We start from the raw sequence: 72089 nt of genomic DNA, 5'->3' as shown, positions 1-72089 counted from the left end.
AATCATCAACAGCCACGGGCGAGGTGCCTGAAGATTGGAGGGTGGCAAATGTTGTGTCTTTGTTTAAGAAAGGCTGCAGGGAAAAGCCTGGGAACTACAGGCCAGTGAGCCTAACATCTGTAGTGAGTACGTTGTTAGAAGGTATTCTGAGAGACACGATCTACAGGTGTTTAGAGAGGCAGAGACTGATTAGGGACAGTCAGCATGGCTTTGTGAGTGGAAAATCATGTTTCACAAATTTGATTGAGTTTTTTGAAGGAGTAACCAAGAAGGCAGATGAGGGCAGTGCAGTTGATGTTGTCTACATGGACTTTGGCAAGGCCTTTGACAAGGTACCACATGGTAGGTTATTGCATAAGGTTTAATCTCAAGGCATTCGGCATGCTTGGTTTCATTGGTCAGAACATTGAATACAGAAGTTGGGATGTCTTGTTGAAGCTGTACAAGACATTAGTAAGGCCACACTTAGAATATTCTGTACAGTTCTGGTCACCCTATTATCGAAAGGATATTATTAAACTAGAAAGAGTGCAGAAAAGATTTACTAGGGTGCTACCGGGACTTGGTGGTTTGAGTTATAAGGAGACGCTGATTAGACTGGGACTTTTTTCCCTGGAGTATAGGAGATTTAGGGGTGATCTTATAGAGGTCCATAAAATAATGAGGAAGATAGATCAGCTAGATAGTCAATGTCTTTTCCCAAAGGTAGGGGAGACTAAGGCATAGGTTTAAGGTGAGAGGGGAGAGATACCAAAGGGTTCAGAGGGACAATTTTTTCACACAGAGGGTGGTGAGTGTCTGGAACAAGCTGTCAGAGATAGAAATAGAGACGGGTACAATTTTGTCTTTTAAAAAGCATTTAGATGATTACATGGGTAAGAATGGTATAGAGAGGTATGGGCCAAATGCGGGCAACTCGGACTAGCTTAGAGGTTAAAAAAAAGGGTGGCATGGACAAGTTGGGTCGAAGGCCTGTTTCCATGCTGTAAACCTCTGTGACTCTATGACAGTGATACATAAGAGCACGAGGGCAATTCCAACAGCAATGCCTCCACAATATCCTCCACATTCAATAAGAGGACATTGAACAAAATCTAGTGTTCTTTTTGAAACCAGTTCCTAAACATTCAGGCAACACTCCTGCAAAATCAACTTTGGTGGACCAATCACTGTGTCCAGAAGAGTGTCTTCCTCTCCAGATCCTGCTTTATCAATACTCAAGTATCCAACAGTCTGGCAGGGTTGGTGTTTTGGGGAGGCAGGGGTACATAGGAACACTTTAAAAACACTCTGAAGCTTTCTTGAAACGCAACAGCAAAACTGACATTAGTGACTGAGAAAGGCTAGCTACCAATCAACAAACTTGCCCATCAACCTACATCTTTGTATCACAATGTCTTAATGATGAGGCAGAGCAACGATAGAATAGGAAATTAAAAAAAATAAATACTGCATTTTGGATCCCACTACCTTGTGGGACATCCTTCCCCATGTTCCCAAAGGTCTATGGAACAGAAATTAGCTTATTAAATCACATGAAACAACATGTTGAAATTCTCAACCCTAAGGTCATAGAAGACAGAGGGTAGCGGTGGAAGGGTGCGTTGCTGAATGGAGGGCTGTGACAAGTGCTGTTCCTCAGGGATCAGTGCTGAGACCTTTGCTGTTTGTAATATATATAAATGATTTGGAGGAAAATGTAACTGGTTTGATTAGTAAGTTTGCAGATAACACAAAGGTTGGTGGATTTGCAGACAGCAATGAGGACCATCAGAAGATACAGCAGGATATAGATCAGTTGGAGACTTGGGCGAAGAGATGGCAGATGGAGTTTAATCCGGACAAATGTGAGGTAATGCATTTTGGAAGGTCTAATACAGATAGGAAATATACAGTAAATGGCAGAACCCTTAAAAGTATTGATAGGCAAAGAGATCTGGGCGTACAGGTACACAGGTCACTGAAAGTGGCAAATGCAGGTGGAGAAGGTAGTCAAGAAGGCATACGGCATGCTTGCCTTCATCGGCCGGGGTACTGAGTTTAAAAATTGGCAAGTCATGTTGCAGCTTTATAGAACCTTAGTTAGGCTGCACTTGGAATATAGTGTTCAATTCTGGTCGCCTCACTACCAGAAGGATGTGGAGGTTTTGGAGAGGGTACAGAAAAGATTTACCAGGATGTTGCCTGGTATGAAGGGCATTAGCTATGAGGAGAGGTTGGAGAAACTTGGTTTGTTCTCACTGGAGCGACGGAGGTTGAGGGGCGACCTGATAGAAGTCTACACAATTATGAAAGGTATGGACAGAGTGGATAGTCAGAAGCTTTTTCCCAGGGTGGAATAGGTTTAGGGGGCATAGGTTTAAGGTGCGAGGGACAAGGTTTAAAGGAGATGTACGAGGCAGATTTTTTACACAGAGAGTAGTGCGTGCCTGGAACTCGTTGCCGGAGGAGGTTGTGGAAGCGGACACGGTAGTGACTTTTAAGGAGCACCTTGACAAGTACATGAATAGGAATGGGAATAGAGGGATTTGGTCCCCGGACGGGTAGGGGGTTTTAGTTAAGTCGGGCAGCATGGTCGGTGCAGGTTTGGAGGGCCAAGGGCCTGTTCCTGTGCTGTAATTCTCTTTGTTCTTTGTTCTAAGAAGACTTCATCCTTGAATTGAGGGCAGCCAGCGATGACGGTGAGTGAGTTAGATAGTAATGTGTTCACAACATTATGTTCCAGCAATGTTGTACAAAATTATTACCATGGTAATGTAAAGCAATATACTTTTTTTCCAATTATACTGTGAAGCAGACTTGTGGAGGTTGTGTGTATGTTGTGTACATGTGTGACTTATTTAATTAAATCGAAGGCAGTCAGACTTCAAGGTTTAAATCATCAAAAGGGTTAGGTGCACAAGCAGGCATTTGAAGTAAAGATGAACAAAACTAAGATGGGATACAAGTAAACTGCCTGGATGAAAATTTGCATAAGGAGATAAAGACGGTTTATTTGTATTTACTTGTTGAATTTCAAAGAGGAATAAAAGGAAGGTTTAGAACGATCTTAAATTAATAATATTTAAAATCTCCAAATGTGGTACTGGAATTTTAATTTCCTGATTTCAGTACACATACCTTGCGTAATCAAATGCAAATTGCAAATTGTTCTGATAGATTTATCGGATTTGGTAAGCCTGATCACTGCCACCTACCATATCATAACAGAAATAATTTAGTCTTCAGGGAGGGTGGGGTGTTGTAATGTTTAGGTATGCAGAGTGGGGTTGCAATAAAACATTAGCAAAGGGTATATTTTCCATAGTTTAGAGTATTAGTTGCCTACTAAGTAATGTTTAGTCGATTTTGCTTTTAATTCTTTTTTACAGATGAAGTCTTAACACTTAAAATTTTGTGTGATTCCTTTACTTTGATCACTGGGAATTCAAATAGCTCTTTAACAGACAGTTCCAGCAAGCAATTGGGAAGGCTCATGGTATGTTGTGCAACTGCTGTCCCAATCATACATACAACAGGCAGCCAAAATCTGTAAGGGACATCAACAACATTTGCCCTGGTCTTTGCACATGAGTCTGAACAGATAATAAAGAGCTTTTCCCAGTGCTGGAAGGACAATTTTGAGGTGAATGGCAAAAGAAGCAAAGGATACATAAGGGAAGGCTTTTTACATGGTATGTGGTTGGCATCAGGAATGCACTGCCTGCGAGTGTGGCGAAGGTAGATTAAATTATGGCTTTCAAAAAAATTATCTTAAGAAAAAGAAATCGGGCCGGGGAAAGAGTGAGGCAGTGGAATTGCTGAGTTACTCTTGCAGAGCTGGCATGGATACAACAGGTTAAATGGCTACCTTCTGTATTGTAACCATTCTACATTATATTTATGTATGTTGAAGTTGTTTTCCCATAAGATTCTGAAGTAACTGCATGCATATGATTTTTGCTCTACCATTGGCCCCTATTTAATACTTGCACTGAAACTTTAGCTTTAATCTCTGTATTTATCCATGAAACTTTATTTTTTGATGCATACTCCTAATAACATGCCCAAAACATTGGTTAGGTAACTGTTTGAGTACTATGTACAGTTTTGGGCATGTCATTACAGAAGAAAACATAGGAGCATGGCACGTAGGGGCAGGAGTAAGCTATTCAGTTCTTCAAGCCTCTTCTGCCATTCATAGGCTCATGTCTAATTTGGTTGTGGTTTCAATTTAAGGTTCTAAAAACCTTAAAACAAGTTAAGCATAAAGTCGGATGGCATGGTGGTACAGTGGTTAGCACTGCTGCCTCCCAGCGCCAGGGACCCAGATTCAATTCCGGGCTTTGGTCAGTGTGTGTGTGGAGTTTGCACATTCTCCCCGTGTATGCATGGGTTTCCTCCGGGTGCTCCTGTTTCCTCTCACAGTACAAAAGACATGCTGATTAGGTGCATTGGCCATGCTAAATTCCCCCTCAGTGTACCCGAACAGCTGCCGGAGTGTGGCAACTAGGGGATTTTCACAGTAATGTCATTACAGTGTTAATGTAAGCCGACTTGTGACGAATAAATAAACTGTAAAAAACTAAGTAAGCATCGGGCAAATGAGTGCAGCTGAGGAAACCTGTGAATTTGGTGAGTGGGGAAAGGGAAGTATTTGTCTTCTTTTGCTTTTTATACCTTTCTCATACTTTAGGTATTGGTTCTTATTTTACTACAGGAAAAGAAGCTAGCTGTTTGGTGGGTATCTGGTAAGTGGTTGAGGTCTATTCTATTCCTAAAGTTTAAAACAATATACAAGTTGGTGCAAAATTAATAAAATATATAAAAAGCAACATAAATAAGTAAATGATATAATTAAGTAATTAATTAAAACACATTGTGGATAGTAGAACAGGTGATGTGTCAAGGCTGCAGCATGCAGAAGCACCTGAATATCATGGTGATCCAGGGCATATAGGTGTGCAGTAAGTACTTGCGGCTAGAGAAACTTCAACTCAGAGTCACTGAGTTAGAGGCTGAGCTTCAGACTCTGCAACACATCAGGGAGGGGGAAAGTTACCTGGACGCTTTGTACCTGAAGGCAGTCACACCATTTAGGATAGGGTCTTTTGATTTGGTCAGTGGTCAGGGATAGTAGGGTGTGACTGTGAGTGAGGCAGGTAAGGGGGCCCAGAGGGCAGTAGTGCAGAATTGTCAGCCTCTGCAATTGCCTAATAGATTTGAGGTTCTCTTAGCTTGTTTGAATGAGAGCAAGGCTGCAAGGTAGATGAGCAAACTGACCTTAGGACCATGGTGCAAGAAACCATTTCAGTGGGGGGGCACAAAATGGAATGTAGTAGTCGTAGCAAAGAGCAAGAGTCCAGATGGATGTGTTTATCCAGTGCCAGGGTTCAGGACTTCTGCTCAGGGATGCAGAGAAGCTTGCACTGAACGGGGGAAGATCCAGGTGTCATGGTCCATGTAGGTACTAATGACATACATACAATTAGGAAAGAGGTCTTACAAAGTGGGAGAAGCTAGGCACTAAATTTTAAAAGCTTATAATCGCTGCATTATTACTTGAACTGCATGCAAATTGACATATGATGCATAAAATTAGAAGTATGAATATATCGCTCAAAGACTAGAGTTTAAGTGGGTTCCAGTCTGTGAGGCACTGGCACCAGTACTGAGGAAATGTACCATTGGAAATACACCATGCTGTGATAACTGTTCTTGCGACTGCATATTTAGGAAGTAGAGAGGGTTTTAAACTAAATAGTTGGGGCAAGGGATCAAATGTGGAAAGATGTGATTTATGAAAGGGTAGAGACGAAGTGAGACAGGAGAATAGGAATATGAGACATGAGGGTCAGAGAATGACAGGGAGGGATAGAGAGAAAAAAAATCTAAAAATGCACCAAAACTCAAAATTAGGTGTTTACAAAGATAACAAAATGATGAGAATAGTAGGGGAAAGTCACTAGTGGAAGTGATCTACAGGGCCCCTAAACAGTAACCACGATCTAGGACTAAGTATTTAAGCAGAAATTTTAGGTGCATGTGTAAAGGGGATGACAACAATGATGGGTGATTTTAATCTTCATGTAAATTTGAAAAATTCAGATTGTCAGTAGCAAGCTGGGTGAGCAGCTCATAGAATGCTTTTGAGATAGCTTCTTAGAGCAGCACTTTCTGGGACCTACCACTGACTGGAATATATTAGACTTAATATTGTGTAATGTGACAGGATCAATTGATGACCTCAGAGTAACATCAACCACAATATAATTGAATTTTGCCTGCAGGTTCAAAGGGAGACTAGTATTTTAAACTTAACTGAAGGCAACTATGTGGGCAAGAAAGTTGAGTTGAGCTAGCTGAAAGTGAACTGGGATACTAGGCTAAGAGATGGATCAATAAAGAAGCAGTGACAGACATTTAAGGAGAATTTTAGGATGCTCAGAGGTATATTGCTACTATAGAGAAACATTCTAAGGGGAGGACCAGAAGTGGTTAAGTAAAGAAGTTAAGGAAAGCATAAAACTTAAGGAAAAAGCATATAACTGCACAAAGATGAGTGGCGGGTCAAGTGATAGATCAGAATATGGAGAAAATGCAGAGAATGGTTAAAAGGTTAATCAAGAGAAAGAAATTAGAGTCCGAGAGGAAAATGGCTAGAAATGTAAAAATGGATAGCAAGTGTTTCTACAGGTATTTTTAAAACTAAATAAGTAAAATTAATGTTGGTCCTCTCGAGAGTGACAAATGGAGTCAATAGTAGATAATAGGGAAATGTCAGATGAAATGAACAAATATTTTCTGTCTATCTTAACTATAGAGAATACAAAAATATTCTAGTAATGACTGTAAATCCTGAAGTGGAAGGGAAAGAGGAACGTGGTGAAATTACAATCACCAGGGAAGCTGTACTAAGTAAATTGATCCAGTTGTGGGCTGACAGGTCTCCACTCCCTATAGACTTCATTCGCAGTTATTAAAACAGACGGCTAATGAGGTAGTCAATGCATTGGTGTTCCTTTCCCTAAATTCACTAGATTCTGGAAAGATTCCATCAGGCTGCTAAGTAGGAAATAAAATCCCCTAAATTCAGGGAGGCGGGAAACAGGAAATTATAGGCCAGTTAACTTGACATCTGTTGTGGGGAACATGTTAAAACGATCATTAAAGAGTTTATAGCTGGGCACTTAGAAAAATTCAAGGTAATCAGCATAGTTTTGTGAAATAAATCATGTTTAATCAATTTATCAGAGTTGTTTGTTCTTTGGGCCAGAATTTTCTGGTCATTTACACCCTGCCATCGCTGCAAGCGAGGAGAGAGAATTTGGCACTCAGCCAAATCTCCATTCACTGCAGTGGGACTGCAGAATCCCACCAGCATGAGGGGTCGGAAAATTCCAGCCACGCTGTGAATAAAGGGGAGCCTGATTGAGGTGTATAAGATTGTGAGAGGTATGGATGGGGTGAGGCGGGAGCAGCTGTGCCCCTTGGTTGAGGGGTCAATCACTAGGGGTTTTAGGGTAAGGACAGATGATTCACAGGAGATTTGAGAAAAAAAGTTTCACTCAGAGGTTTGTGGGATCTGGAATGCACTGCCTGGGAAGGTAGTTGAGGCCAGAAATCTTACAATCTTTAAAAGATATTTGAATGAGCACTTGAAATAGCATAATATTCAAGGATATGGGACAAGTGCAGGAAAATGGGATTAACACGGCTTTAAGTGGTAGATATTGTCAGTGCACACTTGATGGGCCAAAGGGCCTTTTCCGCACTGTATGACGCTTTGACGCGAAGCTGTTCTGTACTTGGATTTGCAGAAAGCATTTGATAAGGTGCCACATCAAAGGTTATTGCAGAAAATTAATTGGCTGGCAGAAAGCAAGCATAAATGGGTCTTTTTCTAATTGGCAGGATGAGATGAGTGGAGTCCCCAAGGGGGTTCTACTGTGGCCTCAACCTTTTACAAGTTATAGCAATGACTTAAATGAGGGGAGCGAAGGCATGGTAGCTAAATTTGCAGGCAACAATAAGATAGGTAGCAAATTATGTTGTGAAGACATGGTTTGCAGACAACTATAGATAGGTTGAGTGAGCAAAAATCTGGCAGCTGGAGTATAATGTGGGAAAATGTGAAGTTGTCCACTTTGGCAGGAAGAATAAAAAAAAGAGTATTACTTAAATAGAGAATGACTTCAGAATTCTGAGGTGTAGATGGATCTTGGTATTCTCATATATGAGTCACAAAATGTTAGTATGAGGGTACAGAACACCAAGCTAATGGAAAGCTATTCTTTATTATGAGAGTAATTGAACATAAAAGGTTTGTATGCTTCAGTTACACAGAGCATTGGTGGGGCCACATCTTGAAATACTGTGCGCAGTTTTGGTGTCCTTATTTAAGGAAAGATGTAAATGTGTTGGAGCCAGTTCAGATGTTTACTGGAATGATACCTGTAACGAATGAAATGTCTTATGAGGAAAGGTTGAACAGACTGGGCTTGTTACCACGAGAATTGAAAAGAATGGTCTTGACAAGGTGGAAGAGGAAAGGATGTTTCCTCTTGTATGTCCAGAATGAGGAGACATTGTTTTGAAATCAGGAGTTGTATTTTTAGGACAAAGATATTTTTTCTCTCTGTCTCAGGTGGAGGCGGGGTCATTAAATATTTTTAAGGTGGAGGTATATAGAAGCAAAGAAAACAGGAGTAGGAGTAGGCCATTCTGCCCTTTGAGCCATTCAACATGATCATGGTTAATCTTCAATCTCAACATCATACTCCGGCACTCTCCCCATACTCTTTGAAACTGTTAGTGTCCAGAAATCTATGTTTCCTTCTGTATTCAATGATCTAGCTTCCACAGCCTTCTGTGGTAAAGAATTCCACGGTTCACGACTCTGAGTGAAGGAATTTCTCATGTCAGTCCTAAATAATCTACCCTGTATCCTGAGACTATGACCCCTTGTTCTAGGCACTGCAGCCAGAGGAAACAACAGCACTGTATCCAGTCTATCCAGCACTGTAGGAATTGAATGTGTTTCAACTAGATCCCCTTTTATTCTTCTAAATTCCAGTGAATACAAGCCCAGTTGACCCAATCTCTCCTCATGATAATCCTGCCATCCCAGGAATCAGTGCGGTGAACCTTTGCTGCACTCACACTATGACATCTATATCTTTTCTTTGATAAGGAGACCAAAACTACGTACAATATACCAGATGTAGTCTCAACAAGGCTCTATACAGCTGCAGTCAGACATCCTTGCTCCAGTCCTCTTGAAATGAAGGCTAACATACCATTTGCCTTCCTATCTGCTTGCTATACCTGCATTCTTGCTTTCAATGATTGATGTATTAGAACAACCAGGTCCCTTTCTACGTCAACATTTCACAATCTACCACCATTTAAATAGTTCTCTGCCATTCTCCTTCTCCATTCAAAGTGGATAACTTCATACTTATCCAAGTTATACTACATCTGTCATGCATTTGCCCATTCACTCAACTGAGGCTTAATATCCTACTCATCACTCACATTCCCACCAAGTTTTGAGTCATTGTTACTTTTAGATCCATCATTGATGTATATTGCGAACAGCTGGGGCCCAAACACTGATCCCTGAGGGAGCCCACTAGTCACTACCTTCCACTTTTGAAAAAGACCCATTTATTTCTACCCTTGGTTTCCTGTCTGCTAACCAATTCTCAATCCATGGCAATATATTACCCCCAATCAATGTGCTTTAATTATTGCACACTAACCTTATGTGGGACGTTATCAAAAGCTTTCTGAAAATCCAAATGCACCAGATCCGTTGGTTGACCCGTATCTATTCTACTGGTTACGTCCTCAAAAAACTTTAGTCAAAAGAGTGTATTATGAGGAAAGAGTCAAGAAATTTGCATTTTGATCCTGAAATGAGGTGTCTGACTGAATTTTATATAAATGATAAAATAAGTGGACCTTTGAAGCTTCTAAAAATCATTCCGAAAATGGTGCTGGACTTCCATGTCCTGTATAAAATGTGCACCACCAAGTATGAGTGGTCACCATTTTGAAATGTGAAAACAAAACAAAATTAATAATTCGATTAAATTAATGTGGCATAGTTTATTCGATAAATTAACTGTACAACCATAAGGGTGTTTTAAAACAGTCAAAATCATTGCCTTTGGCATCCAACAGGAGGAACTCGTTGAAATATTTCAGAGTCACTTTGGCTAAGGTATCATCGTGAGGATCGTATTCTGGATCAGAATTGCCCTCACTTCTCATCTAACAACTCGAGATTGTTGTTGATGCTCTGCTATCTCTGAAGTTTCCGGAGGTAATAACAAATCAAACGTAGCACTCAACTTTCTCTTTAATTTTTTCGCATTCCGACCATTATTTTGTAAATTGAGTTTGTGTCTTTATATGGCCTGTTTGTGAACAGAACTCCCACTTACCTGATGAAGGAGCAGTGCACCGAAAACTAGTGGCTTGTGCCACCAAATAAACCTGTTGGACTTTAACCTGGTATTGTGAGACTTCTGACTGTGTTTACCCCAGTCCAACGCCGGCATCTCCACATATTAGTTTAAACCCTCCCCAACAGCTCTAACAAACACTCCCCCTAGGACATCAGTCCCAGTCCTGTCCAATTTGTACAGGTCTCACCTCCCTCAGAATCGGTCCCATTGCCCCAGGAATCTGAAACAGCTCCAGCTGTACAGCAGAGCATCCTTTTTTTTCAAATACTGCCTGGAATCTCACCTTTCTCTGATCAGAAAAAACGCCCTCTTTTCAAACCACACAAAGCTTCCACCCTTTTTTTCATACTTGGCCTTCCTTCATTGGCACTTTAATCTTTAATCTGTTGTTGATTTTCCCCCATCTTCTGGTATTCTAAGTGCAAGGACACACTCTGTTTTCTTTCTATTTAGGATCTCTTCTCGATGTTCTCAATGAAACAAAATCCTGACTCATGCCAATTTTCTTTTTTAATGATCTATGTTAGGGGTTGTGGGTTTTAAACAAAAAGAAAAAGATGTGGTAGATGTGGTTTGCACATGTAGATTCAAAATAACACACACTAGGTTTATTAAAAGTGATACTCCCTGCACAGAACAGAAAATTAAACTAAGACAGAAGCTTGTGAAACACCACAATGACCTCATAACAGACTTCATTAGTAAGTGTGCAGAAGACTGTGTACCAAAAATGCTAATCCAACTGTTTCCCAACCGGAAATCATGGATGAATAGGGATATCCACTGCCGACTGATATCCAGGTATGAGGCGTTCAAGTCGGGTGACCCTGACATATACAAGAAATCCAGATACAATCTACGGAGAACCATCAGAGATGACAAGAGACCAAGCTAGAGTCCCAGGCTAGCCACACGAACACCCATCGATTGTGGCAAGGTCTACACGACATAACAGGCTACAAGGTGAGGATGAGTAGAACTGTCGACGACAAAACATCCCTCCATGATGAGCTCAACGCATTCTATGCTCGTTTTGAAGTTAATCCAAAGAAAGCGAACTGACCTGGATGGGGTCCCAGGCTGAGCACTTAGATCCTAGGCAGACCAGCTGGCGAGGATTATTGCAGGCATCTTCAACCTCACCCTACTCTGATCTGAGGTTCCTATCTGTTTCAAGAAGACAACCATCATCCCTGAACCAAAGAAAAGGCAGGCAGCATGCCTTAATGACGACTGCCCGGTGGCTCTGACATCCATCATTATGAAGTGCTTCAAAGTTTAGTCATGGCACACATCAATTCCGGTCTCCCAGGTTGCCTGGATCCACTACAGTTCACCCATTGTTGCAACAGGTCCACAGCAGACGCCATCTTCCTGGCCTTACACACAACTCTGGGACATTTGATAAGAAGGACACTTACGTCAGGCTACTATTTATTGACTACAGCTCTGCCTTCATCACCATTATTCCAACAAAACTCATCTCCAAACTCTGTGGACTAGAGCTCTGCTCCTCCCTCTGCGATGAATCCTCAATTTCCTAACCCATAGACCATAATCAGTAAGGACATGTAATGACACCTCCTCCATGATTATCCTTAACACTGGTGTCCCGTGAGGCTGTGTCCTTAGCGCCTTACTATACTCTTCATACACTTATGACTGTATGGCCAGATTCTGCTCCAACTCCATTTTCAAGTTTGCTGATGACACCACTGTAGCGGGTTGGATCTCAAACGACGATGAGACGGAGTACTGGAAAGAGATAGAGAATTTGGTAAACTGGTGCGACGACAATAATTCCTCAATGTCACTAAAACAAAGGAGCTAATCATCGACTTTAGTGGAGGGGTCACCTGTGGTTGTACCCCTCCAAAACAAGTATATTATTTTGGATAGTGTGGAGGAGGATGACTCTCCAGGGGTAAGCCACAGTGACCAGGTCACTGGCACAGAGTCAGGCTCTGTGGCCCGGAAAGGAAAGAGAGGGGTTAGGAGAGCAATAGTGGTGGGGGATGCGTCGGTTAGAGGCATGGACAGGCAATTCTGTGGGTGCGAACGGGACTCCAGGATGGTAGTCTGCCTACCTCATTGATCCACTGGAGCAAGCTGAGAGGGGTGATTGAAAAGCAGCAGTGCTGGTAAGAGATTAATTGGATTAATTGAATTGTTTATTTATTTAATTAGTCAGCTAGTGTGTGTATTTTTTTGGCCTTTACTTTAACAGCAGTTTTTCAAGTTTAAAGTGAAAACTAGAAGTGGGCAGCAAAGGAGTCTGGGAAGGGTTTTTATTTTAACTTTAAAAGTCAGTTACCTGGGAGGTTCCCCCTCATTGATCCACTGGAGCAAGCTGAGAGGGGTGATTGAAAAGCAGCAGTGCTGGTAAGAGATTAATTGGATTAATTGAATTGTTTATTTATTTAATTAGTCAGCTAGTGTGTGTATTTTTTTGGCCTTTACTTTAACAGCAGTTTTTCAAGTTTAAAGTGAAAACTAGAAGTGGGCAGCAAAGGAGTCTGGGAAGGGTTTTTATTTTAACTTTAAAAGTCAGTTACCTGGGAGGTTCCCCCTCATTGATCCACTGGAGCAAGCTGAGAGGGGTGATTGAAAAGCAGCAGTGCTGGTAAGAGATTAATTGGATTAATTGAATTGTTTATTTATTTAATTAGTCAGCTAGTGTGTGTATTTTTTTGGCCTTTACTTTAACAGCAGTTTTTCAAGTTTAAAGTGAAAACTAGAAGTGGGCAGCAAAGGAGTCTGGGAAGGGTTTTTATTTTAACTTTAAAAGTCAGTTACCTGGGAGGTTCCCCCTCATTGATCCACTGGAGCAAGCTGAGAGGGGTGATTGAAAAGCAGCAGTGCTGGTAAGAGATTAATTGGATTAATTGAATTGTTTATTTATTTAATTAGTCAGCTAGTGTGTGTATTTTTTTGGCCTTTACTTTAACAGCAGTTTTTCAAGTTTAAAGTGAAAACTAGAAGTGGGCAGCAAAGGAGTCTGGGAAGGGTTTTTATTTTAACTTTAAAAGTCAGTTACCTGGGAGGTTCCCCCTCATTGATCCACTGGAGCAAGCTGAGAGGGGTGATTGAAAAGCAGCAGTGCTGGTAAGAGATTAATTGGATTAATTGAATTGTTTATTTATTTAATTAGTCAGCTAGTGTGTGTATTTTTTTGGCCTTTACTTTAACAGCAGTTTTTCAAGTTTAAAGTGAAAACTAGAAGTGGGCAGCAAAGGAGTCTGGGAAGGGTTTTTATTTTAACTTTAAAAGTCAGTTACCTGGGAGGTTCCCCCTCATTGATCCACTGGAGCAAGCTGAGAGGGGTGATTGAAAAGCAGCAGTGCTGGTAAGAGATTAATTGGATTAATTGAATTGTTTATTTATTTAATTAGTCAGCTAGTGTGTGTATTTTTTTGGCCTTTACTTTAACAGCAGTTTTTCAAGTTTAAAGTGAAAACTAGAAGTGGGCAGCAAAGGAGTCTGGGAAGGGTTTTTATTTTAACTTTAAAAGTCAGTTACCTGGGAGGTTCCCCCTCATTGATCCACTGGAGCAAGCTGAGAGGGGTGATTGAAAAGCAGCAGTGCTGGTAAGAGATTAATTGGATTAATTGAATTGTTTATTTATTTAATTAGTCAGCTAGTGTGTGTATTTTTTTGGCCTTTACTTTAACAGCAGTTTTTCAAGTTTAAAGTGAAAACTAGAAGTGGGCAGCAAAGGAGTCTGGGAAGGGTTTTTATTTTAACTTTAAAAGTCAGTTACCTGGGAGGTTCCCCCTCATTGATCCACTGGAGCAAGCTGAGAGGGGTGATTGAAAAGCAGCAGTGCTGGTAAGAGATTAATTGGATTAATTGAATTGTTTATTTATTTAATTAGTCAGCTAGTGTGTGTATTTTTTTGGCCTTTACTTTAACAGCAGTTTTTCAAGTTTAAAGTGAAAACTAGAAGTGGGCAGCAAAGGAGTCTGGGAAGGGTTTTTATTTTAACTTTAAAAGTCAGTTACCTGGGAGGTTCCCCCTCATTGATCCACTGGAGCAAGCTGAGAGGGGTGATTGAAAAGCAGCAGTGCTGGTAAGAGATTAATTGGATTAATTGAATTGTTTATTTATTTAATTAGTCAGCTAGTGTGTGTATTTTTTTGGCCTTTACTTTAACAGCAGTTTTTCAAGTTTAAAGTGAAAACTAGAAGTGGGCAGCAAAGGAGTCTGGGAAGGGTTTTTATTTTAACTTTAAAAGTCAGTTACCTGGGAGGTTCCCCCTCATTGATCCACTGGAGCAAGCTGAGAGGGGTGATTGAAAAGCAGCAGTGCTGGTAAGAGATTAATTGGATTAATTGAATTGTTTATTTATTTAATTAGTCAGCTAGTGTGTGTATTTTTTTGGCCTTTACTTTAACAGCAGTTTTTCAAGTTTAAAGTGAAAACTAGAAGTGGGCAGCAAAGGAGTCTGGGAAGGGTTTTTATTTTAACTTTAAAAGTCAGTTACCTGGGAGGTTCCCCCTCATTGATCCACTGGAGCAAGCTGAGAGGGGTGATTGAAAAGCAGCAGTGCTGGTAAGAGATTAATTGGATTAATTGAATTGTTTATTTATTTAATTAGTCAGCTAGTGTGTGTATTTTTTTGGCCTTTACTTTAACAGCAGTTTTTCAAGTTTAAAGTGAAAACTAGAAGTGGGCAGCAAAGGAGTCTGGGAAGGGTTTTTATTTTAACTTTAAAAGTCAGTTACCTGGGAGGTTCCCCCTCATTGATCCACTGGAGCAAGCTGAGAGGGGTGATTGAAAAGCAGCAGTGCTGGTAAGAGATTAATTGGATTAATTGAATTGTTTATTTATTTAATTAGTCAGCTAGTGTGTGTATTTTTTTGGCCTTTACTTTAACAGCAGTTTTTCAAGTTTAAAGTGAAAACTAGAAGTGGGCAGCAAAGGAGTCTGGGAAGGGTTTTTATTTTAACTTTAAAAGTCAGTTACCTGGGAGGTTCCCCCTCATTGATCCACTGGAGCAAGCTGAGAGGGGTGATTGAAAAGCAGCAGTGCTGGTAAGAGATTAATTGGATTAATTGAATTGTTTATTTATTTAATTAGTCAGCTAGTGTGTGTATTTTTTTGGCCTTTACTTTAACAGCAGTTTTTCAAGTTTAAAGTGAAAACTAGAAGTGGGCAGCAAAGGAGTCTGGGAAGGGTTTTTATTTTAACTTTAAAAGTCAGTTATTTGGGAGGTTCCCCCTCATTGATCCACTGGAGCAAGCTGAGAGGGGTGATTGAAAAGCAGCAGTGCTGGTAAGAGATTAATTGGATTAATTGAATTGTTTATTTATTTAATTAGTCAGCTAGTGTGTGTATTTTTTTGGCCTTTACTTTAACAGCAGTTTTTCAAGTTTAAAGTGAAAACTAGAAGTGGGCAGCAAAGGAGTCTGGGAAGGGTTTTTATTTTAACTTTAAAAGTCAGTTATTTGGGAGGTTCCCCCTCATTGATCCACTGGAGCAAGCTGAGAGGGGTGATTGAAAAGCAGCAGTGCTGGTAAGAGATTAATTGGATTAATTGAATTGTTTATTTATTTAATTAGTCAGCTAGTGTGTGTATTTTTTTGGCCTTTACTTTAACAGCAGTTTTTCAAGTTTAAAGTGAAAACTAGAAGTGGGCAGCAAAGGAGTCTGGGAAGGGTTTTTATTTTAACTTTAAAAGTCAGTTACCTGGGAGGTTCCCCCTCATTGATCCACTGGAGCAAGCTGAGAGGGGTGATTGAAAAGCAGCAGTGCTGGTAAGAGATTAATTGGATTAATTGAATTGTTTATTTATTTAATTAGTCAGCTAGTGTGTGTATTTTTTTGGCCTTTACTTTAACAGCAGTTTTTCAAGTTTAAAGTGAAAACTAGAAGTGGGCAGCAAAGGAGTCTGGGAAGGGTTTTTATTTTAACTTTAAAAGTCAGTTACCTGGGAGGTTCCCCCTCATTGATCCACTGGAGCAAGCTGAGAGGGGTGATTGAAAAGCAGCAGTGCTGGTAAGAGATTAATTGGATTAATTGAATTGTTTATTTATTTAATTAGTCAGCTAGTGTGTGTATTTTTTTGGCCTTTACTTTAACAGCAGTTTTTCAAGTTTAAAGTGAAAACTAGAAGTGGGCAGCAAAGGAGTCTGGGAAGGGTTTTTATTTTAACTTTAAAAGTCAGTTACCTGGGAGGTTCCCCCTCAGTAGTAGTTTTTTTTTCTCTCGGGCCCCTAGCCCTATAAATTGGTGCAGAGGAGATACCCGATCCTCTACACTGGTAGAGGATCCCACCCTTCCATCCTCCTCTAACCTAATTATAAGTGTGGGGAAGTTTTTTGTTTTCTTTTTTTCTTGCTGGTAATGGCTTCAGGGATGGCAGTTCAGGCAGTATGCTGCATCTCCTGTGGGATGTATGTGGTGAGGAAATCCAGTAGTGTTTCAGGAGATTTTAGTTGTAAGAAGTGCATTAGATTGCAGCTTCTGGAGGAGCGTGTAAAGGAGCTGGAGGGGGAGGTAGAGGAACTCCGCATAATTCGGGAGGCGGAGGTGGAAGTTGATAGGAGTTATAGAGAAATAGTAACTCCTAGAAATGAGGCTTGGGTCAATGCCAGGAGGAGGGGTAAGAAGCAATCGGGAAGACAATCCCCTGGGGCGGTTCCCCTCCATAATAGGTTTTCGGTGCTGGAGGCTACAGTTGAGGAGGAATCAACTGAGCATAGAGAGCAGATCTCTGGGGGTGAGCCGAGTGAGAAAGCTCAGGTGGTTAGGGGCTGTAAAAGACTGGGCCTTGTGATTGGGGACTCCACAATTAAGGGGACAGATAGGAGGGTCGGAACTAAAGGTAGGGACTCAGGGTTGGTGTGTTGCCTACCAGGGGCTGGGGTCCGGGATGTGTCTGACAGGGTATTCAGGACTCTTAGGGGGGAGGGAGATAAACCACAAGTTATTGTACATGTGGGGACACACGACATAGGGAGGATAGGGGAAGGGGATATTAGGCAGGGATTTATGGAGTTGGGGTGGAAACTAAAGGCCAAGACTGACAGAGTGGTTATCTCTGGACTCTTGCCTGTACCACGGGATAGTTTAGAGAGGAATAGGGAGAGGGAAGGTTTGAATTCATGGCTGAGGGGATGGTGCAGGAGGGAGGGGTTCAGGTACTTAAGCAATTGGGGCTCGTACTGGGGAAGGTGTGACCTCTATGAGAAGGATGGTCTACACCTTAATCAGAAGGGGACCAATATCCTGGGGGGTAAATTTGCTAAGGCCATGCAGGGAGGTTTAAACTGATTCGGGGGGGGGGAGGGATCCTGAGTAGTGGGGCTGAAAGTGAGGGATGCATGGATGGGGACTGCAATGCACGGCATTGCAGAGGTGGGGTGGAGCAGGGTTTGAAATGTGTATACTTCAATGCCAGGAGTATTCGCAATAAAGTGGGTGAACTTGCAGCGTGGATCAGTACCTGGGACTTCGATGTTGTGGCTATTTCAGAGACATGGATAGAGCAGGGGCAGGAATGGATGCTGCAGGTCCCGGGGTTCAAATGTTTTAGTCGAAGTAGGGAAGGAGGTAGAAGAGGGGGAGGGGTAGCATTATTGGTCAGAGATTGTATCACAGTGTCAGAGAGGAGGTTTGATGAGGACTTATCTGTTGAGGTAGTATGGGCGGAGATTAGAAATAGGAGAGGAGAGGTCACCCTGTTGGGAGTCTTTTATAGACCTCCTAAAAGTTCTAGAGAGGTTGAGGAAAGGATTGCGGAGTCAATCCTGCTTAGGAGTGAAAGTAATAGGGCAATTGTTATGGGGGATTTTAACTTGACTAATATTGACTGGAATTGTTATAGCTCTAGCTCGTTAGAGGGGTCAGTTTTTGTTCAAAGCGTGCAGGAAGGTTTTTTGACTCAGTATGTAGACAGGCCAACTAGAGGTGAGGCTATATTGGATCTGGTGCTGGGAAATGAGCCAGACCAGGTGCTAGACTTGGAAGTTGGTGTGCATTTTGGTGATAGTGACCACAATTCGGTTACGTTCACCTTAGTGATGGAAAGGGATAGGCATGAACCTCGGGCCAATGGTTTTAGCTGGGGGAAGGGTAATTATGAGGCTATTAGGAGAGAATTAGGAAACATAGGTTGGACTAGGAGATTACAGGGACTGGGAACGTCCGACATGTGGAGTTTTTTCAAGGAGCAGCTACTGCGAGTCTGTGATAGGTATGTCCCTGTCAGGCAAGGAGGAATTGGTAGGGCTAGGGAACCGTGGTGCACCAAAAAAGTTTCTTTGTTGGTTAAAAAGAAAAAGGAGGCTTATGTTCGGATGAGACGTGAGCACTCGGGTAGTGCACTAGAAAGCTTTAGATTGGCTAAGAGGGAGTTGAAGAGCGAGCTTAGAAGGGCTAAAAGGGGACATGAGAAGACTTTGGCGGATAGGGTTAAAGAGAATCCTAAGGCGTTCTATAGGTATGTCAAGAACAGAAGGTTGGTTAGGGCAAGTTTAGGGCCAGTTATAGATGGCAGAGGGAAGTTATGTGTGGAACCGGAGGAGATTGGTGAAGCATTGAACCAATATTTCTCTTCGGTGTTCACGCAAGGGGACATGAATATAGCTGAGGAGGACACTGGGTTGCAGGGGAGTAGAATAGACAGTATTACAGTTGATAAGGAGGATGTGCAGGATATTCTGGAGGGTCTGAAAATAGATAAATCCCCTGGTCCGGATGGGATTTATCCAAGGATTCTCTGGGAGGCAAGAGAAGTGATTGCAGCGCCTCTGGCTCTGATCTTCAGGTCGTCGTTGGCCTCTGGTATAGTACCAGAAGATTGGAGGTTAGCGAATGTTGTCCCATTGTTTAAGAAGGGGAACAGAGACTTCCCCGGGAATTATAGACCGGTGAGTCTCACTTCTGTTGTCGGCAAGATGTTGGAAAAAATTATAAGGGATAGGATTTATAGTTATTTGGAGAGTAATGAATTGATAGGTGATAGTCAGCATGGTTTTGTGGCAGGTAGGTCGTGCCTTACTAACCTTATTGAGTTTTTTGAGAAAGTGACCAAGGAGGTGGATGGGGGCAAGGCAGTGGACGTGGTATATATGGATTTTAGTAAGGCGTTTGATAAGGTTCACCATGGTAGGCTTCTGCAGAAAATGCAGATGTATGGGATTGGGGGTGATCTAGGAAATTGGATCAGGAATTGGCTAGCGGATAGGAAACAGAGGGTGGTGGTTGATAGTAAATATTCATCATGGAGTGCGGTTACAAGTGGTGTACCTCAGGGATCTGTTTTGGGGCCACTGCTGTTTGTAATATTTATTAATGATCTGGATGAGGGTATAGTTGGGTGGATTAGCAAATTTGCTGATGACACCAAAGTCGGTGGTGTGGTACACAGTGAGGAAGGGTGTCGTAGTTTGCAGGAAGACTTAGACAGGTTGCAAAGTTGGGCCGAGAGGTGGCGGATGGAGTTTAATGCGGAGAAGTGTGAGGTAATTCACTTTGGTAGGAATAACAGATGTGTTGAGTATAGGGCTAACGGGAGGACTTTGAATAGTGTGGAGGAGCAGAGGGATCTAGGTGTATGTGTGCATAGATCCCTGAAAGTTGGGAATCAAGTAGATAAGGTTGTTAAGAAGGCATATGGTGTCTTGGCGTTTATTGGTAGGGGGATTGAATTTAGGAGTCGTAGCGTTATGTTGCAACTGTACACAACTCTGGTGCGGCCGCACTTGGAGTACTGTGTGCAGTTCTGGTCCCCACATTACAGGAAGGATGTGGAGGCTTTGGAGAGGGTGCAGAGGAGGTTTACCAGGATGTTGCCTGGTATGGAGGGGAGATCCTATGAGGAGAGGCTGAGGGATTTGGGATTGTTTTCGCTGGAAAGGCGGCGGCTAAGAGGGGATCTTATTGAAACATATAAGATGATTAGAGGTTTAGATAGGGTGGATAGTGATAGCCTTTTTCCTCTGATGGAGAAATCCAGCACGAGGGGGCATGGCTTTAAATTGAGGGGGGGTAGTTATAGAACCGATGTCAGGGGTAGGTTCTTTACCCAGAGGGTGGTGAGGGATTGGAATGCCCTGCCAGCATCAGTAGTAAATGCGCCTAGTTTGGGGGCGTTTAAGAGATCCGTAGATAGGTCCATGGACGAAAAGAAATTGGTTTAGGTTGGAGGGTCACAGTTTTTTTTTTTAACTGGTCGGTGCAACATCGTGGGCCGAAGGGCCTGTTCTGCGCTGTAATGTTCTATGTTCTATGTTCTACCTGGTGCTGGGGTAATGGATGTCTCCAAACGGATAGGAGGCATCTTAAAAGGGGAAGATAAAGAAACGGATGTCATTGTACACATTGGTGCAAATGACGTAGATAGGAAGAGCAGGGGGATCCTACAAGAGCAATTCAGGGAGTTGGGAAATAGACTAAAAAGTAGGGCCTCCAGGGTGGCCATCTCTGGGCTGCTCCCAATGCCTCGTGCCAGTGAGGCTAAGAATAGGGAGTTAGTACAATTGAATGCTTGGCTAAAGGACTGGTCCAGGAGAGAGGGTTTCATTTTCCTCGATCAATGGGAAGTTTTCAGGAGAGGATGGCACCTGTACAAGAAGGACAGGTCACAACTAAGTTGGAAGGGCACGAATGTCCTGGCTGGGAGTTTTGCTAGTGCAGTTCGGGGGGGTTTAAACTAGTATGGCAGGGGGGTGGGGATCAAAATATTAGGTCGACAAGTGTGGAGGCTGGGGACGAGCTTGGGGCTGGGACAAGGCTGGCAAAGAAGAAGAGCACTCTGGGGGAGGATGACCTCACTGGGCCTGGAGGTCTGGAGTGCTTATACTTCAATGCAAGGAGCGTAGCAGGAAAGACAGACGAACTTAGGGCCTTAATGCTCACGAGGAATTTGGATGTGGTTGCGGTGACAGAGACTTGGTTGAAAGAGGGACAGGACTGGCAGCTGAATATTCCGGGGTACAAGTGTTTTAGGCGAGACAGAGGAGGGGCCAAAAGAGGTGAGAGAGTAGCAGTATTAGTTAGAGAGCATATTACAGCGGTGCAGAGGGAGGACAATTCAGCGGGGTCGTGTAACGAGTCACTCTGGGTGGAGCTTAGAAACAGGAAGGGCGCAGTCACTATGTTGGGGGTATACTACAGGCCCCCCAACAGCCCAAGGGAAATGGAAGAACGGATATGTCAGGAGATACTGGATAGGTGCAGGAAAAATAGGGTTGTTGTAGTGGGAGACTTCAATTTCCCTGGTATAGACTGGAAATCGCTGAGAGCTGGGACTCTGAATGGGGAGGAATTTGTAAAATGCATACAGGAGGGTTCTTTGGAACAATATTTAGATAGCCCGACTAGAGAGGGGGCTATACTGGACCTAATACTGGGGAATGAGCCCAGTCAGGTCTTCAAAGTTTCGGTAGGGGAACATGTGGCAAATAGTGACCACAATTCTGTTAGCTTTAGGATAGTGATGGAAAAGGATGAGTGGTGTCCCAAGGGTAAGGCGTTGGATTGGGGGAAGGCTAACTTTAGTGGGATTAGGCAGAAATTGGCAGCTCTTGATTGGGAGAGGCTGTTTGAGGGTAAATCCACATCTGGCATGTGGGAGTCTTTTAAGGAACAGTTGTTAGGGCTACAGGACAGGCATGTGCCTGTAAAAAAGGATAGGAAGGGTAGGATTCCAGAACCGTGGATAACCAGGGAAATTGAGGGACTGGTCAAAAAGAAAAGTGAGGCGTATGTTAGGTCCAGGCAGCTAAAAACGGAGGGAGCTCTGGAGGAGTACAAAGAAAGTAGGAAAGAACTCAAATGAGGAATTAGAAGGGCAAAAAGGGGTCACGAAATGTCCTTGGCAGACAGGATTAAGGAGAATCCCAAGGCATTTTATTCATACGTTAGGAACAAAAGGGTTGTCAGGGAAAAAATCGGACCTCTCAGGGACAAAAGTGGGGAATTATGCTTGGAGCCCAAAGAAGTAGGGGAAATCCAAAATGAATACTTTGCGTCAGTATTCACAAAGGAGGGATGTGTTGACTGGGAGTGTCTCGGAGGGGAGTGTTGAACCGTTGGAGAAAATCTCCATTACAAGGGAGGAAGTGTTAGAGAATATAAAGACTGACAAATCCCCAGGGCCTGATGGAATCTATCCAAGGCTGCCCAGGGAGACGAGAGATGAAATCGCTGGGCCTCTGACGCAAATCTTTGTCTCGTCACTGGACACAGGTAAGGTCCCAGAGGATTGGAGGATAGCTAATGTAGTCCCGTTATTTAAGAAAGGTAGGAAGGATAACCCGGGTAATTATAGGCCGGTGAGCTTGACGTCCGTGGTGGGGAAGTTGTTGGAGAAGATTCTTAGAGATAGGATGTATGCGCATTTAGAAAGGAATAAACTCATTAACGATAGTCAGCATGGTTTTGAGAGAGGGAGGTCATGCCTCACTAACCTGGTGGCGTTTTTTGAAGAAGTGACTAGAATGGTTGACGAGGGAAGGGCCATGGATGTCGTCTATATGGACTTTAGTAAAGCGTTTGACAAAGTCCCTCATGGTAGGCTGATGAAAAAGGTTGGATCTCATGGGATAAAGGGGGAGGTGGCTAGATGGGTGGAGAACTGGCTTGGTCACAGAAGACAGAGGGTGGTAGTGGAAGGTTCTTTTTCCGGCTGGAGGCATGTGACTAGTGGTGTTCCGCAGGGCTCTGTATTGGGACCTCTGCTGTTTGTGATTTATATAAACGATCTGGAAGGTGTAACTGGGGTGATCAGTAAGTTTGTGGACGACACAAAATTGGCAGGACTTGCAGATAGTGAGGAACATTGTCAGAGGCTACAGAAGGATATAGATAGGCTGGAAATTTGGGCAAAGAAATGGCAGATGGAGTTCAATCCTGATAAATGCGAAGTGATGCATTTTGGTAGAAATAATGTAGGGAGGAGCTATACAATAAATGGCAGAACCATAAAGGGTGTAGATACGCAGAGGGACCTGGGTGTGCAAGTCCACAAATCCATGAAGGTGACGTCACAGGTGGAGAAGGCGGTGAAGAAGGTATATGGCATGCTTGCCTTTATAGGACGGGGCATAGAGTATAAAAGTTGGGGTCTGATGTTGCAGATGTATAGAATGTTGGTTCGGCCGCATTTGGAATACTGCGTCCAGTTCTGGTCGCCACACTACCAGAGGACGTGGAGGCTTTGGAGAGAGTACAGAGGAGGTTTACCAGGATGTTGCCTGGTATGGAGGGGCTTAGTTATGAGGAGAGATTGGGGAAACTGGGGTTGTTCTCCCTGGAAAGACGGAGGATGAGGGGAGACATAATAGAGGTGTATAAAATTATGAAAGGCATAGATCGGGTGAACGGTGGGAAGCTTTTCCCCAGGTCGGTGGTGACGTTCACGAGGGGTCATAGATTCAAGGTGAAGGGGGAGGAGGTTTAACACAGATATCAGAAGGACAAATTTTACACAGAGGGTGGTGGGGGCCTGGAATGCGCTGCCAGGCAAGGTGGTGGAGGCGGACACACTGGGAACGTTTAAGACTTATCTAGATAGCCACATGAATGGAGTGGGAATGGAGGGATACAAAAGAATGGTCTAGTTTGGACCAGGGAGCGGCACGGGCTTGGAGGGCCAAAGGGCCTGTTCCTGTGCTGTATTGTTCTTTGACTTCAGGAAACATAGTAGAGGACATGTCCTTGTCTACGTCAATGATGAAGTGGAGATGGTTGAGAGCTTCAGGTTTCTAGGTGTTCAGATCACCAACAATCTGTTCTGGGATTGTCACCGATGCTGTAGTTAAGAAAGCTCACCAACACGCCGCTACTTTCTCAGAGGGTTAAGAAAATTTTGTATGTCCTCCGAAGGAAGACCCCAACCTAGCAGTGACTTAGAGGACCCCAACATGTGGACCCAGCCATTGGCTCATCTGCGACCCCAGAAACGTCATCCACTTACCGGCTTTCGTCCCATCCACGTCGAAGCGTAGTCTGGACATCCTCCGACCTCCGAAGCCAAACCACAGCTACCCGGAATGTCTGACCACACAGGCTCATTTACCGACGCAGAAACCGCAAACAAGGCAACAAATCCTCCATCCACACACCGACCAGAGCAAAGAACCTCATTGGACACACTTTTAATGCTGCATGCTACTCTGTCTCCCAGGCACGAAAAGAAGCAATCACTCCAGGAAGTGTGGGAAATGTGCAGGCGAAAATGAAACAATGTGGTCCCAAGGCCCCCCTCCCCAACTTATTCTTGGCAAATATCCAATCTTTGAAAAACAAGCTGGATGAACTTAAAGCCAAACTCACTTTTCAAAGGGGACTAAGAGGCCGCTATGTGCTCTGTTTCATGGAGACATGGCTCACTCCTGCTTCACCGGACTGTGCCCTACAACCAGAGGGCTTCTCAATCCACCAAATGGACCGTACAGCGGCCTCAAGCAAGGCTAGGGGAGGTGGGATCTGTCTTCTAATCAACATCTCTTGGTGCTTAGACGTAGCAACACTAGCAAGTTTCTGCTCCACGGACCTAGAATACCTGACGTTAAAATGCCGCCCCTACTACCTTCCGCAAGTGTTCACCTCTGTTATCCTGACAGCAGTTTACATCCCACCGCATGCGGACGTGAAGACCGCGCTGGACGAAATATACACCACCGCAAGTAGCCTTGAGATGAAACATCCCGAGACCTAGTTTATCATGGCCGGGGACTTCAATCAGGCCAAGCTTAAGAACGTCCTACCAAGATACCACCAACATGTCTCCTGTTCCACCAGAGGCCCAAACATTCTAGATCACTGCTACAGAAATATCACAGTAAGAAGTCTCACAACACCAGGTTAAAGTCCAACAGGTTTATTTGGTAGCAAATACCATAAGCTTTCGGAGCACAGCTCCTTCGTCTCTGACTTCAGCTCCGAAAGCTTATGGTATTTGCTACCAAATAAACCTGTTGGACTTTAACCTGGTGTTGTGAGACTTCTTACTGTGCTTACCCCAGTCCAACGCCGGCATCTCCACATCATGACAGAAATATCAAACATGCCTACCGCTCTATCACCCACCCACACTTCAGTAAATCAGACCAAAAGACTGTGCTCCTGCTCCCGGCTTACAAGCAAACACTGAAACAGGAGAATCCATTAAAGAAAGTCATCTAATGTTGGTCTGAGGAATCGGTTGATCTTCTACGCTTTGAGTCAGTGGATTGGTCAATATTTAAAAATTCAGCAACCAACATGAACGAGTATGCCACTACAGTAACTGACTTCATTAGTAAGTGTGAAGAAGACTATGTGCCAAAGAAGGAAATCCGAGTGTTGCCCAACCGGAAACCATGGATGAACAGGGATATCCACTGCTTGCTGAAGTCCAGGTCTGAGGCGTTCAAGTCAGGCAACTCTGACCTGCACAAGAAATCCAGATATGATCTATGGAGATCCATCAGAGATGCCAGAAGACAAGCTAGAGTCCCAGGCTAGTCACATGGACTCCCACTGACTACAGCAAGGTCTGCAAGACATTACAGGCTAAAAGATGAAGGCATATAAAATCGCTGACAGCCCTCCCCGACTAGCTCAACTCATTCTCTGCCCGTTTTGAGCAAGAGGTCAGTGAGAGCACACCCTCCACACCGGAAGCCTCGGGCGAACCTGTATCCAAGGTCACCATCGCAGATGTCAGAGCAGCCTTCTCGAAGATCAACCCACAGAAAGCAACTGGCTCGGATGGGGTACCCAAACGAGCACTCAAATTCTGCACAAACCAGCTGGCGGGGGTATTTAACCTCTCTTTACACCAATCTGAGATCCCCATCTGCTTCAAGATGACCATCAACCCGGTACCAAAGAACAAGCAGGCAGCATGCCTTAATGACTATCGTCCAGTGGCTCTGACATCCATCATTATGAAATGCTTCGAATGGTTAATCATGGCACAAATCAATTCCTCCCAGATTACCTGGATCCACGACAGTTCGCCGACTGCCACAACAGGTCCACAGCTGACGCCATCTCCCTGGCCCTACAGTCAACCCTGGAACACCTAGACAACAAAGACACCTGTGTCAGATTCCTATTTATTGACTACAGCTCAGCCTTCAACATTATTATTAGTAAAAAACTCACCTCCAAACTCTGTAGCCTGGAGCTCAGCTCTTCCCTCTGCGACTGGATCCTAGACTTCTTAACCCACAGACTTCAAGCAGTGAGGGTAGGCAACAACACTTCCTCCACAATCATCCTCAACACCAGTGCCCCACAAGTCTGTGTTCTCAGCCCTTTATTATACTCCTTATACACCTATGACTGTGTGGCCAAATTCCCCTTCAACTCGATTTTCAAGTTTGTTGATGACACCACCATAGTGGGTTAGATCTCAATCAATGATGAGACAGAGTACAGGAATGAGTAGAGAATCTGGTGAACCAGTGCGACGATAATAACCTCTCCCTCAATGTCAACAAAATGAAGGAAATAGTCAGCAACTTCGAAACGTACTGGAGAACATGCCCCTGTCTACATCAATGGGGACGAAGTAGAAACAGTCGAGAGCTTCAAGTTTTTAGGTGTCCAGATAACCAACAACCTGTTTTGGTCTCCCCATGCCGACACTATAGTTAAGAAAGCCCAACACCTCTTTCTCAGGAGGCTAAGGAAATATGGCATGTCCGCTACGACTCTCACCAACTTTTACAGACGCACCATAGAAAGCATTCTTTCTGGTTGTATCATAGCTTGGTATGGCTCACACTCTATCCAAGGCTGTAAAAAAACCACAAACAGTGGTGACGAAGCCCAGTCCATCACACAAAACAGCCTTCTATCCACTGACTCTGTCTATACTTCCTGCTGCCTCATGAAAGCAGCCAGCTTTCAAGGACCCCATGCATCCCAGATATACTCTCTTACACCTTCTTCTATCAGGAAAAAGATACAAAAGTCTGAAAACACATACCAACAGACTCAAAAACAGCTTCTTCCCTGCTGTCATCAGAATTTTGAATGGTCCTATCATACATTAAGCTGAACTTTCTCTTCGCCCTACCTGTATCTGCAACCCGATATACTGCACCTTAACCAATTCCCCCCATGTACTTCATGAACGGTATGTTTTGCCTGTATAGCGCGCAAAAAACAATACTTTTCACTGTATCCCAGTACATGTGACAATAAATCAAATCATGTGACCTACTCTTTAAGCAATCACCACTTGAATATATAACACTCATCTATTCAACTGTTGTCATGGATATGCACAAAAATGTCTGCAGGTAACATGATTTTTAGCATGGCTTTATGTTTGAAAATGACCATTTAATTTTGTTCCATCGGCCATACAGGCTATTGCTACCTTGAGGCAACCAGAACTGGACGCAGTACTCCAAATGTGGCCTAACCAGCGTTCTATACAGCTGCATCATCAGACTCCAGCTTTTATACTCTATACCCCATCCTATAAAGGCAAGCATACCATATGCCTTCTTCACTACCTTCTCCGCCTGTGTTGCCACCTTCAAGGACTTGTGGACTTGCACACCTAGGTCCCTCTGTGTTTCTATACTCTTGATGGCTCTGCCATTTATTGTATAACTCCTCCCTACATTATTTCTTCCAAAATGCATCACTTCGCATTTATCTGGATTAAATTCCATCTGCCACCTCTCCGCCCAATGTTCCAGCCTATCTATATCCTGCTGTATTGCCCGACAATGCTCATCGCTATCCGCAAGTCCAGCCATCTTTGTGTCATCCGCAAACTTGCTGATAACACCAGTTACACCTTCTTCCAAATCATTTATATATATCACAAACAGTAGAGGTCCCAGTACAGAGCCCTGCGGAACACCACTGGTCACAGACCTCCAGCCGGAAAAAGACCCTTCAACCGCTACCCTCTGTCTTCTATGGCCAAGCCAGTTCTCCACCCATCTAGCCACTTCTCCTTGTATCCCATGAGCCTTAACCTTTTTAACCGAACCTGCCATGTGGGACTTTGTCAAATGCCTTACTGAAATCCATATAGACGACATCCACGGCCCTTCCTTCGTCAACCATTTTTGTCACTTCCTCAAAAAACTCCACCAAATTTGTAAGGCACAACCTCCCTCTTACAAAACCATGCTGTCTGTCACTAATGAGATTGTTCCGTTCTAAATGCGCATACATCCTGTCTCTAAGAATCCTCTCCAACAACTTCCCTACCACGGACGTCAAGCTCACCGGCCTATAATTTCCCGGGTTATCCCTGCTACCCTTCTTAAACAACGGGACCACATTCGCTATCCTCCAATCCTCAGGGACCTCACCTGTGTCCAAAGAAGCGACAAAGATTTCCGTCAGAGGCCCAGCAATTTCATCTCTCGTCTCCCTGAGCAGTCTAGGATAGATGCCATCAGGCCCTGGGGCTTTGTCAGTTTTAATGTTCCTTAAAAAACCTAACACTTCCTCCCTTGTAATGGAGATTTTCTCTAACGGGTCAACACCTCCCTCCGAGACACTCCCGGTTCACACGTCCCTCTCCTTCGTGAATACCAATGCAAAGTATTCATTTAGGATCTCCCCTATTCCCTTGGGTTCTAAGGATAATTCCCCTCCTTTGTCCCCGAGAGGTCCGATTTTCTCCCTGACAACTCTTTTGCTTCTAACGTATGAATAGAATGCCTTAGGATTCTCCTTAATCCTGCCTGCCAAGAACATCTCGTGACCTCTTTTTACATACAAGACTAATGTGCCTCTGCATGCCCATTTCATTGTGGAAGTTATCTCTACTGGAAAGTGGATTATCCAGTATCAATCACAGCCTGCTGACTTCTATGAAGGAACACACCATTGGAATTTGGATTCTGGACTTTGGGCTCAGATGAAACAATAATTATTTTTTCTGTGGTCTTTACCCTGCACCTCCTCCTTTGCTTTGCTGCTGAATTAATGAAAAGGAGGCCACGTATGTACAAATAACCCAACTCTCTAACTTTACCCTATATCAAGTTTGCTGTGGGGTATTAATAAAGAATTGGGTCACACCAAAACTGAGGTGTGGGAAAATATGCCTCCACATGTAAAGGGGGGAATGAAAATCAAAACACCTTTCTTTTTACAGATAGGGTTGGTGAGAGGAGAAATCATGGTTGTTTAAATTAAGCCCCTCATGTTCGTAACAGTACGCATTGTATTTTTGGTAACAATGAAACTGTTCTAATGATTTTTGACCCATTCCGACACATTCTTCTCAAGATCAGGCCAGTGGCTGGTCGTTGTTCACATGATGGATTTGGTCTTAATCTTCTTCAGGCAGGCTGTCTTCTTTCATTTTCATATCAGTTTTTCACTATCACAATTTCCCTCGCTGCAGCACAATTATTTGACAAGTTACTGAACCTTACTTTTAGCTTGAAACCAGCTTCATACTTCATTCATTTTGTTAGAAGACTCATCTCTCTTTGTTGTCCACCACATAGGATCTGTTCTGTGTGGGCATGTCTTAAGTGCCTTCGCATCTTCACAATACCTACTCTTTCTGTCGTACCCAGTTTTTCACAAAGTAAAACATGCATTTATGGAGTTAAAAATTGAAATTAACTATTAATGTTAGTATTCCATATTCTGACTGCTGAAGAGGATTGACTTACACATTAAATATATGCAAAAACATGATTTTTGTATCAGAATAATGGCTTGTACACCAGGCTGATTTATACCATAATCTATGGTAAATACTGTAGCTATTAGATAAGGTCAGAAGCTGGATGTTCCACAAATAGTAACTTCCTTCTTAATTTCCCAAAGCCTCTGCAACACTACAAAACATGTAAGGAGTGTGATGGAATACCATCCTCTTGGAAAGATGGATGCAGCTCCAAAAACACTCAAGAAGCTTTATATCATACAGGACAAATCACCTTTCTTGAATGCCACTTCATCTGTTAACCTGAACATCCACTCCCTCAACTGCAGTGGGTTTAGGGCACAACAAAGAAACATGCTGAGGCATCTTTGATGAGACCACCCAAACTCACAATCTCCATTGCCTTAAAGAGCACTGGCAACCGACGTATGGTAATAATATCACCTGAAATTTCACAGCATCCCAAAGTGGGGGTGTATCACCATTCTTTCATCATCGCTGGGTCAAAATCCTGGAGCTCCTTACCTAACGGATTTTCAATATGGAATGCAGATTGTTAGCCTGATTTGTATCATGTACCTGCAGCCTTTGACTGAGAAGGCTCAAGGTGGGAGCCCATCATCACTTTTTCGCGGACAACAGGGGATGGGTAATGAATGCCAGTGTTGTCGTTGTCACGCAGTCGCCGTGAATGAATAAAAAAGTTAGGTGAGATTGTTATAGGAATGGAAAAAATGTTTTAAAAATTACTTTGACATAAACGCCACTGGAAGAATGGTCCATTGTTTGGAAATGCTCCAAGATATATTTAAGAATGGAAGCTCCGGTGCCGGTACTGTGCTGACTGGATCAGTGACGCCGCCCGCCCGCCCTCAGCCAGGAGCACGCGCCTGGCCCTGGTCACGCGGCTCCATTTGGAATATTGCAGAGTAACGGTCACTGATGGCGCGTGCCGGTTTAGGCCCGAACTCTGGGCCGCTCTTGGTGCTGCTCTGCTGCCTTGTCCCGGCCCTTTGCATCCCCCTCGCCGCTTGGGACACTCAGCTGTCCCGCCAGCCTAAGCCGTGCCAGGCCCCTGAGCAGTGGGAGGGCAGGGCCGTCGTGTATGACCACAACACGGGCAAGAACAACAGGGTGCTGCTCTCGTACGACGGCAAGAATCAGCGCGTCCGGGTCCTGGAGGAAAGGAAAGGACACATCCCCTGCAAAAAGTAGGTGCTCGCTCACTCCCTCCCTGACAGCGCGGTTATTGCGGTTAGCAGGCACTGCGGCTCCTCCTCATGTTTTTATTTCGCAGTTCCGATTATTGGCTTCCCTCCGGCTTCTCAAGCGCCTCCCCGGGAGTCTCGGAAAGCACAGAGCGGGGCGGAGGCTCTGAGCAAAGAGCTGCCTTAGTGCAGGGCATAGAAACTGCTTCACAGCAGCCTCTCTCTTCATCACACCACCACTACATCAATCTGTTGTTTTCTTCTCATCGTGTGCTCATTAACCTTCGCCATTCTTTCTGGTAATATCTTCTCACCACACCATACCTGCTGCTTTCGATTTACGACAGATTTTCCCCACACTCAATTCCTTGCTGTTACCAGACCAGGAAGGTTGTCTGCTCTATTCTTAGTTCAGCCTTAGTTATTTACCAAGCTAGTTACTAAATAGTTTAGTTGCTAAGTTTATCGTGTGACTTACACGAGAGTAGAGAGCCACATATCTAAATTTGCTGATGACACAGTGACGTTATAGGCTGTGCACATGGAAAAATAACAGGAGGTGTTAAGTGAATGGGCAAAACTGTAGATTTTAATGTGAGATCATTCACTTTAGACTGAAAAGGGATAGAATGTGATACTTTCAAAATGGTGAAAAATTAGAAATAGGGGAAGTACAAACAAATTGGGTGGAGTGTCCAGGTACAGAGATGACTAAAATGTCACAAACATGAACAAAATAATCAAAAAGGTTAATGGAATGCTGCTTTTTATATCTACAGGACTTTGATTCATGGGTGTAAAAGTCCTGTTTCAGCTATATAAAACCCTGGTTAAACCACATCTTGGGGGATATTGGCCTTTGGAGGGAGCTAATAAATATTACCCGAACTTCCAAGGGGTTAATTTGAGAGTTCACACAAATAGGATATAGAAAGTCAAAGGTGATCTTATCAAGTTTTCAAGTCATTAAGGGGAATAGGTAAAGAGTAACTATTTTCACCACTAACTAAAATTAGCAACAGACCTTTTGGGAGTTAAATTGGCAAATTCCTTTGTGCAAATTGTTGTAGAAGTTTGGAACTCTGTGCGCATGACAGTTAATGCTTGATCCATTGTTAATTTTAAAATTCAGACTGATAGATTTTTGCATTAGGTGAAGGACACGTGAAGTATATAAAGTTAGGTTGCAAGCCACCTCAGTGAATGGCAGAATAGGCTCCAGCCACTAATTGTTTCTGTTGCTATGTTCCAGTCCTTCCAGAGCAATCCCATAGTCGTCTTATTACGGCATCTGGTACTTTCTTAAATGTTTCTAGGGTACCTCCCCCCTAAGCCATTCCACACATTGATCACTGTTACTGTGTGCGAAAAATTAATTTTAAATGACTAATATTAGTGTGAGGTGATGCATTTTGGTGTGAAAAATGAAGAGGGAAAATATATGCAGAATGATTAAAATTTTCAGAGGGGTGCAAGAAGAGAGAGATCTGGGGATGACTGTGGACAAATGTTTGTAAGTGTCAGGACAAACAACTATGTTAAGATGGAATCTCGGGCTTTATAAGTAGAGCCGTTGAGTACAAAAGTCAGGAAAGTATATTAAACCTGCATGGAACACTAGTTTGACCCTAGTTGGTGTATTAAGGCCAGTTTCAATTTAGGAAGGATATGAAGGGTTATAAAAGATGTACTAGAATGATTCACCGGATGAGGAATGACTGGTCTGTGAAGAAACTGGAGAAGATGGTCTTGTTCTCCTGAGAACACAGAAGGCTAAGAATGCATTTGATAACGATAGTCAACATCATGACAAGTTAGACTAAATAAAAAGAAACTGTTTACGATGGCTGAAGAGCCAAAATCCAAGGGCACAGATATAAAATAATTGGCAAAGAATCAGAGGCAACATGAGAAAACATTTATTATGCAAGAATAGTTAAGATTTGGAATGTACTGTCCTGCTAGGGTGATAAATACAGACTTGATAGTTGTCTTCAAATGGAAATGGATAAATACCTGAAGGAAAAAATTTGCAAGAATATAGGATAAGTTGGACTAACTGGTGTAGTCCTTGAAAATGCCAGTGCAGAGTCGACGTACTAAATAGCTTCCTTCTGTGCTGTCTGGAGGTCAGTTTAGCTCAGTTGGCTGGACAGCTGGTTAATAATGCCAACAGCACAGGTTCAATTCCTGTGCCAGCTGAGGTTATTCATGAAGGCCCACCAATGACACAAAGATAAGTGGAAAAGTGAATCGTGTGGAGGACGGAGAAGATCTGCAGAGAGATTTGGACAGGCTGAGTGAGTGGGCGAGGATATGGCAAATGGAGTATAACGTTGATAAATGCGAGGTTATACACTTTGGAGGAAATAATAACAAATGGGATTACTATCTCAATGGAAACAAATTAAAACATGCTACCGTGCAAAGGGACCTGGGGGTCCTTGTGCATGAGACGCAAAAGCCCAGTCTGCAGGTACAACAGGTGATCAAGAAGGCAAATGGGATGTTGGCCTATATTGCGAGGGGGATAGAATATAAAAGTAGGGATGTCTTGATGCACCTGTACAGGGCATTGGTGAGGCCGCAGCTGGAATACTGTGTGCAGTATTGGTCCCCTTATATGAGGAAGGATATATTGGCATTGGAGGGAGTGCAGAGAAGGTTCACCAGGTTGATACCGGAGATGAGGGGTTTGGATTATGAGGAGAGGCTGAGGAGATTGGGTTTGTACTCGTTGGAGTTTAGAAGGATGAGGGGGGATCTTATGGAGACTTATAAGATAATGCGGGGGCTGGATAGGGTGGAGGCGGAGAGATTCTTTCCACTTAGTAAGGAAGTTAAAACTAGAGGACACAGCCTCAAAATAAAGGGGGGTCGGTTTAAGACAGAGTTGAGGAGGAACTTCTTCTCCCAGAGGGTGGTGAATCTCTGGAATTCTCTGCCCACTGAGGTGGTGGAGGCTACCTCGCTGAATATGTTTAAAGCGCGGATGGATGGATTCCTGAGCGGTAAGGGAATTAAGGGTTATGGGGATCAGGCGGGTAAGTGGTACTGATCCACGTCAGATCAGCCATGATCTTATTGAATGGCGGGGCAGGCTCGAGGGGCTAGATGGCCTACTCCTGCTCCTATTTCTTATGTTCTTATGTTCTTATCTCAACCTTCCCTGAAGTGTGATGATCCTCAGGTTAAATTACCACCAGTCACAGTCTATGGTCATCTGGGACTATAGCAAGTTTACCTTTACCTTACTATTGTCTAAATCTATGAACCTGTGTCCCATGCTCAGTTTTAAGGTAATATTCTGGGTTTACCATATCCATTCCGCTAACAACACTTGCATATCACTAGAATCTTCACAGAGACCACTTAAAGCCGAAAAACTCACGTTTTACATGAATTTCCTCACATCTCATTGCTTAGAAAAAAGTACGTGATCTTCTTAATGCCCTAGTTTATTTTGACATAGAAGAGATTTGGGAACAAAAATGGTTCTTCTTTGAGACCTGAGGGCTGGCATGATAGGTTCATGGTGTGTGGAGGATATTTCTTTGAGTGAATAAACCATATAGTAAGTACTTTGTTCCTATATATTCCATTCCGAATGCAATACTGGAAGCTGCCAAAGTTGATAACATGATTTTGCTATAAATCAATCAAACAGCATCTCCTTCCTCATCATCAGAGTTGAGAATATCTGGCTAACACCCCAGGTTGCTGCCAGACAGTGTTTAAATGAGGCTTCCATTTTGAATGGCCTTTCATTGTAGCAACAAGATTGGCACCAGTGATCTTTAGCTATGACATACACATTCCTAGACCTAGAAGGATATTCAGATTTTAAGAATGACTTTGCAATTGATTTAGTACCATTAACAAAAAACCAATGAAGATGCTACACAATTGTGATATTTGTGGCTAAAACCATGTGATGATCATGGAGGGGACACTGGAGAAGGATAAAATAAAATAATTACCATTTGCTGAATGCAGAGAAAAGGGGAAACCCTTAGCAATGTATATATCTTTATTCCGAGACCTCTGCTACACAACCCCACCTCGAGAAGGTACATGTGCTGAATTAGCCACAAATTCCAGTAACACTTTTGGTTTTTTAAAAGTTTAAGTTAAACCATTTATTAACAAAAACGCGCTTAAACATAAGATTAAATTTACACAGTGAAAATTAGTCATACAAAACATTCCCCCAAAAATACTTCCCACTTGGTTGGACTTGCAAATAAACACTCCTTTAGGCAACCATCCATTATAGATGTTTAACAATAAAATCTTGAGTAATGCCACAACGCAAACCCACTGCTGCTATGGGGAAGGTATGTCACAGGGCTTCTCATCTCCTCTCACTCTGCTGTGGAAAATTAAGGAACTTTAAAGCAAAACCCAAAAAATGTACACTTTTCTGGGTTGCCTCTTTACAACTCTTCTCCAGCACAGAGCAACCCTCCAGGAGATCTGGATCACTCCCAAGAACAGCCCTCAACACCTCTCCTTAAGTATCTTTTTTTTTCTCTTCCATCTTTTGATTCCGTTGTCCTTGGACCTTTTTTTGAAATTTAAAAATCTTCCATGTTCTCCTTATTGCCCGCACTTTTGGGTCAAATTAGATTTAATGATCTTGCCTTATTTATGACCTTTTCCAACTTGTAAACCCACTTTACATCTCTTTGAAATTTAACAGCTAAAAGTCTCACTTATAGATAGAACATAGAACAGTACAGCACAGAACAGGCCCTTCGGCCCACGATGTTGTGCCGAGCTTTATCTGAAACCAAGATCAAGCTATCCCACTCCCTATCATCCCGGTGTGCTCCATGTGCCTATCCAATAACCGCTTAAATGTTCCTAAAGTGTCTGACTCCACTATCACTGCAGGCAGTCCATTCCACACCCCAACCACTGTCTGCGTAAAGAACCTACCTCTGATATCCTTCCTATATCTCCCACCACGAACCCTATAGTTATGCCCCCTTGTAATAGCTCTATCCACCCGAGGAAATAGTCTTTGAACGTTCACTCTATCTATCCCCTTCATCATTTTATAAACCTCTATTAAGTCTCCCCTCAGCCGCCTCCGCTCCAGAGAGAACAGCCCTAGCTCCCTCAACCTTTCCTCATAAGACCTACCCTCCAAACCAGGCTGCATCCTGGTAAATCTCCTCTGCACTCTTTCCAGCGCTTCCACATCCTTCTTATAGTGAGGTGACCAGAACTGCACACAATATTCCAAATGTGGTCTCACCAAGGTCCTGCACAGTTGCAGCATAACCCCACGGCTCTTAAACTCCAACCCCCTGTTAATAAAAGCTAACACACTATAGGCCTCCTTCACAGCTCTATCCACTTGAGTGGCAACCTTTAGAGATCTGTGGATATGGACCCCAAGATCTCTCTGTTCCTCCACAGTCTTCAGAACCCTACCTTTGACCCTGTAATCCACATTTAAATTAGTCCGACCAAAATGAATCACCTCACGTTTATCAGGGTTAAACTCCATTTGCCATTTTTCAGCCCAGCTTTGCATCCTATCTATGTCTCTTTGCAGCCTACAACAACCCTCCACCATTATCTCCTAAATTCAAAATTTCTACCCATGACTTACAGAAAATGAACTTGGCCATATTTACTTCAAATGCAAATCTTCCACATCTAGACTGATGTCCTAAGCCTTGTAGACATTCAGTCCCCAACATGACTAAATTATCTCCACGCACATAAATCTGCTTCACCGAATAACACAATACCTTCACCCCCCAAAAAAAATATTAACATCTTTCTTCACATTTGATTATTAATTGCCCCCCAATCTGCAACACCATACCTCTGATTCATTATTTCAAATCGGTTATGTACATGGAGAACAACATTGATGCCGGCACAGATCCTTGTATTATATCATTTCCTACTTTCTGCCACTTTTAACTTTTTTTCTGTTCCGTAACCACCTTTCAGCATATTCTACTATCTGCTCCTTGACTACTTGCACCATGTGGCACATTTATTTAAGGTCTTCTGAGTCCATGCCTATCATACCCACAACATTGTCTTTGTCTACTCTGAATTCTTTGGAAGTCCTAATATACTTCATTAAGCACAACCTTTTTTAGAAACTCATGCTAACCTTTTTAGCATATTTTTCCATGATTAGTCTATGGTTCCTTTTGACTATTTGTACCTCCCTTTATGAAGATGAGAGTTGAATTACTGTTTGCCAAAGCTCTGGCACTATTACTTTTCCTATTGATTTTTATACGAGGATAATGATGCTTCTGCTACAATTTCATTGTAAAATTTTCATTTGCATTGTAAAATACAAAAAATTGTAAATTTATTGATAATTATTTTGGAAGATCCAATGCCAATTGTTGCCAGTCAGCTATTGAAAATCTCAGATCTGCAGCCAACCAGAAAGCAAACTGTCCTAGACTGATGGGATGTGCAACAAGATGGGATTAATCAATGACCTCATAGTGAAGGCACCCCGAGGTAACGGTGACCAGGATATTTGAGGAAGAAAAGAGTACGTCCCAGTCCAGTGTATATATAACTTAAATAAGGGCAATAATGAGGGCATGAATTGGAGCTAGCTAAAGTGAATTGGTGAAGTAGCATAAGGGCTAAAGATACAATAATAGATATTCAACAGGATATTTCAGAATACACAACAGCTACATTCCAACAAGAAAGAAAAATTCCAAGGGGAGGGTCCACTGTCTGTAGTTAACTAAGAAAAGTTAAAAACAGTATCAAACTTAAAGAAAAGACATGGAATTGTGCAAAAATGGGTGTCACGTCAGGAAATTTGATGGGATATAAAAAAAACAGCAAAGAATGACTAAAAGATTGATAAGGAGGGGAGAATCAGAGTACAAAAGAAAGCTTGCTAGAAATATAGACAGTAAGAATTTCAATAAATATTTTAAAAAGAAAGCGTGGTCCGATAGAAAGTGAGTCTGGGATATAAATAAGGAGATAGCAGATGAATTTGACAGGTATTTTACGTGAGTCTGAGTGGATATGAGTTACATCCCAGAAATACCTGTAAATCAGGCAGTGGAAGTGGGGTGGCGGGGGGGGGGGGAAATTCAGGAAAATTACAATCACCAGGGAAGTAGAACTGAACAAATTGTTGGAGCTGAGGGCTGACAAGTGCCCAGGTCCCGATGGATTTCAAAGTAGCTTATGAGATAATTAACAGAAGATCTTCCATGGTTGAATGGCAGGGCAGGATCAAGGAGCTGAATGACCTACTCCTGCTCCAATTTCCTATCTTCCAATTATGTTCCTGCAAAGCACCTTGGGATATTTTTCCATAATGAAGGAGCTAGATAAATGCAAATTATTATTTGATACAAATGAATTCAGTTATTCTAACTAGACTCTATTTTCAGTCATCAGAGACAAAATCTTTTAGAAACAAGATGTCGCTACAATCGTAGACATGAAACCACCCCAGCCAACTGAATATTTTATTATGAATGACTTTTGTCAAATAGGCTTCCAGCTACACTCTGTGACTGAGAAGAATGATTTATATGTATTTTATATATATCCCTCTTTAAAGGACAAGAACTTACAAAACAGCATCAAGAAGGGCATGACTTGAAATAAAATTGGTACAAAAATGTAACATTGTCACTGTTGGGAGTTTTCCATTGCAAAGGAAAAGGTCACTGCAATTTTAGATTACCCCATGCTGCTTAAAAACTGGACAAAAAGTGTAGTGTTCGTCATTGATGTGAATAAGTCCAAAGTCTTTCACTGACAGGTAGGAAACAGAAAGGATATTTTTAATTACAACCCTTCGATAAATGGCCTCCCCCACTTGAAATGACCTGGAATAGCTTCTCGTGCTGACTGTCCAATGACATAGTAAAAGAAAACACTGATTCAGATTTAAAACAACTACAAACTTTGATGCCTACAAGATGTAAATAAATCTTTATTTATGGAACCTTTCAATACCTCACTCTACTAAGTAATTTAGAATTATTTGCAACCATGTTCAAGATGAATCTAGTTAAAAGCATCCTGAAAAGCGTGCATAGCTGCATCCAACTGAGTGCCACCAAATAAAATAAACAACAAGAATTTATTTAAGTGAGCATATCCTTAACCACATTGTTTAAATTGCAAATCTCATCTTGAGAGGCATATTAATTAAAATGCCATTAACAGTAGTGATCATGTACAAGCATTTTTGCAGAATGTGCTTTCATCTTGACAGTGTAGTAAACACTGTTCGTGAAAACAATGTGTCTACTTGCCTGGTGATAATCTACTTATTCCAGCACACAGCAACATGACCAAAGTGGTTTGCACAAGAGACTGCAATGGTATGAGAAATCACACAATGGAAGGAGTAAATATTGAAAGCTAAAAGAGTATGTCTCAGACTCTTTTGCAATAGATTGCTATCATCAAGTATCAAAAGGTTTGTGTAACAGCCTAGGTTTGCTTAGGTGCAGTACGAAGGCTAAAGATGTAAACTTAATTTTTTTTTAATGCTTGTAATTTGATATTTAGCTGCTTAAGAGGATATTGGAGAAAGGGCAGATATCCAATTAAATTTAGTTATTAAAGAAAAGCAAACAACAGAGAAGGAAATAATAAATTAGAATCAAATTAGATGCAGGATTGAGGGAAAAACAGACTGGATTATGGAGCAATGTTCCTGCTAAACTGCACAGGAGTGAGCTGCATAGCAGTCTGGATAGCGCCATGCAGGCCTAACTGTATGATAAATAGCGCACGAGCATGGTTGCACAAAATTCAAAGGGACCATGCACTGAAAAAAGTGGTCACACATCATGTCCAAGTTTTGAAGGTAACATTGAATTAGAGAACAAAAAGGAGACAGAAATAAAAGTAAGAAGAAAAATATATAATTAAAATTTTAAAAGCCCCTCCGATCTATTTAAAATCTGCAGAGTTGAGACATCAGTTTCATTTTTTCCTTTCTGGCCCTCCCAAGATGGAGTTTCACGTCAGAACCATAGATCATGTCTTTTATAGAGGCCATAACAACACCAATCCTAAATGTCTGTGACTAAATTAATTCAAATTCACAGTGCAAACAGAAATGTTTTTGAAACTCGTGGGGCTCACCAGCAAACTCCTGTTTTGCTGGTGGAGCATGCATTTCACCCAACAATTTGTGGAGATTTACAGCTCAACGAGTAGCTCTTAATCACCAGAAATTGCTGTTTCCCTTCGTACATTAATAGTAGAGTACATTGTGAACTTGCTATTACTTTTGCTGTAACCTCGAGGTCATAATATTGTAATTTTATCTGAGTTTCATTATATTAAGTTTTACAAATCTGGTGATCTAATCATATATGATCTTCCTAAATGTTTTGGCTTCATTCCAATACTAGCACAAGCTGTTTGCTTGAAAGAAAGAATACACTGATTTTAGACTAAAAGGTGCACTTTTGCTTTGATAAGAGTTACCATAAAACCTAAGTTAATTTGATTGAACTCTATTTTTGTCAAGAATATTTGGGCATTCAGTTAGGTTGTAGGTTACAGAAGCTAGTGCTGAACTGTCGGAAGAAGATGGAAATACAAAACAGATGGGTAAGAGAATTCTAAATATGAAAAGCACAGACAAAACAAAGACGGTGGAAAAACAGATTAATGAGTGAAACCTGACTGAATTGTCTAGAACCTGTGGTCAGCTCAAATATCATGTAGGGCTTTATTTAAATGTGGGGGTGGATTCATAAACAGAAGGGCATGTGGAGGAGGGGGTGCAGTTCCACAGACTGAACAATGTTTTACCCAAATCACAATTCCGTGTGTGTCAGCCAGGACTTAAATGTGTGGATAGCATCAGAGTCGGGCTTAATCCTGTTCTCCCTTGATGCCCACACAGGCATTTTACTTTCAGCATACACCAAATCATTTGAATTGTAAACCCAATCAAAAAAAGAAGCTACTGAGTATGAATTGAACGAAGTAGTTTTTAAACGGGACCTTTAAAGGAGAAGGGAGGGATGGAGAGGTTTAGGGAGGAAATGGAGCATTGGACTAAGTCGGCTGAAGACGTGGATACCAGTGGTCAGGTGAAGAGAGTGATCCATAAGAAATAGGAACCAGAGTAATCCATGTGGCCTCTTGAGTTTGCTTTGCCATTCAGTATAATCATTGTTAATTCTCTGTCTCAAAAACAATTTTTCCTGCCACCTCCCCATATCCCTTGATTCCCCGGAGACCAAACTCTGTCTGTTTCAGCGTTAAATGTGCTCACTGGAGCATCCACATCTGGTGTTGGGAATTCAAAGATTTGTAACTCTCAGTGAAGAAATTTCTCTTCATCTCAGCCCTAAATTATCAATTTATTTTCCTGAATCCATGGTCCAGTGTGCAAGCAGGCCTGTGTAATCGATGTCTGTGTAACTTGATCATTGTTATAAGCTGACAAAGTCAAAATGCCATTTTGTGCTAACAATTGGATAAATAAGCCATTTTGAACACTCTACTTTGATAATTACACCTACATTATCATAGAATCATAGAATCCCTACAGTGCAGAAGGAGGCCATTCGGCCCATCGAGTCTGCACCGACCACAATCCCACCCAGGCCCTACCCCCACATATTTACCCGCTAATCCCTCTAACCTACACATCCCAGGACTCTAAGGGGCAATTTTTAACCTGGCCAATCAACCTAACCCGCACATCTTTGGACTGTGGGAGGAAACCGGAGCACCCGGAGGAAACCCACGCAGACACGAAGAGAATGTGCAAACTCCACACAGACAGTGACCCGAGCCGGGAATCGAACCCGGGACCCTGGAGCTGTGAAGCAGCAGTGCTAACCACTGTGCTACCGTGCCGCCTTAATTAAGGATTATGTCATGATTGAAGAAGTGTACCTCAATTAAGTTGTAATTGCAGAGATAGTAATTAATCAAATAGTTATGTTAGCGCTGGATTAAAAAATTTAAGTTTAAACAGTATCCAAAAGCTGTAAAATCTTTGCTTTGGATGAGTATCAAATCAGATATTTTGCACCAAGCTCAGCATAAACCTAACCAAAATGGACAATAGAAGCGATGCAAAGTCAGTTAACCAAAGTAACTGAAAGAAGCACTATCCCTTTGAAGGAATAAGGTGTGGAGATAGTCAAACTCTAGTTTAAACAAGCCAATTATGAAATTGTACAGACATGGTTTGACATAGGTAATAATTTAGGAAAATGAAAGTAAAGACTTCGATTGATGTCTTTTGCCAGCTAGTGAATACTTGATGCTCCCAAGGCAAAATTTGAAAGAATTGTTGTTGACGGAGGAATTGGAGGACAGCTTTACTTCAGCCACCTGATCATTTGCTTGAAACTGTAAAGTCTATTTTGTGTTGTTGAGTACACTTTTTCCAAACATTCTTTTTCAATTTACTACCCGAGTCCATCTTTGCCTTATGGTTATGTCTTGTTTGAACCAAAATATTCATTGGATTTTATTGGTTTAATTTGAAATCAAATAAGTTAAATTAAAATACCATATAGAAAAAAATTAGTGTTCCAGAAAGAGGAAATAACATTTCAGTGACTACCCTCCCAGGACCCTTCAGAATTTTTTACTCATCAATGAGATCACTTCTCAATCTCCTAAAATCCAAAGAGTATGGGACCCATTTCCTCAGTAAACCCAGGAGCCAGTCCAGTAAACATTCGCTGCACTGCCTTCCTTAAACAGGGTGCACATTCTCTGGGGAAAGCCTTGTGCAATTGTAACAAAACTTCCTCCTTGTACTCCAATCCCCTTGTAATAGGGACCTACATGCAATTTGCCTTCTTAATTGCTTTGTGTCTACATGCAAACTTACTGTTTTCCTTGTGGGAGAACAGCCATGGCTCTCTGAACACATTTAGAACAACAACAGAAAAAGTCTCAACAGGTCTGACAGCATCTTGTAAGAGAGAATAGAGCCAATGTTTCGAGTCAGGCATCCTGACCACAGAAATTGTTGTAGTACAAAAGGAGGCTATTCAGCCTATTGTGTGTGTGCACCAGTTCTCCGAATGGGCATTACAGCTCGTGCCATTCTCTGATCTTTTTCCCATAACCCTGCAAATTGTTTATTTTCAAATAATTATCTAACTTTCCTCCTTGAATGCTTCAACTGGGGGCGGCACAGTGGTTAGCGCTGCTCTCTCACAGCTCCAAGGAACCTCAATTTGATTCTCTGCTTTGGTCACTTCCTCTGTGGAATCGGCACATTCTCCCTGAGTCGGCACATTTAAAAAAAAGTTTATTTATTAGTCACAAGTAGGCTTACATTAACACTGCAATGAAGTTACTGTGAGAATCCCCTAGTCGCCACTGTCCGGCGCCTGTTCGGGTACACTGAAGGAGAAATTAGCATGGCCAATGCACCTAACCAGCACATCTTTCTGTAGTAAACCACTGTTATCTGTTGTGGTTAACCACTGTTAGTATTTATTATTACCTGTGTATGTGGCACATCCCTGTCGGTTCTGCCCAAGACTCCTCCCCCTGGTCTGGGTATAAAGGTGGTGTCTCCTCCCCCTAGCCTTCAGTACAGACCAGATCACCGACAGGGATGGCTCCAAGTTCTTGCTAATAAAAGCCTATTTGTTTTGCTCACAACTAGTCTTGACTCGATTGATAGTGCATCAATTTTATTAGCAAGTTTTTTTAAAAATGGAGCAGTTACTAAAACCCGAAAGGCTGAATCTAGACCCGCAAGCTGCTGGAGCGTCAAACACGTTTGATCACTGGCTGCAATGCTTCGAAGATTACATCAAAGCCACCACTGCCGTCAGTACAGATGCTGACTAAGTGTGGGTGCTCCGCGGCCGGGTAAGCGACGTAGTACATGCTACGATCCGAGACGTGGAAAATTATACGGCCGCTATCGAACTTTTAAAGGGCCTGTATAATAAACGGCCTAATGAAGTCTACGCGAGACACCTCCTCGCTACAAGTAGACGGCAGCCAGGTGAATTGCGCGCGTTGCGACTGCTTGCCCGGAACTGCAACTGTAGGTCTGTGACTGCCACCCAATATACAGACGACTTAATCAGGAATGCCTTTGTCACGGGCATCGGAACTACTTATATCCGGCAACGGCTGCTGGAACAGTGTGCGCTGGACTTAAAGAAAACGGTGCGACTGGCTGAATCCTTGGAGGTGACCTCACAATGCCTCGAAGCCTACTCACCTGACCACATGGGCGCATCGTGGACACTGCAGCCGTCGCTACCGGGAGGACCACAGACCTACGCCGCCCCACGCCTCACCGGTGACCTGACCACTGCAGCAACCTCTGGAGGCCCGAAATGCTACTTGTGCGGCCTGGGTAAGCACCCCCGACAACGCTGCCCGGCAAGGGAGTCGTTCTGCTCCGCGTGTGGGAAGAAGGGGCACTATGCCAAAGTCTGCCGTACGTCTACCTCCAAATCCACGAGCGCCGCGGGGGCCGCCATCTTGGGCAACCCCGGCCGCGTGCGACCCGCGGGGGCCGCCATCTTAGACGACCCCGGCCGCGTGTGACCCACGGGGGCCGCCATCTTGGACGACTCCAGCTGCGTGGGGGCCGCCATCTTGAATTATGTCATCGGCTGCCGGTGACCCACGGGGGCCGCCATCTTGGACGACAATGGCTGCGAGTGACCAGCAGGGGCCGCCGTCTCCTACCTCATCAGTCCCATATGGCTATCTGCAGGATTCAACGGTGGCATCGGTTACCCTGGACCAGACGAAGCCTCATCGTCTCGCCAAGTCCATGATGGACACTGAGGTAAACGGGCACAGGGAGCATTGTTTGTTTTGACAGCGGGAGTACGGAGAGCTTCATTCACCCTGATACGGTGCGCCGATACGCCTTTTCCATGCAGCCCGTCAAGCAAACGATCTCCATGGCATAAGAACATAAGAACATAAGAAATAGGAGCAGGAGTAGGCCATCTAGCCCCTCGAGCCTGCCCCGCCATTCAATAAGATCATGGCTGATCTGACGTGGATCAGTACCACTTACCCGCCTGATCCCCATAACCCTTAATTCCCTTACCGCTCAGGAATCCATCCATCCGCGCTTTAAACATATTCAGCGAGGTAGCCTCCACCACCTCAGTGGGCAGAGAATTCCAGAGATTCACCACCCTCTGGGAGAAGAAGTTCCTCCTCAACTCTGTCTTAAACCGACCCCCCTTTATTTTGAGGCTGTGTCCTCTAGTTTTAACTTCCTTACTAAGTGGAAAGAATCTCTCCGCCTCCACCCTATCCAGCCCCCGCATTATCTTATAAGTCTCCATAAGATCCCCCCTCATCCTTCTAAACTCCAACGAGTACAAACCCAATCTCCTCAGCATCGCAGTCCCGCTCTGTAAATGTCCTCGGCTGCTGCGTGGTGACCCTGACGGTGCGGGGCACAGTATACGATAACTTCAGGCTCCTCATGCTGCCACACCTCTGCGCTTCCGTACTCCTGGGGTTAGATTTCATGACCCATCTGAAGAGTGTCACTATACAGTATAATGGGCCTTTTCCCCTGCTCTCCGTCTGCAATTAGCAGCGTCTAAATTGCCCACCGCGCACCACCTGCAGTCTCTCGACCCTTAAGATCGCAGTTTGCGAATCTCGCTCCTGACTGCAAGCCCATCGCCACCAAGAGCAGGCGATACAGTGCTGGAGACAGGGCCTTTATCAGGTCCGAAGTCCAGCAGCTCCTCAGGGTAGGGATCATCGAAGCTAGTACCAGCCCCTGGTGAGCACAAGTGGTAGTCGTTAAGTCCGGGGAGAAACACAGAATGGTCATCGACTACAGTCAGACCATTAACCGATATACGCAGCTGGACGTGTACCCCCTTCCCCGCATATCTGACATGGTCAATCAGATTGCACAATATCAGGTGTTCTCCACCATTGACTTGAAGTCGGCGTACCACCAGCTCCCTATCCGCCCGGCGGACCGCCAATATACGGCGTTCGAGGCGGATGGTCGCCTTTACGACTTCCTTAGGGTCCCTTTCGGCGTCACCAACGGGGTCTCGGTCTTCCAGCGCGAAATGGACCGAATGGTAGACCAGAACGGGCTGCGGGCCACCTTCCCGTACCTGGATAATGTCACCATCTGCAGCCATGACCAGCAGGACCACAATGCCAACCTCCACAGATTCCTGCACACGGCTAGTCTCCTTAACCTGACTTACAATAAGGAGAAGTGTGTATTCAGTACACACCGCCTCGCCATCCTCGGGTACGTAGTGGATAATGGGGTCATCAGCCCCAATCCCGACCGTATGCGACCCCTCCTGGAACTTCCCCTCCCCACTAGCCTCAAAGCACTGAGAAGATGCCTGGGTTTCTTCTCGTACTATGCACAGTGGGTCCCCAACTATGCGGATAAAGCCCGTCCACTTATAAAATCCACCCTTTTTCTCCTGACGGCGGAGGCCTGTCTGGCCTTCGACCGCATCTAAGCTGACATCGCGAAGGCCACGATGCACGCTATAGACGAATCCATCCTGTTCCAGGTGGAGAGCGATGCGTCTAATTTTGGCTGAGCCGCCACCCGTAACCAGGCGGGCAGACCCGTGGCCGCCTTTTCACGTACCCTCCAAGGCCCCGAAACTCGACAGTCCTCTGTCGAAAAGGAAGCCCAAGCCATAGTGGAAGCTGTACGGCACTGGCGCCACTATTTAGCTGGTAAACGGTTCACCCTACTCACGGCCCAACGATCCGTTGCCTTCATGTTCAACAGCAGCGGGGCAAGATTAAGAACGACAAGATATTGCGGTGGAGGATCGAACTCTCCACCTACAATTACAATATCTTGTATCGGCCCAGGAAGCTCAATGAGTCACGTGACGCCCTGTCCCGTGGAACATGCGCCAGTGCGCAGGTGGACCGGTTACAGGCTCTCCACAACGACCTCTGCCACCCGGGGGTCACCAGGTTTTTTCACTTCATTAGAGCCCGAAACCTGCCCGACTCAGTTGAGGATGTCAGGTCCATAACTCGGAATTGCCAGGTCTGCGTGGAATGCAAGCCGCACTTCTACCGACCAGACAGGGCACACCTCATAAAAGCCACCTGCCCCTTTGAATGCCTAAGCATTGACTTCAAAGGCCCCCTCCCCTCATCTGATCGCAACATATACTTCCTCAATGTCATTGACGAGTACTCACGTTTCCCCTTTGCGATTCCCTGTCCAGATATGTCCTCGGCCACAGTCATTAGGGCCCTGCGCAGCCTCTTCACTCTGTTTGGTTACCCCAGCTATATCCATAGCGACCGGGGATCCTCCTTCATGGGTGATGAATTGCAACGGTACCTGCTCTCCAAAGGCATAGCCTCAAGTAGGACTGCTAGCTACAACCCCCGGGGTAACGGACAGGTGGGGAGAGAGAACGCCACTGTCTAGCACTACGGTCTAAAGGCCTTCCAGTCACCCACTGGCAAAAGGTCCTACCGGAGGCACTACACTCCATTAGGTCCCTCCTGTGCATGGCAACCAATGCCACCCCCCACGAACGGATGTTCGTGTTCCCCAGGAAGTCTTCCTCAGGGACTTCACTGCCATCGTGGGTGGCACACCCGGGCCCTGTCCTGCTTCGGAAGCATGCCAGGACCCGCAAGTCTGACCCCCTGGTCAAAAGGATACAACTCCTCCACGCCAACCCCCAGTACGCTATGTGCTGTACTCCAACGGGCGGGAGGACACGGTATCTATCCGTGACCTAGCGCCCGCAGGTGACTCAGGAACCTCTATAGCCCCCAACCCATCACCCCCAACTTTGTCCCTACCACATCAGAACCACTATTCACTCCTCTTGCCCCCGTATACAGCTCGCCTGAGCTCCAGGAGTCGTCACCACGCACCCGACGGGCGGACGAGACTACGGATGACCGCAACGTTCCGGCGCTCGAAACGACACCGCGACCTGAAACCACATCGGAACCGGCACTACGGCGATCGCCGTGGCGGAGCAAGCCCCCGGATAGACTAAATCTGTAAATATTGTTCACTCTGCCTCACCCCCGACGGACTCTTTTTTAAACAGGGGGTGAATGTGGTAAACCACTGTTCTCTGTTATCTGTGGTGGTTAACCACTGTTAGTTAGTATTTATTATTACCTGTGTATGTGGCACATCCCTGTCGGTTCCGCCCAAGACTCCTCCCCCTGGTCCGGGTATAAAGGCGGTGGCTCCTCCCCCTAGCCTTCAGTACAGACCAGATCACCGACAGGGATGGCTCCAAGTTCTTGCTAATAAAAGCCTATTTGTCTTGCTCACAACTAGTCTTGACTCGATTGATAGTGCATCATTTTTTCAGACTGTGGGTGGGCACCGGAGGAAACCCACACAGACACGGTGAGAACGTGCAAAGTCCGCACAGACATTGACCAAGCCGGGATTCAAACCCTGGTCCCTGGCGCTGTGAGGTAGCAGTGCTACCCACTGTGCTACTGTGCTCCCCGAGTCTGCGCGGGTTTCCTCCCACAATCTGAAAGACGTACTGGTTAGGTGCATTGGCCATGCTAAATTCTCCCTCAATGTACCTGAACAGGCAACTAAGGGATTTTTACACTAACTTCATTGCCGTGTTAATATAAGCCTACTTGTAACACTAATTAATAAACTGAACCTGCCTCCACCATGCTTTCAAGCACGGGCTTTCCTGGGTTTAGTCTTACCACGAGGAACCTGTGTAACTAGCTGCCTCCAGTTCTGAGTCGATGCTGTACTGTGTTTTGATATTTTTATAAATAAAGAAGGTTGAATATAACAACGCATTCGACTACCTTTTTATGGCCAAATTACCACAGACAGAAAGATCATCATGTGATTAAGTACCAGCGGACCACACAAGTATTTTTAAATCTAGTTCTTGGTGAACCAGGAACTAATGCAGGTTACTGAGCACTGGAATGATGGCGGATGGAATATGGTGTGGATTAAAATGCAGATTGCAAAATTTTGGGTGAACTTAAGTTATTGATGGATGGACAAATAAGATTGGTCAGGAGAGCATTAGAATTGTTGAGTCTGACCGTCACAAATGTATAGATGAATGTTTCAATGGTGGATGGGCTGAGGCAGGGAAGAATATTTCTGGTAGACAGCGGTAATCAATCTTCGTGATTGAGAGATTATGGGACAGAAGGTCAGACTGAGAATAACCAGGAATGGGATTGAATTGGTAGCAGACGACCAGTTTTTGTGGCAGCAAGTAATGACTATGATTTTGGTCTTCCTGATATTTAACTGGAGGAAATTACAAGATATAAATGAAAGTTCTTACTTTACAAAGTTACAAAGATCTGGTAATACTGCATTCCATTCTTTCATTCCTTCTAGATTTTATGAATACATTTATCTATTTAAAAATCCAGTCCTTTTCAAGATTGAGCAAGTGACAAAGCAATGCTCCAAACTACCCCTTGTTCAGGCGTGGGATCCATACGATATCCCTGACAACTCTACCTATGAAGATGAATACAGTATTGGTGGGCCAGGAGACCAGATAAAGGTTCAAGAATGGTCAGATAGAAAACCTGCTCGTAAATGTGAGTAGCATGCATTTTGTACAGTTGCAATAAAATGTTATGGCTAAATCTGTTTAATAGACCACAGAAACAAAGAACAGTACAGAACAGGAAACAGGCCCTTCAGCCCTCCAAGCCTGTGCCGCTCATTGGTCCAACTAGACCATTCGTTTGTATCCCTCCATTCCCAGACTGCTCACGTGACTATCCAGGTAAGTCTTAAACGATGCCAATGTGTCTGTCTCCACCACCCTACTTGGCAGCGCATTCCAGGCCCCCACCACTCTCTGTGTAAAAAAACGTCCCTCTGATATCGGAGTTATACCTCGCCCCTCTCACCTTGAGCCCGTGACCCCTCGTGATCGTCACTTCCGACCTGGGAAAAAGCTTCCCACTGTTCACCCTATCTATACCCTTCATAATTTTGTACACCTCTATTAGGTCGCCCCTCATTCTCCATCTTTCCAGGGAGAACAAGCCCAGTTTACCCAATCTCTCCTCCTAGCTAAGACCCTCCATACCAGGTAAACCTTCTCTGCACTCTCTCTAAAGCCTCCACGTCCTTCAGGAAGTGCAGCGACCAGAACTGGACGCAGTACTCCAAATGTGGCCTAACCAACGTTCTATACAGCTGCAACATCTGACTCCAGCTTTTATACTCTATACCCCGTCCTATAAAGGCAAGCATACCATATGCCTTCTTCACCACCTTCTCCACCTGTGCTGCCACCTTCAAGGATTTGTGGACTTGCACACCTAGGTCCCTCTGTGTTTCTATACTCTTGATGGCTCTGCCATTTATTGTATAACTCCCCCCTTCATTAGTTCTTCCAAAATGCATCACTTTGCATTTATCTGGATTAAATTCCATCTGCCATTTCTCCGCCCAATTTTCCAGTCTATCTATATCCTGCTGTATTGTCCGACAATGTTCATCGCTATCCGCGAGTCCAGCCAAACTCAAACATGAAGCTTTACGGTGTAATAGCACAGTGGTAATGCTACATGTAATCCAGAGGCCAGAATTAATGATCTGGAGCTGAGTTCAAATCTCACTATGACAGCTGGGGTATTTAAATTCAGTTAATAATTAAATATGAAATAAAAAGTAGATAGTGTAACGGTTACCTACTAACTACTGGATTGTCATTAAAAATTCATCTTGTTCACTAATGTCCTTTAGAAAAGGAAATTTGCCATCCTTGCCTGGTCTGATATTTAAGTGTCCCACAGCAATGTGGTTGACCCTTAACTGCCCTCTGGAAAGACATGGCAAACCACTTGGTTGTATTCAAGATTGTGGCTGACTAGCACGTTCTCAAAGGCAATTAAGAATGGGCAACAAATGCTAGCTTTCCAGTGATGTACATATCTTGTGAATGAATTTTTTAAAATGTTGTTGAGTTATGGATTTCTTGAGTCACAATACAATCTTATTTTACCAAATAGGAACAGGTTGAATTGGCTTAACACCATCTAGTTGTCTGGTGCAATCCCCATTAGGATGCTGTTTTCAGTTGCATCATTGTTAGAAAATTCTAAAAATTTCCAGACCATATTCATATCGCATAGAAGCCGAAGATTTTTTTCAGAAATAAGCACATATCAACAAACTCAAAGCAGCGTGTGTAACAAGGGAAGTAAACATGAATGGTTATGGTCAGTAAGGAAGCTACAAAGGTATGAGAGGCAAGTTGGCTGTAGTAGATTGAGAAACTACATTAAAAGATATGATGTAGACAGGCAATGTCTAGCATTTAAACAATTAATATGGATTTACAATAAATACATATTCCTTGAGGCACAAAAACCAGCAGGAAAAGTTAGGGAGCCACGGTAGCATGGTGGTTAGCACTGCTGCCTCTCATCGCCAGGAATCCGAGCTCAATTCTGGCCTTGGCTGATTTTGTGGAGTTGGCAAGTTCACCCCATGTCTGCGTGGGTTTCCTCCAGGTGCTCCAGTTTCATCCCATGGTCTAAAGATGTGCAGGTTATGTGGCCATGACAAATTGCCCCATAGTGTTCCAAGATATGTAGGTGAGGAGAATTAACGTAAATACATGGGATTAGGCCTGGGCAAAATGCTCTGGTACAGACTCGATGGACCGAATGGCCTCCTTCTGCACTGACTAGCTTGAGAAATTGAAGATTACCATAAATTGTTACAGTGCAGAAAGAGGCCATTGGACCCATTAAGTCTGTACCAACTCTCTGAAACAGCATCCCACCAAGGCCCTATCCCTGTAACCCCATGCATTTATCATGGCTAACCCACATAATTTACATGTGTTTGGACTGTGTAAGGAAACCCATGCTGACGTGGGGAGAACGTGCAAGTTCCACACCCAGTCACCCAAATCCAAAATTGAATCCAGGTTGGTGCTATGAGGCAGCAGTGCTAACCACTGTGTCACCATTGTGGTAGATCAAAGCAAGAGACTTCTTATATTGCTCAAAGTGAACCTTATGATTGGGAGCATTTTAGAATTCAGCAAAAGAGGACCGAGGAACTGATGATGGAAAAATAGAATATGAAAGTAAACTAGCAGAAAAATGAAAACTGACAAAAGCTTCTAGAGGTATGTCAAAAGGGCAGTCTAACTGGGGATACCCCAAAGATGCACCGGGCCACCCTCCACATCCACCCTCCTACACCTCCACCTGATGTTCCGAAGTAAGGTCTGCGCTGCAATTACCTGGTAAGTACCAACTTCCAATTGGCAATTGCCCTGGACTTGGAACCATCTGAAAATATAATCTAAATCACAAACTTTGGATGGTTCCGACTGTGTTACATTGTTAGTTACCCAGAAAAAAGTTAGAATTAAAACCCCTTCTATCTTCTGGGTATCCACCATACAGACACCCCCACCCTCCCACCTTCATGGGATTCTCTACACCCCCACTCCCTGTTTCCTCTCCTCTACTCCTGCCAACCCATCCACCCAAGATCCAACTCCTGACTCTTCCGCACCCCCAACCCAAATCAAGGCCCATTTCCCAGCTGGAGGGCCTGACCTGACCAGTTGCAAAAAAGCAGTAGTTCTTGTCAGAAGGCTTCAGGAGCACACTTCACTGCACAATTTTTTAATGTACAAATTGAGTAGCCTTTCCAAATCCTGGGAACATATTTTCATATTTCTTTATTTCTGCTTTTTTCACAGTTGAAAAATGGATTGGTGTTTACACAGTCAAGGATTGCTATCCAGTGCAGGAGACTTACACAAAGAGCTACAATGTAACAACGTCCACACGATTTTTTGATCTTCAGCTAGGAATCAGTGACCCATCTGTGTTCACCCCACCCAGCTCCTGCCAGATAGCCAGCCCAGAGGAGATGAGCAATGACTGCTCACTATAGGTTCTGGCTTAGGGAACACAACATTGTTTATCAATTGCACCTGCCATTAACAACCTTTTCTGTAAAGGAAAAAAACAGTTGTCACCTTTTAGTGGCTAAGGGAGCTGTCAGTTCACTTCCTTCAATGGGAGTTGAGTTCCTTCATATACAACTCTGCTGATGTGTTACTTCCAAGGTGGGGGGAAGAATATTATGCTTGTATCTTCTATTAATGTGTAAACATGCCTTAGGGCTAGGCTTGTTATATATGATATGCATGGCTAAACCTGTTAATTATCTGTCGCCTATTAACAGAACTGCTGCAAACCTAAACAAGTTATTAAGTGTAGTTGTCTCTTTATATCCTTTTGATTTCTTGGGCAAGCATTAAACCCAAGTAAAAATAACAGGCTAAATATAGTCCTAAAATGAAACGAAAATACCGTAGAAGCTGGAGATCTGAAATAAAAAGTGTTCAAAAACGTTAGCAGATCTGGCAGCATCCATAGAATCATAGAAACCCTACAGTGCAGAAGGAGGCCATTCGGCCCATCGAGTCTGCACCGACCACAATCCCACCGACCGCTAATCTCTCTAACCTACGCATCTCAGGACTCTAAGGGGCAATTTTTAACCTGGCCAATCAACCTAACCCGCACATCTTTGGACTGTGGGAGGAAACCGGAGCACCCGGAGGAAACCCACGCAGACACTAGGAGAATGTGCAACCTCCACACAGACAGTGACCCGAGCCGGGAATCAAACCCGGGACCCTGGAGCTGTGAAGCAGCAGTGCTAACCACTGTGCTACCGTGCCGCCCCGTGCTCCACTCCGTGGAGTGAGAAACAGGCTTCCATGTTTAATATGACTCCAAAGAAGTCTCATTATTCTTGAAACATTAACTCTTTCTCTCTCCACAGATGGTGCCAGAACTGCTGGCATTTTCCAACACTTTCTGTATAAATAGTCATATCTACTTATCCACAGATGAATGAATATCAATAAATAATACTTGAGATTTTATTATAACATTCATGTGTAATACAAGCACCATTTTAACATATTTAGAAAGGGTAAAGCTTTCGTTCAAGCAACAATACCCTTTTTTACCTCAAGGGACAAATGAAATCTCTTCTTTGGCCTTTTACTTGTTTGAGGGTAAATAAATGCTGAGTTGCTTTTCAGTAAAAATTGTTTAGCAGCCTGAAAGCTATATAAGAAGTCTCAACACCAGGTTAAAGTCCAGTGGGTTTATTTGGAATCACGAGCTTTCGGAGCGCTGCTCTTTCATCAGATGAGTTGGACTTTAACCTGGTGTTGTGAGACTTCTTACTGTACCCACACTGGCCCAACGTTGGCATCTCCACATCATGAACGCTATATGGTTAACTATTGCAAAGGTAGAAATTTGCCACTGTTCCAAGTGACAGATGTATCAATTTCCCCAGAATGCAGACAGTGCCTTGGGCTGCTACCTGAATTGATGCTGGTCTGCAGCGATGTTACATGAATAAATTTCTCCCAGAGTTTAACCTGGGTATCCTGAATGGAACTTGACTTGTTCCTCCAGAGAAACTCAGGCTTTTGAACTGTTTGCTTTGTTCTCCTAAAAAACTGTGCAGTCTCACATCTTCCATAAAAAATGACTGTTTTGTTGCTTTGAAAGAGTGCTTTAATAAAATTGCATAGAACTATTGGTTTCTACTGCATCTTTTAAGATTATAATTCTAATAAGGGTGCATTAGTTTAAGTTGGATCGTGCATGTAGTAAGTTCTTGCTATATTTAATAAGGTGCAGTGTGTATGTTAATATTATGTAATTGGAACCTATAAAATTAAAGCTTTCCTCCACATCATGACTGGTTCTGTGTCACTTTTGTTTAGCTTGTACTTGCGGTGTAAGGAAATGTCACTTTTTTTTATCTTAAACATTTGCTTACACCTCAAGAACAAAATTTATGTACATATTACAGTAGTATTTTGTATACTACATATCCCAGCAGGCAGTTTATTCTTTGCTTGCCGTGAATGGATATTGAATGCAGATCTCTCCACCTAGCAAATTACCTGAAATAAGAGCAGGAGTAGACCATTTTCCCCTTCGAGCCTGATGTGTCATACAATGCGACTGTGGCTGATTCAGACTTCAACTACATTTCCCTGAGGCACCAAAAATCTGTCTGTCTCGGGAATGATGGAGCATCCTCCATCCTCTGGGCCACAGAATTTCAAAGATTTACAACCCTTTGAATGAAGTAATTTCCGCTTATCTCAGTCCTGAATGATCAGTCCCTTATCTCAAGACTGAGCCATGTTTTAGATTCCCCAACTAACGGAAACAATTCCTGTGTCTACCCTATCAATTCCCTTAAGAATCTTGTATGTTTCAATGAGAATGTCACTCATTCTTCTAAATTCCAGAGAAAATTACCCAGTTGGTTCATCATAGGACAATTTCCTCTTCCTGAGGACCAATTTAGTGAACTGTTACTGTGCTGCCTCCAATGCTACTATATTTTTTTCCTAAATGTGGAGACCAAAACTGCGCACAGTACTCAATATATAATTTCACTAAAACCCTGTATTCTCTAGCAAGATTCACTTATTTTTATACTCCTATCCCTTTGCCTTCCTAATTGCTTGATGTGCCTGTAAACATTTTGCATTGCTTGTAAGAACATGCTCGTCTCTTTGAACATCCACGCTTACAAGTTACAAGCTCTATAACTTCACCATTCCTACATGAGAATCCATTTGCCATCTTGTTGCTAATTTACTTAACCTGTCTTTATCTCTTTATCCTCCCCACAACTTACCTTTCCAGCTAGCTTTGTGTCATCAGCAAACTTCGAGACATTACTCTGTCTCTTCATCTACGTCATTAATACAGCTTGTAAATAGCCAAGGCCCAATTGTAGTATTTCATTATTTATTACCTGCCAAATTTGAAAATTCCTATTTGTGCCCACTATGTTTCCTACCTGTTAACAAGTTTTCTATCCATGTTCATAAATTACCTTTTTAACTGAAGTACTGTGCGATTCTAGTCACCTCACTATAGGAAGGAAGCAATTACACTAGATTTGATAGGATGCTGCCTGGGCGTGGAGCATTTGAGCTATAAGGGAAGATTAGATAGGCTTGGATTGTTTTCTTTAAAGCAGAGAAGGCTGAGGAGGTCATGATTGATGTGTATAACATTGAGGGGTTTGGACAGGGTAAATAGGAAGCAGCTGTTCCCCTTGGTTGAGGGATTAATCAGGAGGAAGCATAGTTTAGGATGAAGGTCAGGAGACTGGGAAGGGTTTGAGGAAAGGGTGGTGAGAATCTGAAATGCACTGCCTGGGAAGGTAGTAGAGGCCAAAAACCTTAAAACGTATTTGGATGAGCACTTCATAACACTATCATAATATTCAATGACATGGGACAAGTACTGGAAAATGGGATTAGCACAACTTTAGTGGTAGTTATTCTCGGTGTAGACTCGATGGGCTGAAGGGCTTTTTCTGCGTTTTACAACTCTGACTCTATGACTCCATGCAGACTTACTTAACTTTGTGGCACATTATTAAAAGCCTTTTGCAGATCCAGCATTCTGGTGAAAACAATTTTAGAAGAGTAATACAAGATCATAAGATATAGGAGCAGATTTTGGCCCATCGAGTCTGCTCCATATTCGATCATGTTGATGTTTCTCAACCATCCGGCCTTTTACCCGTAACCTATCTATCTCTGTCTTAAATAGACTCAAATAACTGGCCTCCACGGCCTTCTGTAGCAATGAATCCCAAAGATTCACCACCCTCTGGCTGAAGAAATTCCTCATCTTGTAATTGCCAACTTAGAACTGATGGAAGCAGTCTGTTTTGGTGGTTGAGATGTTTTGACAATGATGCTATACATATGAATTAGGAGGAATAGGCCATTTAGCCCCTTGAGACTGCTATGCCATTAAATAAAATCCTGGCTGATCTGATTGGAAACTCAGCTTCACATTCCTGCCTACCCCTGATAACCTTCCACCCCTTATTGGTGGGGGGGTGAGAAGAATCTAGATTAAAAATAAGGATGATGATTTCAGAAGGTATCATTTTTCAGAAAAAAATATAATTGACACACAATTCAGGTCTTAATATTGTTCAAACAAATTTGAACATTTTCAACAACTATGACTGGTTGAGTTTGTATATTTAGTAACAAATGATTGGTTGTAAGCATTGAGACCATAATTTAATGAACATTTGAATCCTATCAATTTGAGAGAACACCGTTCAAATGTTTGTGAATTTGATCTGAAATGCAAGATGCAAACTGCAACTTTATATGAACTTACAAAGATGTTCTTTTGCCATTGTAGGAAAAACTTGTTTCTTGCTGACCAGAAATTTGTTGCACTGTTATGAAGCAAAAAGAAAGGATATTTCAGACTTCATGCCTTTAAGGTAAAGCCACCTCAAATAGTTTATTTTAGAAAGAAATTGCAAATAACTTATTATTGGGCTATAGTTTTAACAAAAGTGTCAGGAGGACAGCCAGAGTTTCCATACCAAGATGCATGTATTTGAATAGAAGGATGAGCAAAGAACAAAGAAAAGTACAACACAGGATCAGGCCCTTCGGCCCTCCAAGCCTGCACCGATCATGATGCCTGCCTAAACTAAAACCGCATGCACTTAGAGTCCGTATCCTTCCATTCCCATCCTATTCATGTATTCGTCGAGTTGCCCCTTAGATGCTGCCATCGTGCCTCCTCCCACCACCTCCCCAGGCAGCGCATTCCAGACATTCACCACCCTCTGTGTAAAACAAAACTTACCTCACACATCTCTTAACTTTTTCCCATGCACCTTAAACCTATGTCCCCTAGTACTTGACTTTTCTACCTGAGGAAAGAATATCTGACTAAGCACTCTGTCCATGCCACTCATAATCTTGTAAACCTCTATCAGGTCACCCCTCAACCTCCGTCATTTCAGTGAAAACAAGCCGAGTTCATCCAACCTCTCCTTATAGCTAATACCCTCCAGACCAGGCAACATCCTGGTAAACCTCTTCTGTATCCTCTCCAAAGCATCCACATCCTTCTGGTTGTGTGGCGACAATAGTTGTACACAATATTCTAAATGAGGTGTTTTAAGGTTCTGTACAGCTACAGCGTGACCTGTCAATATTTATACTCAATGCCCCGACCGATGAAGGCAAATATGCCCTGTGCTTTTTTGATTACCTTAATCACCTGTGTTGGCACTTTCAGTGATTTGTGGACATGTATGCCCAGATCTTTCTGCCTAGCAATACTCTTAAAGGTTCTACCATTTACTGTATAATTCCTACATGCATTGGACCTTCCAAAATGCATTATCTTACACTTGTCCAGATTAAACTCCATCTGCCATTTGTCCGTCCAAGTCTCTTAACCGGTCAATATCTTGCTGTATCCTTTGACAATCCTCTTTACTATCCACAACTCCACCCATCTTTTTGTCGTCTGCGAACTTACTAACCAGACCAGCTACATTTTCCTCCAAATCATTTATATATACTATGAACAACAAAGGTCCCAGAACTGATCCCTGTGGAACACCGCTAGTCACAGCCTTCCATTCAGAAAAGCACCCCTCTACTGCTACCCTCTGTCTTCTATGGCCAAGCTAATTCTGTGTCCATCTTGCCAGCCCTCCTCTGATCCCGTGTGACTTCACCTTTTGTACTAGTCTACCATGAGATACCTTGTCAAAGGCTTTACTGAATTCCAGGTAGACAACATCCACTGATTTTCCCTCATCTATCATCTTTGTCACTTCCTCGAAAAACTCAATCAAGTTAGTGAGGCACGACCTCCCTTTCACAAAACCATGCTGTCTATCACTAATAAGTCAATTTTTTTCCAAATGTGAGTACATCCTGTCCCTAAGAATCTTTTCCAATAATTTCTCTACCACTGACGTAAGGCTCACCGGCCTATCATTTCCTGGATTATCTCTGCTGCGCTTCTTAACAATGGGACAACATTGGCTATCCTCGAGTCCTCTGGAACATCACCTGTAGCCAATGAGGATACAAAGATTTCTGTCAAGGCCCCAGCAATTTCTCCCCTTGCCTCCCTCAGTATTCTGGGGTAGATCCAAACAGGCCCTGGGGACTTATCTGCTTTAATGTTTTTTAAGATGCCCGATACACCTTTTTGATATCGACATGACCCAGAAAATCTTCTCACCCTACCCTAGGCTCCTCATCCATCAAGTCTCTCTGGTGAATACTGAGGCAAAGTATTCATTTAGTATCTCGCCCATTTCCTCTGGTTCCATGCATAGATTCCCTCCACTATCCTTGAATGGACCAACCTTTTCCCTGGCTATCCTCTTGCTCTTTACATATGTATAAAATGCCTTAGGATTTTCCTTAATCCTGTTTGCCAAGGACTTTTCATGACCCCCTTTAGCCCTCCTAACTACTTTCTTAAGTTCCTTCCTACCTTCTTTATATTCTTCAAGGGCTTCATCGGTCCTAAGTCTTTCAGACCTTATGAATGCTTCCTTTTTCTTGTTGATAAGGTTCATAATATCCCACGTTATCCAGGGTTCCCGATACTTGCCACACTTATCCTTCATCCTCACAGGTACATGCCAATCCTGAATTCCAATCAACTGACATTTGAAAGACTCCCACATGTCGGATGTTGATTTACTCTCAAACAACCTCCTCCAATCTACACTCACCAGATCCTGCCTAATGTCGTTGTAGTTAGTCTTCCCCCAATTTAACACTTTGGCTGAGGACCACTCTTGTCCTTATCCACAGTCACCTTAAAACTTATGGAATTATGATCACTGTTCCTGAAATGCTCTCCTGCTGAAACTTCAATCACCTGGCCGGTCTCATTCCCCAATACCAGGTCTAATATGGCTCCTTCTCGAGTTTGGCTATTTACATACCGTTTCAAGGAACTCTCCTGGACACTCCTTACAAATTCTGCCCAATCCAAGCCTCTCGCAGTAAGTGAGTCCCAGTCAAACTGGGGAAAGTTAAAATCACCCACAACAACATCTTTCCAAAATCTGTCTGCATATTTGCTCCTCTATCTCCCGCTGGCTGTTGGGAGGCCTGTAATAAACCCCCAACATTGTGACTGCACCCTTCCTGTTCCTGAGTTCTACCCATATTGCCTTGCTGTATGAGCCCTCCAAGGTGTCCTCCCTCAGTACAGCTATGATATTGTCTTTAACCAGTAATGCAACTTAACTAGCAATGCTTTTAATGTTTTAAAACAAATGAATAATTAAATACTATCACCAGAGCCATGAATGCTGAAAGAACTGAATCAATATTTTATCAAATTATGGCTTGTATGTTGATTAATCAAGTGAATTTGATGCTTGTTCGTGCTAAAATTGGTTCTATGAAAATTACTTTACAAATTGTCAGCTTAAAGTCTTCTATTTTGTGGTTTGTAATTAGAGAATATCTTAAATTACACTTGTTGCTTCACATCAGCTCATACTCTATATCCTGTGGAAACAGGGCAGGACCTTAGCGTGAAAAAGAATGAGCTCACACCATCTGCAGAGCCTTCTCCAAGGGAACAGGCCAAGTGTTCAACCAAGGAAGGCTCCTGCTGTGATAACACTAGTTCAAATAAAAAGTCCTCTATTACCAGAGCCATTAAACAGGGTGTTTATAGGGATCACAACTATTACGCTTTATGATTACTGTTCCAAAATTCATTACAAAGAAATACTGAAATAGAAATGAATTACATCAGCAGATGGGGAGTATCATGCATTCTTGTGCCAACAACTTCTTAAAACCCAGATGTATTTTGGGGAGGAAATGGTCACGTAAAAAATTAAAGTTAGAAATGAGAAGCCATTTGGAGCCAAATGCAGAAAATAAAATCTGGGTTGTAAGACAATTAATGTTTTAATGCCAAACATTTCCATCTTAAAATTCTAGTTAAGAGACACCTGGAAACTATCCTGCAAATCTGCTGCTGGAAGTATGTCGGAATAGGAATTCCACATGCCCTATGGCCCCAATCTTAATGAAAAGGCATGAATCTCACGAGCAATTAGGTAGTTGGGCCAGGCAACAAATGTCGATACAGACAGAATAGGGGTAGCATCTATTGGCATAGTCTGCATCAGAAATTAAAGCTCGACTTCTCTTCAAGCAGAACCAAAATGTAGCAATTTGAAACCATGGATCAAAAACTTACGAAGAAGAAGGATGTATGTTTGTTGAAGCCTCACTTTTGGTCTCCTTACCTAAAGGAGAATATACTTGTCTTGAAGGGGTTCAACAAAAATTCATTTGATTAATTCCTAAGATGAGAGAGTGGTCTGTGAGGAAAGATTGAGCAGAATGGGCCTACATTCTCTGGAGTTTAGAAAAAAGTAAAAAATAGAAAGCTCTTAAAACTTCTCATTTTACTGAGGATTAAATAAACTGGCAGCGAGCAGGATGCTGCAGAGAAAGAGAAGGGAGAAATGTCAGAACTTTCAACATCTGGTGTTGACAACTAAATTAGCCCTATCTCTTGTCCTCACCCAGCCAGGTCAGTTAACTGAGGATTACATAAATTGCCCTCAATGTTGGGGTATCCCACCCTCTGGCGGACACATTTCCAAAGATTCAGAATTCTCTGAGTGAAGAAAGTTCTCATCGCAGTCCTAAATCTTTCAGCCTTTTTCGTGAGGTGGTACCCACACATTTTCCCAAGCCAGGGAAAACAATCTATCATTGTTTCACCTGTCAAACCCCTTCAAAATATTGTATATTTCAGTGAGATCACTTCTCATCCCTAGAAATAGTGGATGCATTGGTGATCATTTTTCAGCATTCTATAGGCTCTGGAAGAGTTCCGGTGGATTGAGGGATAGCTAATGTAACCTCACTTTTTAAAAAAGGAGGGAGAGAGAAAAGAGGGAATTATGGACCAATTAGCCTGACAGTAGTGGGGAAAATGCTGGAGTCCATTATTAAGGATGTAAAGTGGTGACAGGATTGGTCCAAGTCAGCATGGATTCACTAAAGGGCTTGACAAATCTTTTGTAATTTTTTTGAGGATGTGACAAGGGTGAACCAGTGGATGTTGTGTAGTTGGACTTTCAAAAGGGTTTTGACAAGGTCCCACACTAGAGTTTAGTGAGAAAAGTAAAGCACAGGAACCGGCCCTTCGGCCCTCCAAGCCTGTGCTGATCATGATGCCTGAACTAAACTAAAAAAAAAATCTCTTATTCGGTCCGTATCCCTCTATTTCATCCCTATTCATGTACCCATCAGATGCCTCTTAAATGTTGCTAATGTGCTTGCTTCCACCACCTCCTCTGGCAGCGCGTTCCAGGCACCCACCACTCTCTGCGTGACAAACTTCCCCCGCACATCTCCCTTAAACTTGTCTCCTGTCGCTTTGAACCTGTGACCCCTTGTAATTGACACTTCCATCCTGGAAAAGGCCTCTATCCACTCTGTCTATGCCTATCATAATTTTGTAGACCTCTAACAGGTCTCCCCTCAGCCTCTGCCTTTCTAGTGAAAACAATCCTAATTATTCAGCCTCTCCTCATAGCAAACACCCTCGAGACCAGGCAACATCCTGGTGAACCTTCTTTGCACTCTCTCCAAAGGTTCCATGTCCTTCCAGAACTGCATGCAATACTCCAAATGCAGCTTAACCAAGGTGTTATTTATCTGCAACATGATTTCCCAAATCTTGTACTCAATGCCCCAGCTGAGGAAGGAAAAATTAAAGCTAATGGTACTGGGGTAATGTATTGACGTGGATAGAGAAATCGTTGGCAGACAGGAAGCAGAGAGTGGGAATAAACATGTCCTTTTCAGAGTGGCAGGCAGTGACTAGTGGGGTACCGCAGGGTTCAGTGCTGGGACCCCAGCTTTTCACAATATACATTAATGATCCGGGACAAAGGAATTGAATGCAATATCTTCAGATTGCAGACTAAGCTGGGTGACAGTGTGTACTGTGAGGAGGATGCTAAAAGGCTGCAGGGTGACTTGGACAGACTAACTGAGTCGGCAAATATTTGGCAAATGCAATATAATGTGGATAAATGTGAAGTTATCCACTTTGGTGGCAAAAGCAGGAAGGAAGATTATTAGCTGAAAGTTGGCAGTTTAAGAAAAGGGGAAATGCACCTTGACCTGGGTGTCATGGTGGAACAGTTGCTGAAGGTTGGCATGCAGGTATAGCAGGTGGTGAGGAAAGCTAATGGCATGCTAGCCTTCATAGCAAGAGGATTTGAGTATAGGAGTAAGGATGTGTTGCTGCAGTTATACAGGTCCTTTATTGGGGAAGTCCAGAACCAGGGGTCACATTCTAAGAATAAGGGGTAAGCCAGAGAGTTGTGAACCTGTGGAATTCTCTATCACAGAAAGCTTTGGCAAAGGGCTCTCTGGACTTGAAACGTCAGCTTTCTTCTCTCCTTACAGATGCTGCCAGACTTGCTGAGATTTTTCAGCCTTTTCTTTTTGAGTATTGTGTGCAGTTTTGGTCTCCTAATCTGAGGAAGGACATTCTTCTATTGAGGGAGTCCAGCGAAGGTTCACTAGACTGATTCCTGGAATGGCAGGACTGACATGAAGAGAGACTGGATCGACTGGGCTTGTACTAATTGGAATTTACAAGGATTAGAGGGGCTCTCATAGAAACAAAAAATCTGGATGGGACTGGACAGGCTAGATGCGGGAAGACTGTTCCTGATGTTGTGGAAGTCCAGAATTAGGGGTCACAGTCTAAGAATGAGGGGTAAACCATTCAGGACTGAGATGAGGAAGAACTTCTTTACTCAGAGAATTGTGAACCTGTGGAATTCTCTACTACAGAAAGCTGTTGGGGCCAGTTCATTAGTTACGTTCAGCAGGAAGCTGGACATGGCCCTTGTGGCTAAAGGGACCAAGGCGTATGGAGAGAAAGCAGGAGTGGGATACTGAAAGTGCATGATCAACCATGATCATATTGAATGGTGGTGCAGGCTCGAAGAGCCAAATGGCCTCTTCCTGCACCTATTTTCTATGTTTCTCATTCTTCTAAACTCAAAAGAGTATAGGCCCAACTTATTGAGCCCCTCATCCTAGGACAACACTCTCATCCCAGGAACCAATGCCATGAATCATTGCTATACCGCCTCCAAGGCACGTACTTTCCACCTTAGATATGAAGACCAAGACTGTGCACAGTTCTCCAGGGGTGGTTTCCCTAATGGCCTATTCAATTGTAACAGGACTACTTTGTTCTTGTGATTCAATCCCCTTGCAATGAAGGCCAACATGCCATTTGTCTTGCGATTGATGCCAGACTAACTGGCTTGTGGCTCACTATTTTCTCTTGCTCTTGAATTTTCGGGTGCAACTTAAATGGGGCATAAAACCAGTGGATTCTCCTCAAATTCTGACCCACCTCATTATATCTGCCAAGTTTATAGCCTCACAATACATTGATATTTCAGGTCACAGTTCAGACTAATAGTGCTCAAATGTTGTAGTAAGAGCTCGAGCACTGATTCTTTTACAAAAGCTGTAAGCATAAGACATAAAAGTCCCTCATGCCTGAACTGCCATTTAATAAGATCATGGCTAATGCTCAACAACACCTCAATTTTCTAGCCCAATTCCCATAGCCCTTGATTTCCTTAGAGTCCAAAACCCAACAACCTTTAACATACTTAATAACTGAGTATCAATAGCCCTCTGGGGTAGGGAATTCAAAATGTTCACAACAAAATTAGCTTGCTCTATCGTGAACCCTATAACTTGTACTCTTCAGCTCAGGGTGACATACACCTACATCTAAAATTTCCAAGAAGTTGTTAAAATTATGTTACTTTTAACCTATTAACCCATAATTTAATTTTTTTTGGGGGGAGCTGATTTCATTCCAGTTTTACAATAGGAATAGCAATTACACCAGTATGAGGGTGTCCCGTAACCAACTATTGTGACCACAACACTATGATATTGCTATCAATAGGAAGCTGAAATCTATTCACAGTTTTCAGTGCCTTCACATCCTGTGATGAGGATTACCTGCTAATTGCAAGTTTAAAATTCATAAATATGCTTCTTTATCATGGGACCCTTTATTCAGACTGCCCTATGTATAATTTTGTAAAAATATTTTGACGTGAATTTAAGCAAAGTTTGTCTATCTCAGATATGAAAGAAAGAAAAACTTGCATTATTATATATTGCCTTCCTCAAAACAACGTGAGGTTAGGGTTAGTATTTTAGAAGTATTTTAGAACCAATGAGAGCACATGTCAATGGCATGTAGGGTACAACATTTGGCTATCCAAGAAGATGCCTCAGAGATTCATCCAGCATCACTCCACCACTGCACCTCCCCCCCACTCCCATCCCCACTTCCCCCAACTGCCCTATTTCTCTATCCCCACGGCCAGCTGCTATCTCAGCCCCTTGACCCTTGAGTACCACAGGTGCAGCCAACTCTGAAAAGTGTGAGATGATACACACTTTGGAAGGAGTAATTTGACAAGGAAGTATTCAATGAATGGTAGGACAATAGAACATAGAACATAGAAAAGCTACAGCACAAACAGACCCTTCGGCCCACAAGTTGCGCCGAACATGTCCCTACTGACTAGGCTTACCTATAACCCTCTATCGTACTAACTTCCATGAACTTATCCAAAAGTCTCTTAAAAGACCCTATCGAATCCGCCTCCACCACCACTACCGGCAGCCGATTCCACGCACCCACCACCCTCTGAGTGAAAAACTTACCCCTAACATCTCCTCTGTACCTACTCCCCAGCACCCTAAACCCTGTGACTTTTTGTGGACAATAGTAAGTTCTGTGGAACAAAGGGACCTTGGCTTGTTTGTCCACAGATCTCTGAAGGCGGAAGGGCATGTTAGTAGGATGGTGTAAAAGGCATATGGGACACTTCGTCTTTATCAGTCGAAGTGTAGATTACAAAAGCAGGAAAGTCATGTTGGAGTTGTATAGAACTTTGGTGAGGCCACAGCGAGAGTACTGTGTGTAGTTCCGGTCGCTATATTGTAGGAAGGGTGTGATTGCACTGAAGGGGCTACAGAGGAGATTCACCAGGATGCTGCCTGGGATGGAAAATTTAAGTTATGAAGACAGATTGGATAGGCTTGGGTTGTTTTCATTGGAACAGAAAAGGCTGAAGGGCGGTCTGATTGAGGTGTACGAGATTATGAGGGATATGGACAGAGTGGATAAGGAGCAGCTGTTCCCCTTAGTTGAAAGGTCAGTCATGAGGGGACATAGGTTCAAGGTGAGGTGCAGGAGGTTTAGGGGGGGATGTGAGGAAAAACTGTTTTACCCAGGTGGTGATGACAGTCTGGAATGCGCTGCCTGGGAGGGTGGTAGAGTAGGTTGCCCCTCATCCTTTAAAATGTATCTGGATGTATACTTGGCACATTATAACATTCAGGGCTATGGGCCAAGTGCTGGCAGATGGAATTAGATGGGAGTTCAAGTGTTTCTAATGTGATGATGTGGACCCAATGGGCCAGAAGGCCTCTTCTGCGGTGTATGATTCAATGAACTAATACTGGCCCTCATGTTGCACCTAAACAAAGAATGCAAGAAATAATGGATTTATTCCATGCTGACTACTGCAGTCATATGATTTAAGATTTGCACTGTCATTTAAGACCAAAAGATTTTTATGTATCGTGATGTTCTTTGATGGACTGTGTTGAAGGATATGTCATTCAATTCAATTTGTTATTATTCTACAATAAAAGCTGGTCTACATTGCACATCAGGAAGAGATATTAAAATAGCATTAGTTTGATTGCAGGTTTTTTTAATACAGCCACCACATGTCATGATATTGAATTTAGGATATTAAGCATTCTTACACATACCAGTTAGGTCATCAACACGTTTGGATGAAATGAGTTCTATAATCATGAACATGACACTGGAAAATTGCTATACACAAGCTCAATCAATCTTGTCCAGAATTATTCTGCATCTTTATCATTTGGCCTTCGTGGATTTTTCTGATAAGATTTATTTGCTCACTACAGCTGGAAGATACTAATCTACCCCGCTCCCCACTCCTCCTCACCGCCCCCCCCCCCCCACCCCGCCCCCCCATTGCTTCAGTTTAGCAGTTCTACATTTGACCTCCCGTCTGAAAAGTACATTCTTGTAATGCCATTTACAAGAATACCCTGCGTGGTACTAGATGATTCTGGTCACAAGCCAAAAGGTCGTTGAAACTAACAATATTTTGGATTCTGCAGATAGCACGGTACAAATTGCAAAACAGGTCAGTATCCTGATTTCTGACATTAGCAGTTTTTTTTTTAAATGGCAATTAAAAAAGTTCTTTAAAGATATTTCAAGCATTTTCTTTCCAAAATTAGAACAGCCTTAAATAAAACTTGATGATAATAGAAGATTGCCCATTGTAGAAACTTAATGGACATGACAACATTTCCTATATTTTTGATAAAGAGTCTGACCTTGAATGTCCCTGGATGTTGTCTGATTATTGTGTAATCTCAGCAGGAAATTACTGCTCCCCTGGAGCTAGGGCATAAATGGCCATTTTCAACCAATCTCCTACTTGTTGGGAATTGGATAGCTTTACCATAGAGTCAGCAGAAGCACGATGCGCTGAATGGCCTCCTTCTGTGCTATACCAGTCTAGGATCCTATGAGGCAGGACTATCCAGAGATAAGTTGGTGTGATAAAATGATTATAATAGTAGGATCAACAAAAAACTTATCAATCATTAAGCGTTTGTTAAAATAATGAGACTTTAGCAATTCTTAACCTGTGAAACTGTTAAAATGGGAGATTTAAGCTTCACAGTGTCAATTCTTTCTCAGCTTATCTTAGAACTCCTCCTCACCACAAACCCTTCTCCCTCAAAACCTTTCAAAATCAATGTTTTCAGCTAGGTTTTGACAGTCTTTAACAATCCTGTAAGAGAGAAACAGTGACTGCCTTTGGCAGGTAGAATGCCTTACATGCATGTTCAGAAAAAAGACATGTATTTTGTCCCAAACATGCGGACTCTGCGTTGATACATGGGGGACCCATGGAAGAAGTTGCACGACTTTAAAAGCAACCACTAGGAAATGCACAAATATTATTGACAGGTAGCAACACAGCACTGACCTGAAGAGAAAGCAGAGGGAATGTGACGGCAATTATAGAAATTAGCTGGTTGTTATGGTATTGCTCGTGAATGGCTTGGAATACCATTGCAATGATTACCTGCTAAGGTAAGCTGGTCTGTCTGTTTAATTTGATTTATTATTTATTTATTTTATTTATTATTGTCACATGTATTAACATACAGTGAAAAGTATTATTTCTTGCGCGCTATACAGACAAAGCATACCGTTCATAGAGAAGGAAACAAGAGAGTACAGAATGTAGTGTTACAGTCATAGCTAGGGTGTAGAGGAAGATCAACTTAATGTAAGGTAGGTCCATTCAAAAGTCTGACAGCAGCAGGGAAGAAGCTGTTCTTGAGTCGGTTGGTACGTGACCTCAGACTTTTGTACCTTTTTCCCGAAGGAAGAAGGTGGAAGAGGGAATGTCCAGGTGCGTGGGGTCCTTAATTATGCTGACTGCTTTGCCGAGGCAAGCGGGAAGTGTAGACAGAGTGAATGGATGGGAGGCTGGTTTGCGTGGTGGATTGGGCTACATTCACAACCTTTTGTAGTTCCTTGCAGTCTTGGGCAGAGCAGGAGCCATACCAAGCTGTGATACAACCAGAAAGAATGCTTTCTATGGTGCATCTGTAAAAGTTGGTGAGAGTCGTAGCTGACATGCCAAATTTCCTTAGTCTTCTGAGAAAGCAGAGGCACTTGCTCAAGTGCTTCCTGAGAGTAAGTAGTCCAAATAGACCATTTCTGGCAGCTTGTAAACTCCTATGGCCAATTATTATGGTCTTCGGTTTCTCATGCAGTTCACAGGTTAGAGCACAGTGTTCATTCCTCACAATGCCATGCCAATTTGGGCAAATCAAAAGGCTCATGTTTCACTGCCAATCATCAATCTTTCATGCTAACTTTTTGCATTTTGGGAACCTGGTCAACATATCAATCTTTGCTAATAGAAACCAAATCCTTCTCCACTTAACCCTCTCCTACCCTAGTCTATCTATTCATAGACCAGAGCCTCTCTATTATACAGCTAATACTACATGTTAACTGATCAGTGCAAACTGTCCCTTATTGACGATCACCATGAATACCTTGGTCCAGCGGGTCCTGCCAGATTTGCACTCAGCCATGCACTCCATTTAGAAAGATGCGGATTAATCCGGGATAGTCAGCACGGATTTGTGAAGGGCAAGTCGCGCCTCACAAATTTGATTGAATTTTTTGAGGAGGTAACTAAGTGTGTTGATGAAGGTAGGGCAGTTGATGTCATATACATGGATTTTAGTAAGGCGTTTGATAAGATCCCCCATGGTCGGCTTATGATGAAAGTGAGGAGGTGTGGGATAGAGGGAAAGTTGGCCGATTGGATAGGTAACTGGCTGTCTGATCGAAGACAGAGGGTGGTGGTGGATGGAAAATTTTCGGACTGGAGGCAGGTTGCTAGCGGAGTGCCACAGGGATCAGTGCTTGGTGCTCTGCTCTTTGTGATTTTTATTAATGACTTAGAGGAGGGGGCTGAAGGATGGATCAGTAAATTTGCTGATGACACCAAGATTGGTGGAGTAGTGGATGAGGTGGAGGGCTGTTGTAGGCTGCAAAGAGACATAGATAGGATGCAAAGCTGGGCTGAAAAATGGCAAATGGAGTTTAACCCTGATAAATGTGAGGTGATTCATTTTGGTAGGACTAATTTAAATGTGGATTACAGGGTCAAAGGTAGGGTTCTGAAGACTGTGGAGGAACAGAGAGATCTTGGGGTCCATATCCACAGATCTCTAAAGGTTGCCACTCAAGTGGATAGAGCTGTGAAGAAGGCCTATAGTGTGTTAGCTTTTATTAACAGGGGGTTGGAGTTTAAGAGCCGTGGGGTTATGCTGCAACTGTACAGGACCTTGGTGAGACCACATTTGAGATATTGTGTGCAGTTCTGGTCACCTCACTATAAGAAGGATGTGGAAGCGCTGGAAAGAGTGCAGAGGAGATTTACCAGGATGCTGCCTGGTTTGGAGGGTAGGTCTTATGAGGAAAGGTTGAGGGAGCTAGGGCTGTTCTCTCTGGAGCGGAGGCGGCTGAGGGGAGACTTAATAGAGGTTTATAAAATGATGAAGGGGATAGATAGAGTGAATGTTCAAAGACTATTTCCTCGGGTGGATGGAGCTATTACAAGGGGGCATAACTATAGGGTTCATGGTGGGAGATATAGGAAGGATATCAGAGGTAGGTTCTTTACGCAGAGTGTGGTTGGGGTGTGGAATGGACTGCCTGCAGTGATAGTGGAGTCAGACACTTTAGGAACATTTAAGCGGTTATTGGATAGGCACATGGAGCACACCAGGATGATAGGGAGTGGGATAGCTTGATCTTGGTTTCAGATAAAGCTCGGCACAACATCGTGGGCCGAAGGGCCTGTTCTGTGCTGTACTGTTCTATGTTCTATGACCACACACCCTAGTGGGCACCATCAGGATGTAGGTCACGAGGCATTTGGACCTCTCTCCAGGTGTCCCATCTCCTGCAGGAGTCAGTCCAGGGTCCTCTGGCACTCACAGGGAATGATGAGCATCAGCTGGACATGCTGGGGGCCTCCACTGAAAATAATTCAAGGGTGTGCAGCCACTCAAAGTCCCCTCTCCCTGTGCCTGCACCAACTCCAGCACTGCAAACCACTGAGGGTACTTCTGTCCCTGCGCAGGAGACCCTTATTAGTCCAGGCCCCTCCAGGGCTCGAGCCACCAGAGGATATCCGCTAAAGTCATCACAGGCATCGGGACATAGCAGTCAGCAGGTTGCCTCTGCCCCTGCTGTGGATGTTAGGGCTGCACCAAGACATTGCGGTAGTTTTAAGATGTTACCTCAAGGTTACGGTCCTCCATCATTGTAAATAAATCTCACTTGTTGAAAACCACTCCATTGCTAAGTGAATATTATGATCTGATGAAAGCATTATGGTTTGGATCTTTGCAATCCTCTTATACCAAGGTTCAGCCTTCCCGCTTTAAGATTAACATTCAGGTGTTGTCAATCTCAGTTAACTTGTTTCAGGGCCCTCGTGTTTTTTCAGGGAGAAGTATGTAATTCTTTATTAGGAGTGTATGTTGGATAAGTTCTTAATTCTTAATCCTCAAGGTATAGTAGTGGCTGAGGAGGGCTCGTCTGTAATGTGACTCTTTGTGCATCTGAATTTCCTAATAGTGTCCCAAACCAAGACATGCACTTCTTTGCGGCAGTGTTTGTATCCTTTACATGGTGTAGGAAGCATTTAGCCTCAACTTCCACCGCTCTTCTTCTTTGCTCGACTTTAAATTAACATATTAGCATGAGCGTATTAGCAGGACACTGAGGGTCGCAGCTAAGATCTAACCCGAGTGAGTTGTGTGCTCTTAAGGCCCAAGTGTGAATGCGGGACCTGCTCTCAGCAATGATGCAGCTATATAGCTTGGAGGGCTAGAGGAAATGTCTCCTGATGTTCTGACTTAGTTTTACTCCCCCTGGAACCTGTCAGCTAGTAGGGTATCACGACACGTCTCCAATGACCCTCCTCCTCCCATGTCTCCCCTCCTCTTTGGAATCAACACCCTCAGACTGCCCCTCAAAATCCAGGGGCTTCCTGCACCCGCTCATCTTCTGAGGAGGTCACCTCCTCCTCCAGTTCACCCTCAGCTCTCTGCATAGGCAGACTGTGAAGAGCACAGCAAACTGCAACCAAGTGACAAACCCTCTCTGGTGCATATTTCAGAGAGCCACCTGAATGATCCAGGCATCTGAATTGCATCCTCAGAAGTCTTATAGTCTGCTCTG

At 43.3% G+C, this 72089-nt stretch overlaps 1 protein-coding gene across 1 annotated transcript; it reads left to right on the top strand.

Annotated features, from left to right (window-relative positions):
• Positions 1-30863: 30863 nt before the first annotated feature.
• On the top strand, positions 30864-55005 carry epdr1 (ependymin related 1). The gene is made up of 3 exons (XM_078216961.1): positions 30864-31265; positions 49621-49829; positions 52973-55005. The coding sequence occupies exons 1-3, from the start codon at positions 30997-30999 to the stop codon at positions 53167-53169; spliced, it is 675 nt and encodes a 224-aa protein (XP_078073087.1). The 5' UTR covers positions 30864-30996; the 3' UTR covers positions 53170-55005.
• Positions 55006-72089: the final 17084 nt, after the last annotated feature.

The sequence above is a fragment of the Mustelus asterias genome, chromosome 7 (assembly GCF_964213995.1).
Source record: "Mustelus asterias chromosome 7, sMusAst1.hap1.1, whole genome shotgun sequence".
Taxonomy (NCBI): Eukaryota; Metazoa; Chordata; class Chondrichthyes; order Carcharhiniformes; family Triakidae; genus Mustelus; species Mustelus asterias.
The sequence above is the reverse complement of the archived record's forward strand: the minus strand, read 5'-3'. Positions and strand labels throughout refer to the sequence as shown.

Excerpts from the sequence above, each read along its gene's own strand:
- epdr1 (XM_078216961.1), top strand. The coding sequence starts at position 30,997 with ATGGCGCGTGCCGGTTTAGGCCCGAACTCTGGGCCGCTCTTGGTGCTG. Across the intron at positions 31,266-49,620 it reads GGACACATCCCCTGCAAAAA|ATTTTATGAATACATTTATC; the intron begins GTAGGTGCTCGC and ends CATTCCTTCTAG. Across the intron at positions 49,830-52,972 it reads TAGAAAACCTGCTCGTAAAT|TTGAAAAATGGATTGGTGTT; the intron begins GTGAGTAGCATG and ends CTTTTTTCACAG.